Raw genomic sequence first — 72,089 nt, 5'->3', positions numbered from 1 at the left:
ATTCTAAATTAAGAACATATTGAGATGTTACGAGACGAAAATCAATCTTTGGCGAGAGAGCGTATTAAAATATAGTTTTTTAAGTTATTACAATTTTTGAACGGAAACTACTCGCAAACCAGTAGACTTATGTTTGGCTTACGGTGATGAAATTTACTTAAGAAATGTGATATGGTATAGATTAATCTTGGTGAATAATGTTTTGTATGTTTAAAAGTTCCGAACGAAAATGTCTCTAGTTTAACAAAACGAATTATGCAAAAATATCATTGATTGAAGGAGTCATTTAAACGATTTTGAAAAACATCTGCATTAAACTTGTACAGTTTGTTTTATAAAAGACCATTAACGCATTCGACGACTGCATAAAATTGTAGATTAAAGTGTACATACCCTTGCTGCAGAAAATGACAGATGTATATCCATATCAATATAGTAACAATGCCCGTTATATGCAAACCAACCATCTTTACAGCAAGCTAGTTAATTCAAAGTTAAACACAAATAATGCATTTATTTAGATTCTAGCAACAACAATTTGTTCACATAAAAACGACCCCCCAAAAAATACATAAAATGTATCAGGCGGACGGAATGAAGTTTATTCTGGTTATATTTTCTGGTTCTCTGGGATCATAGATTCCAGCACTTTTAAATGTTGAAAATTGAGTACCGCTCAAGTCGGTAATTGGCCCATGGGGCATGAGAGAAGTTGCACTTTTTCATTAAACCCCATGTACAGACTGAACCAAGCCAAGTCTGCAATTTTCATGTAATTTGCTGTTATTAATGGTTCCGATGGATCACTTTTTCCATCATATTTAGTTAGGAAAAAAGTACGATGTAAATGAAGATCTACTGAGTAGAAGTTTATTCCTCCCTTACACATTGAATATTGATGTTATAAATTCAAAGAATGGCAATCCATCAGTTTAAGAGTTAAATACATGGATTCAAGAATGACAAAAATCATCTTTAATATCTTTGCACGCTACATGAAACATTGATACAAAAAATCTCTAAATATAAACTTCAGTTTCATGATATGTCAAGTAAAAAGAATAATCTTTTATAATTAAAAAATAAATAATGAAAATATAAAAATCATATATTAAGAATTTACTTTCTCCTTTATGTAATAACGTCTTTTTTATGTTTACCTGCACTGATTGTTGGTATCAGGCTTGTAATAACGAGCAAAGTTGCTAAACTAAACGATGACCTCATCATGCAAATAACTTGAAATGGTACAATATTCCTAAAAAACGTTTTTGTACCATATAAATCCCAACAGATTAGTTCATTCAATATGCTTTCAATTAATAAGCAACGTTAAGTAAATCATATTTTTGAAGAAGAACATGTTTTTAGAATTATTGAATAAATAGCATCAGCAATAAAAATAAACTATATGTCGAAGCATTACGCTGTATTAAAAAACAACAACAACAAAAAACAAGAAAATCCTATCTTAATAATGACAAGTTGACAAAATAATTATCATATAAATAAAAATGAAAATAAGAAAATATTAAGGTATTAAAATACATGTATGATCATTCATGCTAATTTACTTACGTACTTAGAGTACACCTTATCCTCGCTAGTGCTGCTGGTCAATGTTTACTTGCTACGTATAATTATACTATAATACCCCGACAAAATGTTTTCAAATGAATTCATGGATTCTTACTGATCATTTACATACATACACGTAACAAAAAGGTAAGTTTTAGTTATAGTAAAGTAACTAAATAGTAATCAAAGAATGTATTTTGCATCGTCAACTATTACTTATATGTTATCTTTAGGGAAAAAATATTGTAAAAAATAACTTCTCGTATTTTGTGCTATAACTTTTTAACATATTAGAGGACAAAATTACTTTAAAAGCAATTTAGATTTCTTCCTTGATCATTTTGTATAGATATGATTTTAAGAAAATTCTTAAAATAAAACAGCTGAAAAAAAGCTTATACCAAACAAAGATGAAAACAATGTAAAATGTAAACAAAGAAACTTTTTGACAGGCTATTGCGTTCTTAAAAAATGCAGATTTTAATACAAAACAAGGCAAACAAACAAAAACAAGACTGAAAGATTACACACACACATATCTAAATTCTATTTAACTCGAGCAATGAGCATTGAGGTTACTGGTAACATTCTGTACAAGCTTTATCTACCTAATCTAAATAATAGAACACTATCTACAAAATACAGGCACACGTACACATACGTCGTCAGATAAGACTCTGTATAATCTTATGTTTACTAAACTCGGCGACCACCTTACTGAGATGATTTTTTGACATTCACTGACAATATTGGTGGTGAAATACCTCAGTCTGGTGAACCTTTATGCATAATTGGCATCTTGAGTTACGTCCGTTTCATTGTTATGATATAATGCAGCGCCAGTAGCGGACGCTAGCGTAAAATACAAAAGTTGTTTAGTTGATAATTGATTATTTTTATCATCAGTGAATGACTGATACTCAGTTTGCAAGTTAGTTGTAGTTTAAATATTTTTCCTTGCCTCTTTTCTAATGTGTGAATGTTTATATTTAAATAGAAAATATCAGATGAAAATACTGGTGTGATGCTACAGTAAAGCAAAGTTGATATGTAATGTAGAAAAATATGATATCATTTTTCATTCATATTTTGAGCATATATAAAAATGAAAATAAATTTTAAAATTGAAATAGATAATTCCCGAATTGAACACTATTTTATTAAGCTACATTGTCTTAAGTGCAGCCAATTTTGGATATCAGTACGAATAAATCATGTTAACAACTGATTGTGGTAAAATGTCAAATTATTTTATACATATGAAGTCATATATTAATATAGCACAGCTATATGTAAACAATTTTTAAACCGCTCTTCTACTAATAAATAATGAACAGGAAAAAAAAAACGCATGATGTTCTACTCAAAGTTGTGTTGTTTTCAGAAGTCCCTGTATTGTGTAATAAGATTAACACGAATACCTGTTCGTACACAAATGTAATATTTACTAGAATATAAAATGAATGAAGATAAAATAAATAATGATATTAATTGCATTCTTGTTATAATGTTTAAATTGTAATTACATATGTTTTTTTTAAATACCAACAATGCACTTTACTTAAATGTTAACCAGTAATAGTAATAATCAGTGGTATTACTTGAAACTCAAATAAAAAAAAAGTAGCACTAATTTAATTACAACATAAATTATTTATTGATATACTTTATATTTCCGCTCTTCAGCAATTACAACTCATACAACATGAAGTATATCTAAACGATTTACATATGATACATGATTATGACAAATGTGTATATATATTAATTAAACAGACATATTTAAGTTCATGTTAAATAGTTTAATATACAGGTATAAGCTTCTATAATTATGATTATATTTCTATATGTGATAACATTATTTTTATTTTCTGTATTTGAAGAACATTATTTAGTTTGTTTATATAAATTCATTCCTCTTCTATCTGTGTTTTCAACTTTTAATGTTAAACAATATGTTATCTCTTTGTATGATGAAATACATCTGTAATACTATCTTTACTTGAATTTCTATCGATAATAAATAATGTCATTATCTTATTACCTGATGTTGTTCAATGTAGCGTTGACACTAGTTATAAATTCGTCTATAACAACTGCCCCTTATCTTTTGAAACAACATCCAGGTCAGAAATAATATCGACAAGTTCACCCAGATTCCTCCCCTCTGACGTTATAAGAATTATTAAATTTGTTAATAACATCACTTTACCTTTCTTTTTGCAACGGCATTGTTACCAAAGCCTTAATCAAAGTCATATTGTTGTAGATCTACATGTATGTCTGATTTTATTGTATGTTACAAATTAATGGTGGCTAACAGAGCGCCATATTTACCAATATTGCATTGGTTGAAAATAAATCAATGTTAAGGTCAAACTGCTTAGTTACGAATGTAAACACGATGCAGAGAGTACCAATACAGTGAAACTTTGACTATATTTACCTTCGTCATGCTGCTCTATGAATTTTAAGGGAAAGATTAACCCGACAGAGCTCCTTTGACACTTTAATTGATGGTTTATTGAGTTACTTTCCGATCGGTTAAAAAATCAATATTAACCGTACGTTGCCTAGAGTCGGCGTGGTTCGTTAACAAGTAGTAAGGCGGTAATTTTGTTTGATCTTCGACTGCTTCTCAGAGATCGAAGAACAAAAAAACGCCGACCGTACGATAATCTTTAGATTATGAAAATCTGCGACGTTCGATAATACACCTCCAATATCTTACGATCGACGTACGACAATCGTACGATAAAAATTGTCGTACTCCCGTTGATAAGACGTGCCCCTGAAGAGCAAATATTTATTTTCAGTATTACATTTATGTTTATGCCGGTGTTGCATACATTGCTGCATATGTAACAAAATCTCATCGAGGTATGAGTGAACTTATGAGAAATGCTGCATCTGAAGCACGTAAAGGTAACTTGGATGTTAGACAACAAGTAAGAGCTATTGGAAATAAGTTCTTAAATGCAGTGGAAATCAGTGCACAAGAAGCTGTGTATATCTGCTTAGGCTTGCCTATGAGAAAGTCTACACGTCAAGTTATATTTTTGAATACCTCGCCACCTGATGAAAGAGTATCTCTACTTAAGCCTTCTGATGAACTCGACAAATTAGATGATGACAGTGAATACATTGAATGCTCAGGAAGATATGCAAAACGTCCATAATAAATTGGCAACATTACACTTGCCAACTTTGTAGCTACCTATAATTCAAAGAACAGAGGAACTGTTGTGTCTGAATAACAGATGAAGATTTATTACCTAAAAGTACTACATCAGATAATTACGTTTACTCTCCATTGAAAAAAGCACAATCATCTATACAAAATTGTCAAAACGGCAAGAATAATTAGATTTGTTCACTTTAACCCAAATTCATATGAAGGAAAAAATGTAGAGATGACATAAAGAAGGAAAGTATGAAATATGAGCCATATATAAAATCAAATTGATTAGGCAAAGAAACGTCTCAATGAAGACACAGATGTGCAGAAAAAATAGGATACTGTTGCTCCTAACAGAAGGCAAAAATGGCTTACCAGAACGTTCTGTACCTCCCACTGTTGGTGTCGATCAGCAATATGATATTGGCCAAGATTTAGGTTTACCAGCGTCTTTTCTACATGTAGTCTAGAAAAGAAATATGAAACTAACAAACTTCCCGACAATGAATATAGGCAACAAATGAAGTCACTTTATATTGAACAAATAGAATCTGTTAATGATATAATCTTCCAAATGTAAGCATCTGATAAACCAGTTTATCGCTTCCTGAGTGGAGGAGCTGGCTGTGGCAAAACCCATGTCTTAAAAGCTCTATATCAAACTGCTGTCAAATACTACAACAGTGTTCCTGGCAAAGATTTTTCTACCAGACCTGTCCTACTCATGGCACCAACAGGAAAAGCTGCTTATCATATAAGGGGTAGTACAATTCACAATGCTATGAAGATTCCTGCAAATCAAAAGTTGGAATACAGGCCCCTACCATCCAGTACATTAAATACATTTCGAAATGAGCTTGGTGATCTAAAACTTATCTTCATAGATGAGATCTCAATGGTTGGCTTTAGGATGTTTAATTTCATCCATCTTCGCCTCCAAGATTTAAAATAATCTCAAGAAAACTTTGGGGTTATATCTTTTATTTTCATAGGATACCTTTTCCAGCTGATGCATATATTTTTCAATAACCAACCAAAGAGTTCTTACTTGTTAATATGTGGTATTATTAAACATTTTCCTGTGTACGAATTAACTCAAATAATGCAGCAAAAAACTTAAGATGTCGCTCAACTTTTGAATAGGCTAAATAAAGGTTATCACACTGATAAGGACATTATCACCCTATTCAAATATCACCAATTATGACAATTGTATTGTCAACCAGCAATGTGATATTTATTACGCGTGATGCATCATACTTACACGTATTTAACACCAATGACAGAGTAAACTTAAACAACGTTGCATTCATCAAAATATTCAGTTCATGAAGTTAAAGCTCTTGAAACATTCATAGACGAACTAAGGAAAAAGATCACTGACTCATTTCTAAGTACAGCAAATGAGCAGTAACCAAACATTGTCCATTTTGTTGAAGGTTGTAATCACTGATGGTCTTACAGATGGTTCCACGTGCACTCTTATGAAAATCAATCAAAGTAGCAATAAGCATGTAGGTTCAGTTTCGGTTAAATTCAATGACAGTGAGACAGGACAAACTGCGCATCTCTCACTCAACAAAGGATTATGATAGGTCTTGGACACCATTACCTCCTGTTTGGCGACACTTATGTTAACATCTTGTAATTGCATCGATTAAGATTGTTGCTTCAATGTCCAGTCACAGACTGTGTGTCGGGGTATTCATATGTTTGTGAAAATCAAATGTGCCAGGTTTCTGTAGCTTATATGTATGCGTTAAAACTATGGAACAGTGTCCATTGACATTGATCCTAAAATTAAGTCAGATGTTGGACCTCTACTGATAGACTTTTTCTCTCATTTAATAATTGGGCTTTCGTATCCTAAAACCTAAAAATATAGAGCCTTTGGCATAAAACTTGAGACACTGTACAGTAATTGATATTATTTACTCAATTCCATCTATGATTGCTAGTCTCTTTGGTCATATAAAAGTTAACAATATAAATAATATGCTTTAAAATGTTTAGATGTTACTGCATTTCAGGTATTGACGAGAGACTGAGAGGTACTTAATTCGTAACCCATAACAATAGCCACACCTGATTTGGATACAACAGATCTTAGTGAGTAGAATTAATTTTAGCTAGTACATAATATAAGATAAACAAGATCAACAAGGAAGGGCGGCGTTCAATGAACGCAACCCCAACATGACTATATTAGGGTAAAAATATTTTTTCTTCAAAAATATACTAGGCTTTTCTTGTATGATTTCTTTTTTCGTTTAATAAGGAATTCATTGAAGTGTAGTAAATTCATACTGAATATGTCTGATTTGAATTAGAGAACGCACAAAATACTTGAATGTATTAGACAGCTGTATTCTGAATTACAAGCTAAGTGTGTCCTTATACAATCTGCCCTTTTTTATCGACACTTATGTATCCATACTGTGTTTACCTGTAGTGTTTAGGGTTTAGAAATTAACACATATTATGGAATCTCTGTGTTCTCAAAATATTTTTCTTCAACATTTACAGAAACAGTGTAGAAATGTTCACTATTTAGTAATTTTAAATTTTGTACATCAGGGTCTTTGAATCTTCACTAAGATATGTGAATAACAGAATAAGTGTCCACATAAGAAAAGATATGGAAAATTATGAATGTTTATGAAACTCGATGTTTAAATAGAAACAGATAAACTGTTTCAATGAGGCAATAAATACAACAAAATGGTTATTTACATTTTAAGATTTTAATAATGAGGGGGGTCGTGAGGGATGTTGCTTTTTTCATTATCCCTCATGTTCAGACTCAATCAAACCGAGTCTGCAATTTTCATGTAATTTTCCTGGCTTTAATGCTTCCACTGGATCACTTTTTCAGATATTTACACTACACATTTACAATTTAAATCACTGAAGGACAGCAAAGTGTTAAAACACGAAAAGTTTCTTAGAAAGTGTGATTCCAAAAGTGTGATTTCAAAACTTGTTTAACATCTTAAAAAACATGGTAATCAATTCTTATCAGTATTTTTTATTTACCACACTACATGTTTGCAATGTAAATTGTCAGAATTTTGTAATGGAAAGATTTAAAAAATATGATTACATGTACATGCGCTGTTGCTCAAAATTCTAAATACATTGTTTCTTTAAAATTAGAAATGCATTATTTACCATTATCATTGACATGTTAGAGGAATATTGAAAGATTATCTTGCCTTCTATATAACCCACATTTAACTAGCAGCTTTGGTAATTTATGGCCACCAAAATTTGACATTCAAATATAAATGGAATAATAATTTATTAAGTATGGTTTAAAGTGGAATTTCATTTTCTATATTATATTTTATTTGCAGTGTCCTTTGTAAATTTTGTGGCACCAAATGTTATTGGTATATTTTTCCTTTTGACAACAGTTACCAAATCCATTTAATTTGGATATTTCCTGGTAAATTTCATCTTGTGCTATTTTTAAATTTAACATTATACTTTGGACAACACTTAAATAGCTTACTATGTTTTTTTCCATCCTATAAAAGAAGATTAAAATCAAGATATTTCGATTTTGCGTTAATTCATGAACATTTTTGACCAAGTTTAGACAAGTTGAACAATAATACATGTTTTATTGAGCTTTATAATAAAATACAAATGATAAGTACGTCTCTTGTAAGTAAGTCATTCTTTTATTCAAATGGTGTATATTATTGATATATTTAATTTTAAAGGAACTCCACTGAGGTTCAAAAGCCTAATAACATTACGTTTGAATTTCTTACATAAATGAGCTCGGGCACTTTAAATAGAAATATATGCAGAGAAACTTAAGAAATATACTTTGAAATAAATTGAAAATCGTATTTTTATGCTCCCCTTAACCCGATTTGAGTGAAAAGCGTTTAAACGCTTTTCATTATTGGTCATTTGATGTCTAAACATTCAACAAATGGTACAATTATCAGAAAAAATATTTTCAGTCCCATCATGTCAAAAAACCTCAGAGTCCCTTTAATCTAACCAAACAAATATTTTTAGTATATTAAATAATGTATTCAGTAAAGAAATATATACAGCTGTATATTGCACTTTTTTTTGAATTTTATCATTCCTTTCAGCAGAATGTCACTTTCGTTGCTTGCACTATTTAATTTGGGCTTCTGACATCAAAAAACTAATTTGTTACAAACACAGTGCCAGGAGTATAGTCTAAATTTGCTTGCCAGCTAACACTTCTGTCAATAAAGCCCACATCTCCATCAAAACTTTTTGACAGGCGTTTTTTTTTGTTGTTTTTTTTTGGGGGGGGGTGCGACAATACTATCCTTGTTGCTTTTGTTGCTTTTATTCTCACAGTTTATAGCTTAAGGACTTTTACATTATAAATTTACATAGGAGGAGGTCCATCTACATAGTTTAGCTCCGGAGAAAATCTTATGGTAAAATATAGTAAGTTGTGTAAAAATGTTCGGGCAAATAAGTAAAGCAGCCCTATAAACACAGCTATGACAATGGTTTTTATTGGAAACAACTTCAGCCAATCACTGAGTTCTTTTTCACGGACTGTTTCTGAACTGATTCCTTGGATTTTACTACTTCAGTAGTCCTACGTCTTTTTGTTTCCATGGGAACAGCTTCTAGTTTCTGAAATATTTAATCGTTCTCATCAATAAACGGAAGCAAATCGACCGCTACAATAAATATCAGTTAAAGGGGTGATCTCTTGTAAGCAAGCAAAACGAAAATATCATTTGAAAAATGTTGACTGTATTTATCAGACAAAGTGTTTAAGCGCAACATTTATCATGCCCCAAGTACCAGCTTTAGCGCAATTCAAATGTGCTGAAAACAGTGATCACAAAAGACCAGAAAAATGTAACAACAAAATATTTAGAAGATGTTTAAGGTCAATGAGCCCGTTTTTATAAAAATAAATCAATCCAAAGTCTAAATTTTATTTAAAAGGCGGTCACATATATGAATATGGAGCAAAGAGGTCCATTAAATTAAAAATATTAACGAAGTAATAATATCATAAAGTATGAATACAACGATCAAAAAGGAAGGGCGGCATTCAATTAACGCACCCCCCCCCCCTCCAATATTACCAGTTAAAATCGAGTGCGTGTATTATGATAGTAATCAGTCACGTAAACCCAGAAAAGAACAAACGAAACCAATAACACGTAATTCGTCAAAAGATACTTATATATCTATATTAGGTCAAATATCATATTCAGATACGAGTGCCGATATGCTCACATAGTCTAGCTTTGACAATCATAAACAGTTTTATTCAGTCGTACACAATAATAGGAAAAACATAACTACACATATAATTCAAATTCAGGCGATAAATTGATTAACAGGTTGTTGAAAATTGTATTTCAACTTAGTTAATAAATAAGTTATAAATAATTTGGGATACAAATTCTTATTTGACATACATGAGGTTATGAATGTTTTTCTTTTCTTCTAAATGCAATCTATTGTGAAAGTTAATTAGTAGTGGCATATTTCTTCCAACAGTTAAACATATTATTATCGCATTAACTATCTGACAAAAAATTTAAGTTTTTTTGTGTTAACAAGAAAAATAACAGATATCTATCAGACTATTTAGATATTTTTTTCTGTAACGAAAAAAGTTTCTAACTTCCAAAAGCACTAAAATAAAAAGTACCCTAAACTACCAACACTTACAGATAATTATCTGTTTATCTATAAAACTTTTGTGTTTGTTAACTTAAGGTTCAGATAATCATCAGTGTAAGTAGATAAAGTTTTATTTCATGAATGTTCATGGACGGTAATGGTAATTGCGAGCTACCGGACAAAGTCTACCAAAATCGGCTGGTGAAGGATTAGTTATTTAAGTGCACGGTATTGATAAAAAGGATGATCTGATTTGATGGACGAGATGAATCGAATCTCATGAATCTGGCAAGATTTCAGAACTTTGAAATCGAAGGTCAAGTTGCTTTCACAAGTTTTACGAACTCTTCTCTCAAAATTATAAAATAGAAAAAAATATCTTCAAATTATTCATTTGTTCGCGATATAATAAATTGGCATTTATTTTCACCTTCATTGATAATTTGTAGGTTTCTAACAACAAACTGTTACTCAAGATGACCTCATCTTTGAAAATTTTTGGTAATAATTCAGTTTGCCTGACAAATAAACCCATTTTCATCACAATATTATCTCAATAATATTCTCTTAATCAATTAACCCAAATAAAGTAAATCACATTTTTGCAGGAAAACATGTTTTAACAATAAAATATTAACGTTAAAACAGAGAGTATCAATTTACATTCAAACAAATGGAAATAATAATGAAATGAATAATTTCTAGGCATTTAGATATGTTTATTCATTTCAGAATATTTTACTTACGCACTTACAGTTAGCCTTAATCCTTGTCAACCCTGCATGACAATGTTTGCATGCTAATTGATTAAGATAATTATCAACTTTTAACATATACCCGGACCAAATTCAAGGACGTCACTTGATCATGTTTGTTTATGCTTAATATAATCTGCACACGTATCGAAAAGGAAGTGCACATTTTTATATAACCAATGAATAGAAGTAAGTTACACTTTTTCGTCATAGAGTCCAAATTAAAAGGCAAATGAAATTATTAATAATCATATACAAGAAAAATTAAAATCCTTATTGTACGATTGAAAATTTTTAGAAAGAAGCACTTTTGTTGTTATATACATCACAATGTGTAGAGTGTAGCTGGCGGGCGAGCTGCAACACCCGCAACAGTTCTGGTTGTTCAGCTGTTCCGGCTAGCTAGAATCTGGTTCGGGCTGTTTTTGATAGTAAGACATAATCCGGATCCGGCTGTTTCGGCCAGACATAATCTGTCTCGGGCTGTTTTTGATACCCAAGATACGGTTCCGTCAGTTGCGGCTAGCGAGAATCTGGTTCGGGCTGATTATGATAGAGAGAATCCGGGTACGGCTGTTACGGCTTGCCAGAATCTGTTTTATGCCGTGCCGACTTGTCTATACCTGTTCAGTTCAAACTGAGAAAATACAGTCAAACCTGTGTAAAGGATCACCGGTATTTTCATTTGTGAGTTTGGTGTTCTTCATAGGACTAAGTAAGTAGAAAATCATATTTAATCAAATAATTTGATAAACTATTAATTATTCCCAGAAAGTGATGAAAGCATTTGCTATGCATTTTTATTAGCGCATTCTGATCTCCTTGACATTTATGCTTTGCAATAGACCTCTCGCATAATACTGCGATATATAAGAACTACTTTAGTCACATGATTCCGCCATTTTCATTGTTAGCGCTATGACGTCAGGTTAAAATTTCGAAATTTAGTAGTTATTTACTGTTTTTATTTAATCAGAGGTTAGGGGTAAATCATGGCTCTTTGTTCGAGCTATAACGAGTATAAGGTTGATCTCCATATGACGAAAAGTAAAAAAGACGCAAATATAAAGATAATGGCATTTAGGATAGTACAGGTATGATATAATATATATAACTACAGTGTTAACATTAGATACTGCGACAATTTTATTACAGTCATTTAAACAACCAACACAAATACCTTGATTTATGGAAAATATGTTTGTTAAGATCGGGCCGATAAAAACCGAACTATTTATTTTTCGGATTACTTAAAGTTATGAATTTATTCTTATGTCTACTTAGTTTTTCTCACATAAGAATGTAAGTGAAGAATGACAATATCTATCAGTCGCTGTATAGTCTCCTCACTGTCTGCCCAGGTTATACACTGTTCATTGCTGTTGAAACTGATATCCCTTCAAATGAATGGGATATTCAAAATTCATAGCATGATAAAATGAAAATTAATTGAAACAAACCAGGGAATATATGTGGTAAATGGATTTCTGAACTTCGGCGCTGGTAATCACAAATTTACTATAATAATAACTTGAATGATATTCTCAAATACTAGTATTATGTTATCTATGACTTTTATGTATTAAGACAATGTTCATGTATTGACAATATTCATGAAATGACACTTGGCAGAGTAACGTAACATAATTTCGAAGATGTTTAACATTATAATCACACCAACTTCACTCCGGTAGCCGCAAATTTGACATCACTAGGGTGCCAGGCCAACAAAGTCACTCCGCTAGACCACCAATTTATCACTTGGTCAACTTAACTGTAATCATCATATCATGATTATCTAAAATGTATTTGTGGCTGATATTCAGCTTACCATGTCCTTAAGATTTCTAAGAAAGCTATGTTTTTAAAATATTTCAGAAATACGAGCAAACCATAATGATAATCCACGTTCGTTTACAAGGTGGACAAACACATACCTATGTTGTTAAAAATGTATCTTCGTTACCGAGCCTGCAACATTTTCAATTTTGTTCTTGTTGGGCTTTCTTTAGGGATTCTGTATTTATCTAGTTTATGTTATATGACATTATCTAACTTAACATATTTAACTTTATGTAAAACACAAACAGTTGTTATGAATGCAACGTTAACATTTCTTCCTTGTTTACATATTATGAACATGATTTATAAGTTAAAAGAAAACAGTTGAAAACAGTGAAATCAAAACAGTTGATGCCTGTAGAAAAAGAAATGAAAACTTTTAAAATTCAAACCACTCAATTTGTTTCTTCCCTGTTAAAATACAAGTAGAGTAATCTAAACGTGTAAATAGATAGATCCAGTAGCAAAACGTAAGAGTAAAAAGAAACAAGATTGAAAATACAGGTTTGATGTTTTACTCGTACATGTTATTCGATTTACAAAATATATGCTTCCGATTAAATTTTAAACAAACATATATATATTAATATGATATATGTAATCGTCGGATTTTATTTCATTCAAATGTTTGCTCATATTTGGTCTGTCTCACAGAAAGGTGCAACTAAATTTCGGCACGGGAAATCGTTCCATTTAAAGTAGTGATAATGATTAAAGTGCACGCAGTCTTCAATGTTCATTGCATTGTCTGGTTGTCCAGGTGTCCAATCAGAGAATGTAGCATGTTCATTCGTGCCGTACCATCGCCATATACCTTCATGAGTCATGTCATTTAGGCCAATCCAAGCATGTTTTGCTAGAAAATGAAAGCGTATTCTTGGTTAAATGAGGGTCCAGTCAATCCGCCCATTCAGACACTAAGGATACGGACCCTTCCCCACCCCAAAATAAATAAATAAATAAATAAAAGATAAAAGATAAAGATTTATAATAAAATAAAAATAATGAAATTAAAAAAATGAAAGCGCTCTTCAATATCTTCAGTATCTCACTGTTGTTACAATGTGTTCTGTGAAACGATGTTTTTAAATAGCCAAAGTTTAGTTTTATCTTTTTTTTATCTTTGATACTAAAGCAATTATTGGCAATGCTTGAAACCATCGGTTATGATATCGAGGTGTTATATATGTTACACATTATAAATGAGAAAAGGTCGGAAAATAATTACATAATACAACAGAAACAAATAATAACAGAAACGAACAAGCGAGCAGTATCATTTATATTATATAGTATTTTATCTCATGATGTCGCATGTTTATCATGCGACCATTATAAGCAATAAACTCAAGTTGATGTTAGAGATTTACCTTCGATTTTCTTTAGATATCCCTTCAGAAAATTATTTTCAGCAATTGTTTCGAGCTGGACTAGGTCTGCCCCAAGATTTAAACAGTAAATCTGATATATATATATATAAACAAATAGAGAATAACTTTTTATCAGTAAAAACATACGCATGCGTTGTTGCGCGCGCGCACACACACGCACATACAAACGCGCGTGCGCGCGCACTTGCACACACATACACATATGCACGCATACATACAAATGCATACATTCATACCAGTGTAAAATATACCAAACCATTGATTTTAGAACCATTAAAGATATTTTTTTTTTTTTGGTTTAAAAAACATAAAATAATATCATTAACTTAATATCTGCCTGATCTTGTTTTAAATAAATTCTTTCATCGTAAAAATTTAACGCTCGAAACAAGTGCATACTATTGTATGATTGTGTGTACATACCCTGGCTGCAGGAAACGACAGCTTTATACCCAAATCGATGAAGTAACAATGTCCTCTATATGAAAACCATCCATCTTTGCAGCAATGTAGTTAAAAGTTTTTGCAAATAAACGCATTCATTTAGATTTTTTCAACAACCATTGGTTGGCATACTCATAAGGAAAATCAAGGGAGAACAATGTGGCTAGATAAATTGCGATGTCCATGTACTGTTGATTTTACACCAATGTAAAAATAAACGCACTCGCTGTTCTTTTAAAATTAATTATATTACAGAACACATCGTCACAGAATGGCACATCTTAAGTTAATAAACACAATCAACTTGTAAAGATCAAACAGATACAGAATGTAGAAAAAAAACATTTCCAAAAAATCGTAATTATCAAAATGTTTGCCAAAATGGAAAATTTATCCCTGCAGACGTGATTGGTCTGTAATGAAACATAAGTTATTTCCACTTCGTCAGAATGAAAATAAATCTTCATGTTGATCGCATTAGTGTGTGAAATAGCAAGGTATGTCGTTAAGAGGTTGAAATTCACCACACTTATATCTTTCACTGCCTACATTTACTTTGTATACTGACTAGATACAGTGCATATTTTTATCACACAATGCACTCAAATTAATTAGTTATTTCCCCTTATTATGGCGGGTGGTTAAGAACGCTTTTGTGCACCGTGTTTTATGGTTTTATATCATAACTATGATGCTGAAAATAAGATTTATCAATATAGTATGTTCCAAAAAAGCGTTATTTATAAAGATATTACCGAATTAAACATTTCATAATAAAGGTAGGTAATTAGAAATTTATTTTCTATAAATTCTAAGTCAAAATTTCCAATAAGAAAAGAATGCATATATTTTAATGATAGCATATAATGTGCACCAATATTTGCAGTATATATTTTACATATTCTTTGATGTTTAAAAATTATTAGCATAATTATATACATATATACAATTTCACTTAAGTGTGGTATACAACCTCAATCACAACAAATCTATATAATATATCATTTAATTAAGAAAGTGCTTAAATCCATTTTGACCTATTAATGATCAATATAAAGTAAATCAATTTTTGCAGAAAATCGTGTATTGACAATAAAATGTTTATGTTACACAATAAATAGATAAATAAAAGTCATTTCATAAGGTAGATTTTAAAACTTGAAATATTTATTGTATAACAATTATATATCACACTGAAAAAAAAATGTAAATTCATTTCGATATAATGCCTTTTTATATACTATATAGGAGTATTTTTCTCACGTACCTACAGTTCACCGTATTCCTCACTTGCCCTGCAAGTCAATGTTTGCAAGTTCATTGATAGCCGGACAAAAATGTTTTAAACGAAATTAAAGGACTCTACCAGATCAGGTTTCTTCATGTTCAACATCGACACCTGTATCAAAGAAAGTAAGTTCGCGTTTATAGTACGTATAGACATGGGGTTGTAGTCAAAGCAACTTTATTGTTCATCTAGCCATCATTATTTTCTTTAGCACTTTTGACGTCTCCTACATCATTGATAGGTCTTTCGCAGCTTAAACCCCATTTGTACTCAAACACTGTATCCAATTTTGAACACACATTGATGTTATTATTCAACTTATTTGTATCATGTGGCAATTCTTGGTTAAAAAATCTAAGCGCTGGCTATGATATCAGTCACCTTGTGCATTTTGTATTTCCTTTCAGAATCAAATATTTTATCATTTTTTAACATGACCAACAGTAGATATTTTAATTTCAAAGTTGGAAAGTTGCAAGGTATATTGTATAAGTTTCTAAATAAGATTTTTTGTATCGTTCTGACTTTTTTCCTGATGCTATGCCGTTGATATAAGACTTAGTTGAAATTTTTATCAAATTGTAGATAGTGTACTTTGCTACAATATATTGAAAAATTAATTAATTAATTAATTAATTCGTTCGTTCGTTCATTCATTCATTCATTCATTCATTCATTCATTCATCAATTAATTAATTTATGTATATTACAAAGCAAAACAAGTTACAAAATTGACATATCAATTTAAATAAATTACAAACAAAAACAAGTCAATATAGTTAACAGGGATAGTTTCGATTCAGTAACAGCTACGCGAGACTAAGGGTATCTAACATATTTCGAAATTAATTGTACGTTCGTTCACAGTGCTTTCATAAGAGTATGCACCGCCTGCACACTCAATACACTGTACAAAGTATTTCTTTTAATATCAACTATCAGTAATGCACTTGGTCAGCGCGAACAGGAAACAAATTGAAGTGTAATAATCATATATTGACAATTCAAATCGAATATTGTGTGATGCTTTTTGGTTTTACTATGAGGGATCCACCAGATTAGTGTCTATAAGTGTTCCATTGAACACAGACAGCTGGGGGTAAGACCTGCTCTCAACATCGCATTCGACACTCTTTTTAACTCTCAGATACTTTTTACAAAGTAGCACATATATGTCATCTGTCTCATCATTATTCATCATTCAATTTTCACATGAAATAAGCAAAGTCCAGTTAACCATCAAAGATTGATAAAGTATTTTATTGAGCCTTGATTGGCAATTTAATCTTTATTCTATTTTTCATTCCTTCAAATACAATTATGCATAACCATACAAATGCAAATCATACAGTAAATCATTTAACATTAAAAAGGAGGCATAAGATTTTCATATTACATTTATAAATTCTGAAATTGATGAGATAACATAGAAAACGTTCGAAGAAAACGATGGTTTATAAATGCATTATATAATATTTCTAAACATATAGTTTTTTGAGATAATTTTACTTTCATTTATATACAATTTATTTATTTATTTATTTCATCCTATCCTCAATGTGTCTCCAGCTATATAACCTAAACAAAAAGGGTAATACGAAAAACAAATAAATTAGGTCTTCCCGTGGATACTTACTGAAGAAAGAGTAAAAAAAGTATCATATGAAATATGAAAGTTCACATTTATGGTAGGTAGACTTATAAACATCATGGACAAGGATTATCTCAATTAAATTATACAACATTTCCTGCTCCCAATGAGACTAATGAGATAGTTGATCGAAATACTGTTTTCTTCACAGGATCTATATATGCATTATTGGAGTAGCTTAAATTTGTGTATAAATAAAAAAAATCTTGTAAAAGAAAGAAAATGACAATAATTCTATATACATTAGCATTACTATGCTTCTAAACAGTCATGTCTAATAAAGAAGGATAACTACAATAAATGTCCTAACATATGTTTTTTTTCTTCCCTTTATTTGAAGAGCTAATTTTCTCCTTGAAGAGTTAGTTTTTCAAAGCTCCCAATTACATAAAACATAAGAAGATTCAAATAATATTAAAATCAGCCGGAACTGATAGTCTCTGCCCACACTATCGTGGACCTAAAAATTATTGGGAATGAGACAGATGGCCAACTCGTGCTAAAATGTTAAAAAGTTACATGTACTCGACAGTTGACTAGGGTGGAGCAATGTATTGGGGGCCTGACCTGCAAGTGTCGTCTGTGTCACAGAATAGTAAAAGATAGAGTAATGTAATACATTTCTATCATGTATTACTCTGGTAAATAATTCGGACACATGAAAGACATCATCAGCCCGTAATTTACTTCTTTCTGGTCCGTCGGGATCATTGATTCCAGCACATTTACTCTTGAAGATTGAATACTGCTGCAGCCATTTGCTTGGAGGAGTAAGGGATGTTACACATTTGCAGTTTCTCTCATGAACAGACTCAATCAAACCGAGTCTTCAATTTCATATAATTTTGTTCTTTCCCTTGAACATAGAAATGTTTTTGGGTTTTTTGTATATTTATTGTACATTATTTTCAAACGTGACACTGAAACATAATCAACTCTATATAAACATTTTTTGAATGTAACAATAAAATTTCTTCCTTGATCAATTTGTATAGATATGTTTTAGTTACAAACTGCAGCTGAAAATATAGTAAAAATACACAAAACCTTTTAAGTAAAATGTTAAAGGGCAAAATTAGATATTTAAAAACTGATTTAATGTAAACAAAGAAACGTTTGGATAGGCTGTTCTGTGTCTTTTTTCAAAACAACCATAAAGCAGAATTGAAATAAATGGTTTGGTACATATGTACGAACCATTTTGATACATATTCATTCAAACTTGCGATAGGCTGTGGAATTGGTTTAATATTGTTCGAGCCTCTTTCTTCAGATCGTTTCATAATTTGCTTAGAGTATCATTCTTCGAATGAATGCTTTAGGTTTGATTTTATAGCCCTATAGACACTTAAATTCATGGGTGAAGTTTGTGGGAACATAAACTATTATTGTTGGTAAGGTGGCCAACAAGGTCATCAGTCATTTGGGCTCATATAAATATGCATACAGCGTTTGCATCTGGTTGTTATTCTAATTCTCTAGAGGGTCAATGATGTTATCAACATATGCGATCTTCAAAATTTCGTTCGTCAAGTGATTTTCCGTAAAATTGACGTGCCAGTTTTTGGGGAGGTAGTATGAAGGAAGAATAAATTGTCAGCAGTATACAAATAAAAACTAACAATAAATTGCAATGTCCGTAATTTTATTGACAGCTTATTTCAAATAATTGTTTTGTTAATGTATAACTTACTATGATATTTGAAAACAATGTTATAATTTGTATCTAAAAATATTGTTGTGTATATTAAATAAACGAAAGTAAATGAAATATTTTTTATATTTATTAATTCAAATAGAAAAATAAAGTAACTGAAGAAAATACAGAAAAAAAAACTAGCAATTGAATTTGTGTCAATTTTGTATCTTTAAGGACCTAACATTTAGTCTTTTTCGCACAAAGGTGTAAACATGTGACGACAAGTATTATCATTCCACTTATAGTCTTTACCGTAGTCAAAATGAACGCACTCTTCATTGCGATTGCCAAAATTGTTAGGTTCCCCTAGAGCCCAGTAAGAGCATGTTGCAAGACTCTTTGTGTCATACCATCTCCAGATTCCGTCTTGAGACTTGTCAGTCAGTCCAATCCACGTACTTCCAGCTAGAAATGTTCACAAAAAATTCTTCTGATTATAACATACGCCATATGTACAAATGCCCTACTTTGTGAAAATTAAAATGATGTATGACAATACTGATTTTACAAAATTGAAGTATGGTTAAGCAATATAAAATTGCTAAAAGTTTTTACTTAAACTTAAGCCGTGTAACCTAAGTGTTGTTCAAATGCAATCGTTTCAATATGCTTTGATATTTCCCAAGTTCTGTTTGGATAAATCCAATCTTGCTTTAAACAATTGTTTGAAATGAAAAGAAAATAATTTTCACCATTAGATTTCTTAAGAAATCCGTTCAAGAAAGTATTTTCATCTAACGTGTCAGGCCGAACAAGGTAAGCACCCAGACGTTGACAATACCGCTGAAAATACAAATAAACATTTTCAATCGGAAGTTGTAATATTCTTTGTAAACTCAGGTATGTTTCTATAATTCTTTATACAATCATTTAAATTGTAGGCTATTTCACGTACATAGCTTTCAAAGTAAACATCTATAATGTAGAACTGCAATCTGCAAAATTACACATGACGCAAAATAACCGTGAAGAAGATTTTAAAAAAGAAATATCATAACAAAAAATGCAATAAATAGAGAAGTAACTAATTTCAGAAACCAAATAAAAATAAAATATTTCTAGTATTCATAAGATTGTAAATATTTGTGTATAAAAATACAGCTAAATATTAATTTGCCATATAGGAACATTTCTTTGTTATACATACACACTTTCTACATACCCGTGCAGCAGAAAACGTTAAACGACTTCCGTAACCAATGTGGTAACAATGGTCTTTATAGGCTATCCAACCTGGGGCAACGGGAAAAAGCTAAAAATTTATTTTTAAAAAAAGAGGGAAAAATGTGCAAAAAGTTACTTCCAAAATTTTTTAATCTACCTGGCTTTTTAAAACATAATTTAATTCGAAATTAAAAAATTTAAATGTTTATATAAATTTGTTTTTGGCTTTAATATACTTTTGGGTTCGCTTATATTTTCCCAAAAGGGGTTTGTTTTAAACAAAAAAAAAAATTTTTTCCCCACCCTGCATTGTAGACCGACCCTAAAAATTTAACAAAAACCTTTTAAAAATTTAAATCAGCATCCTTTACACAGACAATGATATACATGCATAAAAACCAGTATCTATTCAACATAATTATACCAAATATCTACAAAATTATACTATACAAACAAGATGCAATTCATAAAAAATAGTATCATTTTAGGAAGACAAATTGTCCAATTGTAGAAGGAATCATAACTTATTTATCTACGTCTTAGAATTTTCATTCCGCTGATTTGTTATGAACTAGTAATGCCGTTAGTGATAAAAAAAATTATTTTACCTTTTCCATTAATTCCTTCCGCCAGGCAGGCAACGACAAGCAGCAAAACTATTGCAGTCTTCATTTCGTCAAAGTTTTACGCCGTATCTAAAGATCATTATAAAACAATTCCTGTGTTAAACTTTGATTGACAATATGTCATTATATTTAGCTCGTGAAAGGTTTTTTTTCCAAAAATGATAATCATATTTTACTTCTCAACGTGTTAAAAATGAAAAACATCCTTTTAAAAGTATTTATGACAAAATAAAAGATATTGAAAAAACATTTCATCTTACTTGAATTTGTTTTCAACAAACTTTTAAAATCCGTATCTGAAATATTCAAAATAAAATATGTTTCATGAAATGCAAAAGATGTAAGACTGGTATTTGGATATTAATCTTAACTAATTATATCTTACAAAGACTCGCGAATAGCACGCTGACTGGTGTGACCTTTCGAAAAAATACCCTCTTAAATGTCCTCGCGTACTCGACAAATGGTTTTCGGAGGAGTGACAACTAAGAAAAAAACATCACGTCTGTTTACTTGTTTACCCGGAAGATTATGATTTTCTAACTTGTTAATGTTATCTCGGCTGATCAAGACAAATATATCGTCAGCAAATGCACATGTTTAAGAAAGTATAAGGTTGAACATAAACAAAAGATTGTAACCGACGATTTTGTAAGTTTAGTATTACGTAGCAATTAGTTCAGACGCAGAAATACCATTCACATTCTCCCAATACAACATCAATCAATTCCTGCAGTCTTCATATTTTTGTTGTTTTATTTTACTTACAGAAATAGATTTGACTCGTGTTCCATAAATTACCTAAATTTCTGGGCAACGCTATTTAACAGCAGGTCGATGTTTCGTTATTTCATATTGACAGGAAGGGCCAGTCCCTTGGTCATGCTATCAAAAGCAATTAAAGGAATATAAAATTTAATGCTCAGTTGTAACTGTTTCAGTATTTTGTAATCTCTACAAGTTCCGTGATGTAACAGAAGGACATATATTTGTGTAAATACATGTATAAAAATTTAATAAAGTACATGTTTGGACTTTTAAGCTGAAGAATATTATATCATATACGTGTATATTTGAAAAATTGATATTGACCGAAATACAACCTTACACAGTCAACTCGTGCGATACCAAGCATCACAATAGCATATGCATGCGATATTTCCTAGATATTTTTTTTAATCAACAATGATAAAGGTTACATGTATTTAAGCGATTAGGTATGTTGTCACTAATGTTTAGAAATAGTATATAGCTAGTTTAAACATATTTTATTTAGCAAATTTACAAGCATGTATCATTTTAGTCGCAATATATATGGATAAGTATATACTAGTTGAAAGTTCATGTCACTACAACATTGCAAACTTTAAATGGCGTCTTGCTTCCACACTTTAACTGATAGAGGAAGATCAAATGTTGCTACAATGTAATTGTGCTATTTCAAGAAAGTCGTTGTATCGCACGAACAGAATGGATATTTTTCACACACTAAGCAAATGACCCTGGCACAAGTCCTATAGTTCTTATAAAAAGCAAATAATTTCGAACTTTTGATTATAGCCAGCCGGTCGCATATGAATCTTATCAATCTTTTATTATCGTATTAAAGAATACAATTCAGGTTGATGCCCGGTTTTTATAAAAAAAGAAGTGGGTATTTTAAAATAAAACGTTTCTCATTACATTTAGTTTCTTCCTGTTTAGGCAGGTATCTTCATTTTATTGTAGTATCATTTTAACCATACTTTTCGGATAAAAATAACAAATGCCACCAGGCGAGAGAATAGTATGGTTTGTTACTAAAACATAATGTTAACTATTTCAAAGGTTCATTAAATATTATTTGTTACAAAAATATGTACGGAAAAAATAACCATTTGGTTTTCTAAGTTTAAAGATAAAGATTAGCCCCTGAGAACTTTTTAATCCCTCGCCCTGCTTGGCTAGGCTTGCTTTAAATGCCTTTTTGTGCATCTTCAGATGTTTTTTTTTACAAAAACATGCAAGAAAGGATCTCCACTGAAGTCCAAAGCCTATGATTTTTTAATTTTACACTTACAATTGGAAAAAAAATGCATAATATATATATATATAAAAAAAAATCAGAATTTAATAATTAAAAATCGATTATTGTGCGATTGCTAGTCGGTTTTGACTGAAAAGCTTTGGAACGCATTGAAATTTAAGGTCATTTTGTAAAATAATAATGATAATTCTGGAACAAAAACGGTAAAATTGAATGACCTGAAATTTTACAAGTTATTGGTTCTTGACCTAAATCAATTGGTACACACATTTAAAAAATATTTCCAAAAAAGGCTAACATCACGGTTTATAAAATGTGATAATGATAAGTAAGCATAGCAATATCTTCTTGAGTTTTTTATATTGAGTCTTTTTCACACAGTGGTGTAAGTTGTCCATGACATGGCGTATCGTTCCACCTGTAGTCATAGCCTGAATATAATTGTACACAATCTTCATTGCCATTATTATTGGGTTCTCCAGGACCCCAGTCAGAGAATGTAGCGTGGGTCCCTGTGCCATACCATCTCCATAGTCCTTCATAGGCCTTGTCAGTCAATCCAATCCATGGAGTAATTGCTAGAAGTAAAATTGTTTCATTTTAGTCAAATCGGTAACGAAACACTAAGGGAATGTGTCTGAAAATTTTAACACAAACTGAAATAAGAAGCATATGCTTGACTTTAAAACAATGCAATCATGCATTTCTTACAAATAATAGTTTGCATCTTACTGGTATTCACATCGTAGGATAACATTACTAACTGATTTACAAATTCTTATAAGTTCAAAAGAACTTTGATGTTGAGAGAAAGTTACCTTGAGTCTTCTTTAAAAAGCCTCTCAAGAACTCGTATTCAGCAAATGTGTAAAGTCGCACAAGGTAAGCACCATAACTGGAGCAGAATAACTAATCAAAAATGTAAAAATGCTCATGTTTTTAAGAGATAATATCATTTTATTGATTTAATACATCAACACGGCTGTATGAAAACAAAATCAAAGGCATATTGTGTGAACAAATTTATAAAAAACACTATAAATGTGATATATTTGAGTATGGCATTTGTCCAATGTGACATATTCGTCGGCCAAGCTTGCACTTTTCATAGAGACGATTTTGTTACAGTATGCGATTTTATATCAACCGACTAATAAACATCTATTGTAATGTATTATTAACCAAAGTTTTTTTAAGACAAAACTACAATATAAAAATGATAAATTCATGAAGACAAATCGTAGACATTTGTATATTCATGTATATAATTTCATTAAAAGTGTACGTAAATACCCATGCTCCAGCAAATGTTAGACGGGTCTCATAACCGATATAGTAGCAATGATCTTCATATTGTATCCAGCCGTTTTGACAACAACCTGGAGTTTTCAACAATGTATTTTAGATTTTGAATGCTATAACACGCATAAAAAGTTAACGGTCTCCGAAATTCAATTCTCATTGACATATTGTTTTGAAATCAGAATCACAGGTAATACTTCATTTGCAAGCAACTAATTATAATACAAAACAAGCATATCGTTGCAAGGTATTTTTGATCATTAAAATATCACTATTCCATCACTGTCAAAAAGGTAAGCGTACATAACTCTTTAACGCTCCTGCTACATCGAGCAACAATTGCGCGATCGCTTTTTTCATGTACCCACATTTTGTTACTGGGTTAACGTTTATTGCCAGGCCCTGTTACAATCAATTTCTCTCAGACGTCTAAGGTCTCGATCTTTGAACCAAGACAATAAGATCGAGGCTTTTACAATCCGTTCAATTTTCTGGTCAGAGGTTAGCAAATGAGGGATTCAACGGGCGCATATTTTCCTTAACTTTAACTTTTCTTATTACAACAAGTAAATTAAGAGAAGAAATCAAAATAAGGTAGAAATCAAAATAATTTCTATCTTATTTTGATTTTTTCTTTCAAGATGGAAAACACACATGACGCGCTGTAGCCCGAAAATGTCATTACTCTCCCCTAAGTTAAATATTGCATCTTCATCAACTTTGGCTTTGACAGTGCTGACGTCCTACCTTCCTTAAACATTGACGCCTACCTGGCAATTGTAAGATATGGAGAAAATATTTTCTCCATACACTTAATCTAGACCCGTTTTTATTTCTGACGCGCATTTACCCAATAACCCACAAATTTTGCAATAATTATTATTATTATCATTACCTGCGTCGATTTCTGGTACTAGGCCCATTACGGCTAATGACAGTGCTAATTTAAAAGCGATCTTCATTTCCTTGAAGTCTCTTAATTTGTCCTTTATATCTCAATACTAGAAAATCAAAGCATTTTATGTTTAATTCATAAAAATGTAGATCATTGATGAAGAAAATACAAACGACTATGTACGAAAAACAAATAATATGTATCTAAACTTGTGATAAGAGAAAATAAAAATCCGTAAAGAATTTAGGTACTTTACGTCCTCACAGTATGTACTTATTAATGTCATTTTTATGTGTTTTTTTTTATATTTTACATAAAATGATGAATAAAGATGATTTAATTTAATCATTATACTTACAAAAATTGCCATGAACAGATATCAATGAAACATTCCTTTTATCCCTTACTTTAACCGGGTTTTTTTCTCATGTGTCGTTTTTTTCTCTTATCTGTGAATGGTTTAAGTTGTTTCTATATCCATCACATAAGTACGTATCAAGGAGGAAGCTCGATAATAAACAATGAGAGTTTAAAATAAGTTTTGAAATTCGCTAGTTATATGTTTAACAGGAAAACTTAATTTTCCTTATTATGTTTATGCAAGTTTAAATGAAGTTTTGTTAATGAAACTGACATATTTCGAAACACTGTAACAATCGAACTTCGTTTCAAAAATAAATTAATGAGGACTCTTTATTCGTTTAGACGTTCTGCTATGTTGTGAGCTGTATACATAAATTCATAACAACCTGCATATAGTCTGATCAAATGTATTATATAACAGATATTCAACGAAAACATGCAACTCACTTGTGATTTAAAGACGATTATCTGGTAAGTACAATCCGAATAAACATGAAAATATTGTACCGACCTCACAGTAACCCCGGATTCTAACCAATGAAAACAAATTTAAAACAATCATACTAAAGGAGGACATTTCTCTTGTATGGTTTTTACTGGTGACATTTAACATATATAAGCACTAAACATATAAAAATTAAGTACTGATGAAAGGTGATATTTTATAGTTTTCAAGATCATATATTTATTTATTATGTTACAACATGGAAAAATACAGGTCCGCCTGAAGTCAAATATACAATTATACATATACAAGTATATGCATATTATACTCTTTTTTCAATGTTAAACAGGCAAAATACAATACTTAACATAAAAAAGCCTTCGCATGTGTCTGTTAGATTGTAATTTCCATATTAAAGTACATGATCTATACAATTATATACCTTCTGCTCGAGTTGTATTCTTACAATTATTGCATCTTTTCAGCGCATAAGTGATATAATTGCCATGATCTAAATAACAATAATTATGGTTTGTACTTATGTTGTAGCAGCGGTACATCGTCGGTGGAAAGATAAAATTCTGGTTAAACTGTAAACACATCGACACTGTTTTTTTTCTTTAACCTTTTTATTATCTACAAGTAATTTGGCAAAAGTGAAAACTAAAACACAAACAAACATTGACTGTTGATTATTATGATACTTATAGTTAGGGAAACAGTTATTTCTTATAAACAAGCAGGAAATAACGAATCACAGTCATAGTATATCATTAAAGCAGAGATGAATTCATAGATTGGCCAACAACAGTCTTTCAGAAAACTTTAAGAGACTAGACTGGGAACCATATTTGTGACAGAACAAGAACAAAAAAAATGATATTTACTTAATATTAAAAGGTTGATTGTGAACAGGTACAACATGTTAATCTTTCGATATTTCTTTAAATATACACGTTATCTCATACGGAACTTTCAATATATGTTTTGTTTTATTTGTTTTACTGGGTTTTACGTCACACAGACACAGTTAAGGTCATATGGTGACGTTCCAGCTTTACTGGTGAGTAAGACCTCACGTACCCTTCTGTGCATTTTTTTAAGCACGAACGGGTACCTATAGAACCACCGACGTCCCGTAAGCCAGCTGTAAGGCTTCCTCACTTGAAAGAATTCAAAGTCCCTGACGGGACTCGAACCCACAGCGGTGAAAGGCAAGTGGTTTGAAGTCAACATTTGTGTTGTACAAAATTAACTAGCATGCTTGCTTTATACCATTACACTTTTCACGAAGTCGTTTTAAATCACTCAGGCTTACCGGCGTTCGTCATTATATTCAACTTGAATTGTATATTATTAAGGAAAAGTTAAAGGGCCTCCAATTAGTGAGATCATGATTTGTAAGTCGACTGATTTTAATTCGATTAAAATCAATCTATTTTATTCACAAAGATTAAAAACGTTTATTTCACCGAACCTTTTCTCAATTTGTTTGTAGTTCTTGTCTAGGCCTAAGGTAATGTATCGTCTTTTGTAGAACATTTGTCTTTTGACAAAAATTCTCCTAGACAAAAACCTTGAGAACATTCACTCAGAATGACTAAAGATGGTCTTGTCCCGGTGAATCAAATTAATTGATTTGTGTTAAAAACATCTAATCAAATCGAACAAAAATAAGTCGTCTTACACCTCATTATCGCACTAAATTGAGGTAGATCTATTTTAAAATTTCCGTACATTATATTATTTTACAACAACGCACTCCTTTTCTAAGGTAAATGCACAGGAAATGTATGATTCAATTTGAGCAGTGTCTGTCGCTATCTATTCATTGACTTATATAGAAGAGAAGATCGTGTGTGTTGAAGGCTTTGAAGTCGAAAAGTTGTACTTTTGAATAAAAAAATACAGTTAGAAGTTTTTACTGGAGTTTCCATCTATATTGATATCTACTCTATTTATTTTGCCTTAAATTCATAATCGTCCGTGGGTATTGTTCATTGCAAGATTTGTTTGCCATCAAATTCCTCTATATGAGGTGATACATTAATTAAATTCATATTTGTTAAATAAAAGACGATAACCCATTTAAAGAACAAAAACTGTTTCAAAATTATATCATCTACAATCATAGATCACCACTATATTGATATTGTTCAGCATGTCCATGTCTGTTGCAAGTATACATATATTATGTACGAGGCAAAACTTCTAGCTTACTTTTGTACACAATTATGAATAACACTGTTATACATATATTACATAATGCATAAATTCGCGTAAAATCTGTTAATTAGCTGCATAATTTAATTCAAACAAAACACTTCATAACGAATGATTTTGCATAAACTTAGTCATTTGAGATATTGAAAGTCACATTTGCGCGGTTTTGCCAATACCCAGCGCGACCATAGGTCTTCTTTGTTAAGCTGCGAAAATTTCACCTCATGTATCTGATGAGTAATTATATACAATAATATGTTTGATGAAAAAAATGTTCCATTCTTGCTGAATAACCTGCAAATTTCGAACATTTAAGAATTTCCAAAAACAAGACAACAAAATCCAAATACAGTCTGTGCAAGGCATGAACAAGCTTCAAACGGACAAATCGGTTTAAACTCTAACTGCTTATTGCCGTCCAACATTATAACATTATCTCGCGAGGCTAGTACATGTACCATCAATTTACGGTAAATGCGTTTGATATACGGTAATTTCATTTACCAGTACGTTAAATGTTCGTCTAACTGGAGAAGGGGATTTAAAGTAGGTACAATGTTCTGCAGCAATACTCCAAATCAAACACGTCAGTATACCTCCATGAAATTCTTACTAAGACCAGTAAAAGTTTCAATACGTGATCGCTCTAAAGAGATATTTCGATTTTAAAATATAGTACAACTGTAGATTTTCTTTTTAGCTCACCAGAGCCGAAGGCTCAGGTGAGCTATTAGTATCAAAGGGGGATGCTCCGGCGTCCGTCGTCCGTCGTCATGCGTCAACAATCGTCTTCTTCTCTGAAACTACTGGGCAGATTTACTTCAAATTTGGTCTGTAGCATCCTTGTGACAGTCACACTTATATTTGCTCATGTCATTCCAATTGGCCCCTTTTAGGGTCAGCAGCGCTAAAAATAGAAAAACCTTTAAACATCTTCTTCTACAGAACTAATGGATGGATGATCACCAAATTTTGTCTGTAGCATTCTTACGTAGTCTTTTATCAAGTTTGCTCATATTAATTCGATTGGCCCCTTTTAGGGGTCTCTAGGGTTAAAAATAGAAAAACCTTTAAACATCTTCTTCTACAGAACTAATGGATGGATGATCACCAAATCTTATCTGTAGCATTCTTGGGTAGTGTGTTATCAAGTTTGGTCATATGAATTTCATTGGCCCCTTTTTGGGGCCGCTATAGCTAAAAATAGAAATACCTTTAAACGTCTGTTTCTATAGAACTTATTGATGGATGATAACCAAACTTTGTCTGTAGCAATCTTTGGTAGTCTTTTATCAAGTGTGCTCATATTAATTTGATTGGCCCCTTTTATGGGTCTTTAGGGCTAAAAATAAAAAAACCTTTAGACATTTTCTCCTACAGAACTAATAGATGGATGATCACTAAACTTTGTCTGTCGCATTCTTGGGTAGTCTTTTATCAAATATGATAAACAAGATCAACAAGGAAAGGCGGCGTTCAATGAACGCAACCCCCATATGACCCAGCAACAAGAACCAATGGCAAGGAGCCCAGGCGGACCCCAAACAGAAACAGGACAGGGCAAAGACAAAGCACGGACAGGTTAATCATTAAATGATAAATAATTTGTAACTGATTAGGAATACAAAGAAAATAAAAATAGGCCCACAAAGGGGAAGGGGACAGGAGACCGGGGGAAGGGGGGGGGTTAATCAAAGAAATAAAAACTAGAGGCAATGGGGAAGATACTTACCGTAGACGATAAAACAACAAAGGACACAAGCAAAAGTGTCACCAAAACAGTATGAAACAACATAGACATACATCTGAGGAACACAGTGGGGCGCCGCCTTGGAACGGTCAGCAGCACAATAATGACTGCTGGGGAGTTTAAACCGGTTAATGGTGCACCAAACCTCGCTCTTAGCCCCACAATGTTCCTATAAACGAGACAGTGTAAATAAAATGAATCCCCGCCAAGTGAAATTCTAACAGTTGTCATCGTTACACAAGGTTAAATAAGTAAAACACTAAAATGATCATGTAGGAACATATAAAAGTAAACCCAATGACCATAACAAAAGTACTCAATGTCCTAAAGGAAGACAGAGCTACAAGAAAATCACCTACAAGGGCCCGACGAAGCAAGGCAGAAGACGAACATTAAGACAATTCAGTCCCCAAAGGGCTTTACGAACTATCCATCATAGAGTCTCCCACTTGGTCCGTCAGATGCAATCAAAAGAGGAAAGCGTAGTGTCCAACTGTAAAAGGGTTGAACACTAAACATGCAGTATGTCTTAAAATAGTAGGGTCATATCCTTTTTTAATAAAACGTGCACATATTAATTTGATTGGCCCCTTTTAAGGGCCGCTATAGGTTTAAAAAGAAGAACCTTTAAATGTTTGTTTCTATAGAACTAATTGATGGATGATCACCAAACTTTGTCTGTAGCATTCTTGGGTAGTCTTTTATCAAGTTTGCTCATATTAATTTGATTGGCCCAATTAAGGGATCTCTAAAGCTAAAAAGAGAAATACCTTTAAATGTCTTCTTCTACAGCACTATTCGGTAGATGATCACCAAACTTTGTCTGTAGCATTCTTAGGTAGTCTTTTATCAAGTTTGCTCATATTATTTTGATTGGCCCCTTTAAGGGGTCTCTAGGGCTAAAAATAGAAAAACATTTAGACATCTTCTTCTACAGAACTAATTGATGGATGATCATCAAACTTTGTCTGTAGCATTCTTAGGTAGCCTTTTATCAAGTTTGCTCATATTTATTTCATTTGCCCCTTTTAGGGGCTGCTAAAGCTAAAAATAGAAAAACCTTTTAACATCTCCTTCTACAGAACTTATCGATGGATGATCACCAAACTTTGTCTGTAGAATTCTTGGGTGGGTGGTCTTTATCATGTTTTGGTATCAGTGGAACTGTTTTTTGATATTTTTGAAACCATTCCACATACTTTTTTGTTTTGATGTTCAGAGACTTGAAATTTGGAATGATGTACAGAGACTTGAAATTTGGACAATGAATGCAATTTCTGATGCAAAATGAATTAAGATATCATTTGACTACTTTTGATATTATTATTTGATATTGTTTGACCAAGTTTGTTGTTTTTGATGTACCTGGTGAAAATTTCGACAAGGGGTTTAATTTCTGATATTGAATAAACTTTTGATATGATACTTTTGATATATTTAATATTGCTTTACCTACTTTTTTGTCTTTTATGTACATACTTGAAATTTGATACCATCTGACTTACTTTAGGTATTATTTGATCTATTTTTATTGACACCATTTGACCTATTTTCTTGTATTTTAACATCTAGATTTTAAATTTGGACCAGGTTTGTAAATTCTGATGCCGAAATGAATTTTTATTTCAACTGACCTACTTTTGATATTTTTGATATAATTTGACCATAATTCTTGTGTTTTTTGACATACAGACTTAAAGTTTGGACTAGGTGTGTAATTTCTGATGCTAAATTGAGTATTGATATCAACTAGCCTACTTTCCATATTTTTTACAATGTTTGACCTATTGTCTTTTTTTGAGGTACAGTTATGTAACCATACAGAATGTATTAAAATTTTGTTGTCCTCAAGCATCTACACCTTACATGTTTTGCATGTGACAATTTGTGTTTTCATTCAAAAAAGTTTAAAAAAAAATTGTTTAGTCAAATTTAATCCTGCTCCAGTGGTCATTTATTCTGCATTTATTCTACATAATCTCATAGGAACACACTTGCAGCATACATATTTTTAACAAAGCCTTTCCAAAATATTAGGGCAAAATATATCAATTTATATTGTGAATAATGAAATGATTGGTTAGATGAGTGATCTAGGGCCATCTTATTGGCCCTATTTTTTATTATGAAGAAAAAAAGCTGAAACAATCAATGTTGTGAAAGTATATTACTAGAGGGGCAAGTTAAAGTTGAGCTGAACTTGCTGAAAGAGCCTTGCCTTTAAAAAATAATTTACAACACTGTAAAGCCGTTGTTTCTGGTGAGCGACTCAGGGCCAGCATGGCCCTCTTGTATATTCTTTGAGTCTGAAGGCATGTTTCTTTTTAAAAGATAAAAATTTCTTGAATACAATCTGTAAATGCTAAGATCGATTGGAAGCAAAGGAAACAACAAATGTATATGAATGTACAGAACTACTTTAATACTTAATGTACTTGAGACAATGATCAAGAAAGCCAAGAACAAATATAACAACCCTTGAATGAAACAAAATGTGCAACTTTATACAGCTGCCACAAGGCATTCGATACCTGCTATTGTGAAATATGAACTTGTCAGTTCTTTGTTAATACATTTGTATGTATATATTATATACACTTGAAATAATAACTAAACAAGTAACAAATTTTGTTCATTAATGTTTGCAATTTATCTGAATTCAGTTTCGCACAATGGTCTAAATTTAAAACTGCATGGCACATCGTTCCACTTGTAGCCCCGACCGGGACTAAAGTGTACACAATCTTCAGCACCATGAGCATTGTTGGGCTCCCCTTTTCCCCAGTCAGAGAATGTAGCATGCTCGTGTGTGTCAAACCATCTCCAGATCCCTTCGTGACTCTTGTCGGTCAATCCAATCCACATATCTCCAGCTGAATATAAAGCAAAAAAGAAAATTTGATATTAAGAACAATTAGAATGTCAATACCAACAATTACAACAAACTATGTTTTGCATTAGAAAAAAATAAATTTAAAGCTCCTAATTTTGGATACTAAAATAATGGAATTTATCCATTTGTAACGGCATACTCTATCTAATCGTAACAGATGTAAGCAAATACTGACAGGAACATACAATTTAATGTTCTTATACTGTATAATTTCTCTTTTTCGTGTACTTTATCATTTTTTGAAGAGGTCAAGGGGTCTCAATCATTTAACACATTTCATAATATTTTTTAAACTTAATTAAACCTGCTCTTAACCAATTTTTCTGTTAGATTTTTAGTGGGTATATAGGGGTGATTTCTTGCGTGCGCCATCCGTTTTATCGAAATTTTACCATCATGGTTATTCAATTAATGTACCACAAAATCATTCTGTCTTCAACAAACAAAATGAGCGAAAAGGAACTGTAAAATAAATCTGAAATACTACCCTTTGTTGTCCTTAGAATTCCTGCCAAGAATGTGTGTTCAGCAAACGTTTCAAGCCGTACAAGGTAAGCTCCACGATCGTGGCAGTACGCCTGTATGAAAAAATACGTGTTAAAGCATATGTGGTTAGTTTTATTTATCGAACACGGACTTGTAAACCATACACATGTAAAATATTTATCAGTTATTACAAGTGTTTACAAAAAAACATTGGCCCAAATTTGATTAAATTTTTCGAAAGGATTTTCAATAAAGACTAAAATTAAAGATGTTCCTTTGTTGATAAGACAAGCCATTATTAAAATGAAAGCCCCGATTTAAGGGTTTTTTTCTGAAAAATTTCAAATGTATTTAAAAAAAAATATTTGAAGTGGGGTAAGAAATTTTACATTTCAAAGGGAAAGGCTCTTAAAAACTGTTTTATAACCAAAAGATCAAAAAAATGCCAAAATATCCTTTCTTTTGTTAGCCCTTAGTAAACATAGATATAGATAAATACAAATCAGTAATTTTTCCCCCATCATTGACAGATTTTTATAATATTGTATTAAAATCTTAGTACATTTTCTCAAAGCTCTTGAAGCATGCATCTTTAAATGATAAAATTTTCATAACATCTCATAAACGTTGACAAACACGAGATAAAATAATATTTAACTTTATACAAATATAATAAACTTATGTGTTTATTCTGTTAACTGCTAATATGTCGTATATATACTAGAAAAGTATAGTCATTGTCTGCCTCACCCGTGCCTCAGAAAATGTAAGAAGCGTCCCATAAGCAATGTGGTAACAATGACCTTTATATGGTATCCAGCCATCATTGCAGCAAGCTTAAACAAAAAAATTAGCTTTTATAGATATATGACAGGTGAAATATTTTTGATTACTTAGTATGTCTGACTAAGTACCACATTGAAAATATAAAATAATATTCATAACGAAATTAGTCATAATGTTCCTCCTATGCATCAATGATTTTGATGAATTAATGATTAAATCAACAACATCGACAGGAACAATAACTGACATTAAATCCACTTAATTGACTGATTAAATACCGACAAGCAAACGAGTCAACAAACAAATTCGTGCATCTATGAAAATCGTATACATTGTACTTAATGTTGTACATAAGTTATATCTAGCATATATTTAGCACTCTTTATTTGATAATAAAAAGTTTAGCACATTCCAACGAGACTAAACGTCAATCTTGAACTTTCAGTTCTAAAAATGTTGTGAGCTAATTGTAATATTAGCTTTCATAAATCATTTTACCTCTTGCATTAACTCCCGACACAAGGCTTGTCACGACAAACAATGCTACAGCGGTCTTCATATTTCCAAACAGCATGTCTAGATGTAATTAATATATTTATTTGGACAGGTTATATATGACAATATTGTAAAAAAAGTTTCTTGTGTAAATACTTCAATTACTGTGTACATTTGGACATTTTTTAACAAAACATAAATTAAATAGTTCATTTTTGATAATCATTATGATACGTGCATAATAAAAATGCAAATCAAATACCTCGGTAGCATATATCAAGCAATAACAATCAAAATAACTAAACAACTTTTGTCAGCTGAAAATATTGTAATTAAAATGAAAAATGTGAACGAATTTTATTTTAATTAGATAAATACAAAATAAAATTGTGTTGAATATATTATTTCATGTTATTTCAAGTATCATACTTACGAACAAGGCACTGTATAGTATACTATTTTAATACTGTCTCTTTATTCCTTTCTGATCCTGCCAATCTCTTTAAGTAAGTGACACCGCCAGAGTGATATGTTCTTTTTATTTGTAAATTTAATTACATCGTAAGTAGATACATGGGCTTGTTATTGTTATGTTTTGCACGTACACAAGTTTGAAAAATATATTTTACATTTAAGAATGTCGATAGTGCCCCCCCCCCCCCTCCGTTCACGCCACACACACACAAACAGCGAATATGTCACGCGACGCTTCTGTATTGGTCATGGGAAATAATTGCTGTAAATAATTTATTATTTTTTTCTGACGAGGCAAAGGATTTTGCACGTTTGTAACAAATATTAAGAATGTTTACGTAATAGTATCTCTTTTTGACACGTAAAATACTGTTTATTTCAATTCTATTTATGCAACATCAAAAAGGATGTTTAAAGATGTGTATGTTAGATTATTTTGTAAGTTGTTTTGTTATGCGGAGGATCTTTGTTTCGAATGGGCAAGAGGACAAATAAAAATTGTTTAGTTTTAACAGATGATTCCGATTTCATTGACGAAGCGTTCCTTTTTAGACATCGCAATTTAAGTGCACGTAAAGACAACCGTTTGGCAATGAAGGAATGTCATAACACAAAATGTAATTATGTTTGTTAAATATCTTCTCTCGAGTCAAATAAACAATCCTTTAAATTTTATTTTTAATTTGTAAGTGTTACAATCATACGCGGCATTCAAACGCCATTTGTAAAGGAACATTTCATGTAACTTTCTACTATATATCCTGTTTCGAAAAAGTGATAAAACAGTAAAAGACAGGAACTAATCTATCAGTCTTTGCAAAAATAAATCAGTCGCATGTTTGAAATCAATTTTTACTCCCAAAGATTTTCCTTTACAAAAATTTTTCTTGTTAAAAAAAGTAGGTAAAGTCAACAAAAACCCATTCCCCACTTTCCCGTAAACTTAAATTAATCTTTTTTATCTCCCCTAAAAAAAAAAATGTTTTACCCTTTAAAATATTCCCCATTTATGTTTTTTAATTAAATAGTATTTCGTTTCCCAGTTTTCCCCAATATTACATAACAAATATGTGAATTAAACTTAATTTTCAAATTTCGCATAATCACATGAACATTTGGTTGATTCGATCGTTTTGGTCTAGAAGAAAGTAAATGATAACTTTGCAAAATTGAAAGCGATTTTCTGAACATACATAGAGCATCGCTTTACTGACGCACCAATGAACACGTTTCCTGAACGCAGAAGTCTGATAAAAACGATAGAAAAGATATACAGCTTTATCAGGTTTTTTTCAAAGTAAGCTTTGTCTCTGTTGTTCTTCATCTATCTGTCATTTTCTTGGACTTGCATATTCTAAATGTAAAACCAACATCTATTAATTAAAGCATCTTGATTAACAAATGTGACTTTAATAGAAACTCAACGATACTTCTCTAGTTTCTCTCCAAAAGGTAGTACAGATCACAGTCTTACTTAAAATGACATCGTTGTTGCAGAAATACAGCATTTTGATATTCGGCAGTCTGTAAGACATTGCAAGGCTTCTGAACACTAGAAGTCATAAAACAATGACATAGTTGTTGCAAAATGAAGAAATACGAGGGTTGTTCAAAAAGTAATAGGACTGAGAGTCTTGCATATTCATATTTCATCACAAATTTAAAATATTTTCATATGTTATAGGGATTCGTTAAATTGTTTTTCTACAATTTATGGCATTAAGTTAATTAATTTATTTGTGATGAACGCGGCGTTTTTCTTGTGATATTGAATAAACACATGGTAACACGTACCCGGCGCAGCCACATAAAAAGTAGTCATTGAAAGCTAAGTTGTACTTCTGATTTATTTAATTTATTTACTTCTTTTTGTCAATATATTATCCACCAACCACAATTTAATCTATATTAAAGTGACATTAAATGTAATTTTTTGACGTCATTCGGGCATGAAATGGCATAATTAAATGCAGTTTTTGAACTAAGCCGTGGTCATTGCCCGTTAAATGGTAGAAATACGGAAAACTCGGTTAACAAACCGAAATTTCGCGCAATCGTTTAAATTTTGCCAAACATATTGGCAATATTTTTTCCAGATACTTACAAAATGATAACATTAAAAGAAAGGAAAAATTATCCTGCAACCAGGGACACTCGTTTTCAGCTGGTACAATCAATTTAAAAACGGCGAATACAAAATCACTCACAGAAATGTGTGAGGAGATGAAAGCGGAAAATTGCGCGACGTGAAGTGGTGACGTCAATTGCAAAAGCCCTGTAAATGTATCGACGGTAAACGATACCAGGACTGTCCGGCATTTTTTATGTCTGCTTCGGGTCTACTTATTCAGGTCTCACCAAAGGATTGTATTTAAGACGTTTCTATTTTATCTCATTAGATATACAATTTACTTGGTTTAAATAAATTAATATGATAATGATTAATGGTATTAATAAATTAGTAGTATTTTCCGCCAATTTTTTACAATAAATGATACTTTTTTCAATGGATAAATATTGTTATTTTACTGTATATAATCATATTGTTTTAAAAACATTCGATGACATACATGTGAACATTAATAATATCAATCGATTTTGCTTAAGCTTTATAAGTCCATGCTTGTTGAGTTCCAAGTTTTCTCAAATATTCGAGAAAAGTGGAGAATGGCCGGCTATGGGGCATTTTCTTGGAGAGTTAAACGAAATTGTGATCGCTTTCTTTCTCGCTTAATCTCCACATATGAGACCTGATCATGATCACATAATTCAGACACCTAGAGCACTAGGAAGAATACTTTCAGGATAGATGGCACTTGTTATATTTTGTATTTAGTTAACGACGTCATGAACGTCAATTATTGTATTGTCAGCTTGCGCTAGGTTTCGTACACCTTGTCATTTGAAAAATTCACAGAATTGTTATTTGTAAACATTTTGTATTGATTTTTTCACTGTATACAGAGAATATGTTCCGATATTTGTTTCTTGTAAAATTATGTGCGTAAATTAAAACATGTGAACAGTAGAGCTCCAGTCCTATTTCTTTTTGAACAACCCTCGTAGATGTATTCAGTTGTCTTTAAGATAAGGACGCATGCTGTTTTCAATAATTTTAGTCATGCACGTGCAGAGAATGCTAGGGGTTGACATAATATTGTATCCACGCACCATATCAATTATGTAAATGCCTTAAAGTCTTGGATTTAGTATTTTGCTGTTTCCTAATTAGCTAAATGAACATTCGAAAATAATTTGTTTTTGGCTTTGTCCTAAGGGTTCCAACTCGTCCCCTTTTTGAAATCTAGGCTAGGTAAACAAGGAATTTAAGGCTTTAAATGGAAAGAAGCCGAAGTCAAGGTTACACTTACAGCAAGCTGAATAAACGAGCAACATTCTATGAAGAGTTTTTGTACTATGAAATGCCTGATAGGTAACATTAATTGAGCAATCCTAAAGAGTAATAATTATATACTCAGTCTGGTTTTACGGTTCTAAGGAAGTTATGAACATCAGTACCATTCAGCTCCAACCGGATGACACAGTCCCTTTCAATTGTATATACGCATCATTGCGTGGGTTGTGATAAATTTATTTCATTGAGCGGCCACTCTATTCTACAAATCAGTACACTATCGATTTACATGTGTGTGTGAATTGTTACAAAATGCATATTCGCTTTTTCATACAAAAAGGTTAACACACACGATTGTTTGTTAACATGGATATTTGGTCCATTGTTTTCTTGATTGTCACATATAACGCAGATAGGGATTTAAACACGTAATAAATTTTCCGGAACTTTGCCTGAATTGAAAGACCTTTTTTCATGTATGTTCAATAGTTTTTTCTGACTGTAAATATTTTGAAAAAAGGAGATCCTACAACAGCAAAGACAATAAAAAAATGTTTAAAATAGGGAGGGCCCCAGTCTTAATGAGCTTTTTCATAAAGGGGTAAATTTTAAAATTCAACATACGTACGCCCCCTTGGGACCGGCTTTAAATTATTTTGAAAAACTCAAAACTAACTGTTTTTTAAAAAAACCCAGTATCCCCGAAATTTGTTTTGAACCCCCTAACCCACACTTAACCCTGTATTCTTAATGTCCCCAAGCAAATTTCAGAAGGGAATAACACATATGGCTTACAATAAACATTTCAGTAGTCATGTAATCTTCTTACTATTCCAAATGTTTTAATATTGTCTTTTATGGCTCATTAAGCCCAAAAATAAAATTGTATTCATCTCTCAAAATTTTCTTTGCCTTGTTGTCCTGTTACAGTTTCCGAAAAGATACATATTGGCCATATTGATAGCTCACCTTCCGCTTCATTTGCAGTTTTTGTATTTCAGCACAGTTAAAATGTTTTAGCCTTTTGTATGGAAGTAAGAATGTCACATTGTTTACATTTTTTATATTTTAATGAGAAATTATTTCACATTCAACGCTACTTTCTTCAGGTAATAAGCATCCAATATGCTTGTTATTCATTATTACAACAGAATTCAAAAAAAAAAAGTTTGCTTAAATGATATACTTTGACATGCTGGGACTGGACATTTTTTCCAAATTTTAACACGTTTTAATCTATGTCTATACCTCATTCGCACACTTTAGGCAAAATGATTTAAAAATGACAAGGTTAATGGCAATTACTTTAATCGAGCTATGAATCGCACTTAATAACGATTTCAATTTAATAATAGGTATATCTCCTTAAATATAAATTGGTGGAAAAGTTTTTTACAAATATCATTTCTTATTAAGTTATTTTCCTCAACAATTATCAACAATTATTCTGGTCGAAACCTACATTGATTAAACTATTGTGGTTGCGATACTGTTTAACAAAGCCACCGCCGGGCGGGGCAACGCTTGACTTTTTACTTTTTCTAAAATCAAACAAAGAAATGTTTTAACAAATCTTAACGTTTCCTTTTTTATAAATTTAATCGGTCTGTCTTGTCACATTTATTTTTGTCTATATATTTTGTATATATAAATATATATTTAGAAACACGCAATTCTATAAATAGAAACACGCAATTCTATAAATAGAAACAAGCATTTCTATAAATAGAAACACGCAATTCTATAAATAGAAACAAGCAATTCTATAAATAGAAACACGCAATTCTATAAATAGAAACACGCAATTCTATAAATAGATACACGCAATTCTATAAATAGATACACGCAATTCTATAAATAGATACATGCAATTCTATAAAAAGATACACGCAATTCCATAAAAAGATACACGCAATTCTATAAGTAGAAACACGCAATTCTATAAATAGCAATAATAGAAAAGTTATAGCCAGTTACAGCCAAAACAATGAAAATTTCAATAATTTGACCTTCAAAGTCAAGGTCATAAATGAGTGAAGGTCAAAGTCTGTCTGATTATTTTTAAGGGTTATCCTTGAAAATTATTATATTCAAGTTTGATGACAATCCATTCAAAAATAACAAAGTTACAGCCAATAATAGCAAGATCAAGCAAATTTGAAGGTCAAGGTCACTTATGGATAAAGGTCAAGGTTAGTGTGGTCTACTGAAAGGTCTTGTCCCAAGGGTTGTTGTGGCTAAGTATGAAGACAATACACCAAGAGCTAAAAAGTTATGATCCAGGTACAAGTTTACGGACGGCAACGGCACCGGCAACGGCAACGCCGCCGCGACTTTAACAATACCTCTTCTTCTTTTTTAAGTCGAGCTAAAAGTTAAGAACTCAAAACAGTATGTGTTAAGGTTGGTATAGTTACGTACTGTTTTTAAATATGTTTCAGAATAAAACACTGCCGTCTTCATATTTCAAGGTAAATGGTTATGGACCATTGGGGTTTCTATGTATGCCCTAGAACATTTTAGAAATTGTTATAAGAGTAAGTACATATGAAGATAACTCAAAAACGTTTTAACACTGCCAAAAATAAGACAAAATTTGCTAGAATCCTGAACAAGTAGACCAGAAAAATATAACAAGACTGAAGATAAATACGTGGCAACTTTTTACCGCTGCCAGACGGCACTCAACACCTGCTGCTGCGAAACATGAACTTGTCAGTACTTCAGTAATATACACTTGAATTAATAACAGTACAAATATCAAATTTTGTTCATTAATGTTTTCAATTTATCTTAATTCAATTTCGCACAATGGTATCGCTTTAAAACTGCATGGGGCATCGTTCCACTTGTATCCCTGGCTGTTTTGAAAGTGTACACAGTCTTCAGCGCCATTTTTATTGTTGGGCTCCCCATCTGCCCAGTCAGAGAATGTAGCATGCTCTTTTGTGTCAAACCATCTCCAGATCCCTTCATGAGTTTTGTCGGTCAAACCAATCCATGTTTTGCCAGCTTAATATAAAGAAAAAGAAAGAATATCTTTTTACGCAGAATATCAACATCAATCATATCTACAAGCTATGCTATGAATAATTAATAGAGGGAAAATATATATAAAGCTCCATATGTAACAGGAATACTGCAGATGTTATTGTAAAAGTAAAGTGAAACTTTTGTTACTTCATTTTAATTAGAAAGAGTCTCAATTAAGAGAATACTAATTCCCTTATAAATGTAAAGCAATAAATGGCAAAACATACCATAAAGTTTACTTAAACAGTAAATATTTGTTTTCTTTTAATCATTTCTTGAATAGTTTAAAAATGAAGTCAAATGGTTTCTATCATTAAACACACTTATTATACTTTTTTTAACATAATTAAACATTCCCTTAACGCTAAATAAGTAGATATAAAGTGATGATTTCCAGTATGCGCCATCCGTTTTATCGAAATTTAACGATCGTTATTTATCAAATTTATGTACACGTGTATGGTTTTGATTACAATACAAACAGTTAACCTATAGCGATAGAACTCTTTAAACATATTTCTGAGTACAAATAAATCATTCTGTCTTTAACAAATAGAATTACAGAAAAGGAACAAAAATAAGTCTTAAATACTACCGTTAGATTTTCTCAGAATTCCTGCCAAGAAAGTGTATTCAGCGAAAGTTTCAAACCGTACAAGGTAAGCAGCAAGATCGTGACAGTACACCTGTATGAAAAATACATTTAAAGCATATGTTGAGTTTTCTTTATCGAACATGGGTCTTGGGAGTCATTTGTAAAGAATTTATGAATTCGACCGTCTCAGTTAGTACTAGTGTTTAAAATAAATAATTATTGCCACTTTTGATTACAAATTTGTCTAAAAGATAGCTATAAACAAAAATTGCAAAAGAAAAAAACCCCTTTGATGATAAAGATATAAATCTTGCCACTTTTGATTACAAATTTGTCAAATAGATATCTATTAACCAAAATTACAAAAACAAACCTTTTGATGATAGAGATAAAGCCATTGATTAACGCAGCATGCCTCCAGATTCATGCCAATTTACATGATAATTTTGCAAATGTATCGAAAAGTTAAATATTGTGAAGAGATATAAGAAAGCAATTTACAAACTGCAATAAGCAACGGCGCTAAAAATCCGTTATAATAACCAAAAGAGATCAAAATATACAAAATAGCCCTTTCTTCGTTAGTCACGTAGTAAAAACATGATGAAAGATACTACAAAATCAGTCATTAATCACACATAACTTGTACATTATTTCTTGAATGTTTAATCTTTCCACTTTTCTTAAAATCTTAACACATTTTCTCAAATTTGCTCATCTGGAGGCATGCAGCTTTAAGTGAGTAAATTTTCATAATAACATATTAACATTGACAAGCAAGTGGTATAAAAATGTATACATTCAGTTAACTTATATAATATGTCGTTTCTATACTAGAAAAATAAATTTATTGTCTGCCTCACCCGTGCCTCAGAGAATGTTAGAAGCTTCCCATAACCAATGTGGTAACAATGGCCATTATAGGCTAACCAGCCATCCTTGCAGCACGCTTCAACAAAAAGTTTATCTTTTATAGATGTATGACAGGTGACATCTTTTACATTATGTCTTACTAAGAACCACTTTGAAAATTATTTAATAATATTCATTGATGATGTTCTTTCTTTGCAGTATTGAATTTGGAATACTAGAAATAAAATTAACGGCATCAACCTGAATAATCCTTGGCATTACATCCATTTCATTGAGTACATACCAATAAGCAAACTTATTAAATAAGTCAACAAACAAAATCGTGCATTTATATAAATCGTATATATTGAACTAATTTTTTGACATAATAAATATTTAGCATATATCGAGCACACATATCTTAAAGTAGATAGTTTAACACATTCCAACGAGGCAAAACGTCAAAAATATGAAGCGATTAGTCGTTCTTGAACTTTCAATTTTTCTTGTAATTTTAGCTTTAATAAATATTTTACCTCTTGCATTAATTCCTAAGACTAGGCTTGTTACGGCAAACAGCAAAGCTACAACAGTCTTCATATTTCAAAAGCCCAGAAGCACGTCTACATATTATTAATATATAGCTATTTGGACAGGTTATATATGACAATATTGTATAAATAGTTGCTTTCGTAAAGGCTTCAATTACTTTGCACATTTGAAAGTTTTAAAACAAAGCATAAATTAAATAGTTCACTTGTGTCAAAGAATTATAATTTGTGCACAACTAAAATGCAAATCAAATAAATCGGTAGTGTATTTCGACAATAACAATCACTAAATAACTAAACAACTTGTTTTCAGCTGAACAAAATGTAATTAAAATGAAAAATGTGAACGAATTTTATTTCAGCTAGATAAATATAAAAATAATATTGTGTTGAATATATTATTTCATGTTATTTCACGTACTAGCATACTTACGAACAAAGCACTGTATAGTATTCTATTTAACACTGTCTCTTTATTCCTTCCTGATCCTGCCAATTTCTTTGAGTTAGTGACAAGGCCGGAGTAGTATGTTCTGTTTATTTGTAAATTCAGTTACATCATAAGTGATACATGATCTTGTTATTGTAATGTTTTGCACGTATACTAGTTTAAAGATATAGTTTACATTTAAAAAAGTCGGTAGTCCCCAACCGGTACACACACAGCGAGTATGTCACGCGACTTTTCTGTACTGGTCATGGGGAATAACTCAGGGCTGGGAATCAAAACTGCGTCGTATCCTACAAAAAGTAAGCAAACGCCGCCATCTTGGAAAAAAATAGTATGTTTTTTGTTTGTAACTCTTTTTGTTGGAAATGACTGAAAACCAGATATATGTATTAACATGCTCCACCTATTTTCCGGTTCGTTCGGTATGGTTTAAACAATATTTATTTCTTCATCAAGTATTTACAGACAAAATTACAATGTATAAATTACATTCAGGATTGAGTAGAAAGCTTAAAGCTTACATGAAACTCTCTCCTGTAAAAACATATCAACAATTTATATTAGTATCAGCATGAAATAGTTTTGTAGCAACAGTTCATTGTTACAGTACCTGCATTTTATTCCTTCCATATATTTACAAGAAGATAATAAATACCTACTACGTATGACATAATTTGTAAAGGATCATAAAGAGGAGCTGAATTCGTTCGGTATATGTTGCTTGAACAACTATTTTGTAAAACAAAAGTTATAGCGAACTCGAAGCGGAGCAGAATTTTTATGAAATTGTGTGGTTACGACGCAGTTCATATTGTTTTATCAATCGTGTTTTTCCTTCAAATCAATCATATACCCGTTTCAAAGTTCACCGTAAACTTCAAAATATTATTTTGGATCATTTACTAAAATTTCATTTAAAAGAAATGTTTATTTTCTAAGAAAATAATAATTTGTATGAAATGATACGACGCAGTTGGAAATAAAATATGATACGACGCAGTTATATTTTCATTGCAGGCTGCATATTGGTTATTAATAAGCTATAAAAATATGCGTTAAGTATGGTAGTAACGTCCAACAATATTTCTTGTTTACAACTTAAGTCAAAAGCAGAGGTCACTCATTGGTTCCAAGAAAATAAAAAAATGTGATAATCTTTTTATAAACTTTTATGGCTTTATTTTTTGGTCCCATTTTAGCACCTGTCATAAGCATCTATAAATTCCAAAAAGCTGTATGAAATGCAATATACATTCCTCTTTAAAATGAACATTAACTATTTAAAATTATATTACAAATGGTTAGGCTTCGATATATATTTGCAAGTAGAGTAGTGTTGCGTTTAGTCATTTTTACGCTGATTTTGTCGTATTGCATTTCTTTATCGCCTACGAGATGTATTTTCTATATTTGCACTATAGTATCAATCTTCTCTATTAAAAAATAAAATTTTAAATAGAATTACAAATGATAAAACTATAAATTATTATGTAAAGAAGGTGTCCGTTTTGCAAAGGTATTTTACGCTTTGCAACGATACATTTAATACAGATATATGCCCAACATGATGATTCAATAGTATTGAAGAAGTTTTCACTATCTTGAATTAAAGCCGGGATGAGAAAATTTAGGTCAGGTTATCGCATCGAATTTTCCACAGACTAGAGACATGGTATCTTAGCATACCTTCATACTTAAGTGCGATTTTTATTTGATAATGAATTGCCTGACAGATAAAATAAAAAATTTCAAACAATGGCATCATGTTTACATTGAAAATTTATCTGCTATTCACACCACTGAAACATACTTTTTTTAAAGAAATACCAAGGTAAAAAGTGATCTTAGAGATTGATAAAATATTTTATTTCAATAAGAAATTTAAATGTTATTGTCTTTATACAAAGTAATTAAATCAATTGTTCATAATCTTAAAACTTCGTGTCAGAAGTTTATTTTAAAAAACCCTACTTATTTGTACAGTTGACATTTTAAACCAAAACAAAGTTTGTTGAAAAAAAATTCAAAAAAAAAAATAAAATAGAAAGTTGTCTCCCCGACCGAGGCCAAGCTCTTTATGTTTACTGACTTCAAATCACTTGCACTGAACTGCTATGAGTTTCGAAATCGACCAGGGACTTTTGATTCTTTCGCATAGAAAACCTAGCAAGCAAGTTTCAAAATGTCGATGGTTCTCTGCAGGTGCAACATTTTGCCTGAAGTATTGACAAAGGCGCACCTGAGGTCCTCGCCATCAGTAAAGCTAAATGGTAGAGTGGAAGTTTGAAATAAAACAACAAAAAAGCTGTCTTTACCTAGAACATACAGAACCACATTTTACAAAGAGCGTAGCTAGCCAAAATGAAGTTTGTGATTCAAGTTTATAGACTTCTATATTTTTGCAAAAAAAAGGAATAATGTTGAAGATACAAGAAAATATAAACTTTTTTTTTTAGATATTATGATAAATAAAGTAACATGTCATGGTCAAAAGTAGCTTTCGCAATTTAAAAATTCAAATTAAATGTTATATTGGACATCACATACAATCTAGCTAAAATATATTATTGGTAGGTTAAATAAGGAAAAACTACACTTTATAAATGGACAGCATTTCCCTTTAATCCCTTTAATATGGTACATTTTTCATTATTACTGACATTCTTACATAAAAGAGACATTTGATTAAAAGTGTATCACATATTATGAAACACCCTGTATTGTATTCTTAATAATTTAAAGCAACGGAACATTATAACTTAAATGCTATAAACTGCGAATAATCTGCTTTTTTATCTAGTACAAGCAATTATTCGTAAAATAGACGTATATTGCCAAAATTATCCTTGTTGAAAAGACTGACAAAAATTGAACTGTGTCGTATCATATCTTAATTTCAACTGCGTCGTTTCATTTCGTACAAATCATTATTTTCTTGGAAAATAAACATCTCTTTTTAATGAAATTTTAGTAAATGATGCAAAATTACATTTTGAAGTTTATGGTGAAATCTTAAACGGGTATATGATTGATTTGAAGGAAAAAAGATAGATAAAGCAATATGAACTGCGTCGTATCCACAAAACTTCATAAACATTCTGGCCCGCTTCGAGTTGCAAGTTCGCTTTAACTTTTGTTTTACAAAATAGTTGTTCAAACAACATATACCGAACGAACCGGAAAATAGTGGAACGTGTTAATACATATATCTGGTTTTCAGTCATATCCAACAAAAAGAGATAAAAACGAAAACATACCTTTTTCGTTCCAAGATGGCGGCGTTTGTTTACATTTTGAAGGATACGACGCAGTTTTGATATCCAGCCCTGATAACTGCTATAAATAATTTATTTTATTCTGACGAGGCAAATGATTTGTGCAGGTTTGAACTCTCTTTGACACGTAAAAAACTGTTTATTTTAGTTTAATTGTCATGCAACATCAAAAAGGATTCTACTAAGATTTCTATTTAAGATAATTTTGTAAGTTGTTTTGTTATGCGAAGGATCTTTGTTTGGAACGGACTAGAGGGCAAATTAATATAATAATAGTTTATTCAGATTTTTAGACATCGCAATTTAAGTACACGTTAAGACAACAGTTTGGCAATGAAGGAATGTCATAATAATTATGTTTGTTTTAAAATTTCTTCAGTGTCAAACAAACAATCATTTTAAATTTTATTAACACTGTGTAAGGGTTACAGTCATATGGCGACTTATCAGCTCCTCTGGTAAAGGTAGTTTCAGGTAACTTTCTAGTATTTATTCTTTTTCGGAATAGTGGTAGAACAGTAAAAGACAGGAACCGAACCACCAGTCTTTGTAAATTAATCTGTCACATGATAAAATCAATGAATACTTACAATAAAGTGTTGTTAATAAAGTTGGTAAAGTCAACTAAAAACATTCAAATCATTCTTATAGTTATATACCTGCTTTATTTATCTAAAAAGAAAATGATTATGTTTATATTACAGTATGTTTGTATTATAGCATTTTTTTCCAGTATCTCAACATGTACAAAACAAATGTGTAAATTTAATTTAATTTTCAAATTCGCATAATCACATGAACATTTGGCTGATTCGATCCTTTTGGTCTAGAAAAAAGTAGATGATAAGTTTGCAAATTTGAAAGAGTTTTTCTCAATATAACGAGCATGGTACGTAAAGCATCGCTTTACTGAAGCACCAATGTTTCCTAAATACAACAGTCTTTTATAAACAATAGAAAAGATATAGAGCTATATCATGACTGTTCTTTCAAAGTAAAGTAAGCTTTGTCTTCTTATAATTGTTTCGTGCATGTTATAGAATACTAGGGTTTAATTTTATGTTGAATCCATGCACCATATAAGTTTTGTAATGCCTTTAAGGCTTGGACTTGATATTTTGCTATTGGCAAATTGGCTAAATAAACATCTATAAATGAATTAGGTGCTATGTTTCTTTCGGATGAAGCTCGTTCTTTATCCGAATACCAGGTAAACAAGGGATTTTGTCTTTAAATAGAAAGAAGCTGATATTAAAATTCTGGAAACAAAGTGATCCCTCGGAAGCATTCATCACAACAAAATAACATAAGAATTGCAGACTCGGTTTGATTTAGTCTGTACATGAGGGATAATGAATAAGTGCAACATCCCTCACGCCCCCTAGCACCGGCTTGAGCGGTACTCAATTCACAACATTTTATAGTGTTGGCATGAATGATCCCGAAGGACCAGAAAATATAACAACACTGAAGGTAACATTAACTGCAGTGTTACTGAAATAGTTTTGAAGACGAGGTTTTGTACAACGTTAACTGAGCATCCTCAAGAGCAATTTATTTATATACTGGTTTAATGCAAGGAAGAAATGAAAATCAGGATGGCACGTACATCGCTACGTATAATTGCTTGGTTGGTGATAAATTCTTTTTATTGAGCAGCTTCTCCAATCTACAGACCTGAATTCTATTGATTTACATATGTGTGTGAATTTAACCAATATATAAATTCGCTTTTGTATGCAATAAAGTAAGCATACACGACTGTATAAACCTTTAGTGAAAATAGATATTTGGTACATCGTTTTCTTGATAGTTATATTTTGGCGGATACATGTATAGGGTATAAACACTTGACAAATTTTCAGAATCATAGTCTGAACTGAAAGAATAAGACATTTGTCAAGTGTGGAAACGACTTTATTAATATGTAATTAAGTATCTTATTATAAAAAGTGACATAATTTTAAATTGTTTTTGTTACAGAAATGGAAGTTGCCAGATCGACAATATTGTGAGTGAAAATTTTCAGAAAATGGAAGATCCTTCACATGCAAAGACAATAAATACAAATTGTTAAAAATCGTAGACTTGGTTTTATTGAGTTTGTCCATTAGGGAAAATGTATAGAATTATACGGCTTGCAATATACGCTTCAGCAGACTTGTAATCTTTTTACTATTCAAAGTAATATTTTCTTCAAAGGCCCATTTAGCCCTAAAACAAGATATTGTTATCTCTCCTAGTGTCCTAGTGTTCTGTTGCAGTTTCTTATTGGTCGTATAGCAAGATAATTTGAAGCTTCATTTGCATCTTGTAAAATAATATCACATTGTTTACCCTTTGCTACTTTCATGAGATATTATTTCACATTCAATGCCACTTTCCTTTCTTCAGGTAATAAGCATCCAACATGCTCTTCATTTATTATTAAAACAATATGAAACACACCATTGTCTTTTCTAAAGAAACGACCCCGAGGATGTTCTTTGACATGCCGGGACTTGAAATTTGTTTATCAAAATTTTAACTCTTACTTATTGATACATTTCTATACAATATACGTGTGTAAATATTCTATTTCATTATTCGCACACTTCGTCTTTTCTTTCAACAAAAAAGGGATTTTTATAGTGCAAAATGACCTACACATAACTCAAATCGGGCTAAGAATCGCACTAAATATCAATCTCAATTCATCTGGGTTTTTAAATCTTTTGTATATTCTAACCGTTTTTAGTGCCCTACTAAGTCTATGTACGATTTTCAAGTTTCATTTTTAAGCATGGACGTCAGTTCAAATCCTTTAAATATAAATTTGTCAAAAAGCTTTTTAGAAATGCTATTTCTTATTGACATATTTTCATCCACAATTATTTTGGTCGAAACCTACATTGATTAAACTATTGTTGTTGCAGATAGTGCTTAAAAAAGAATTGAAAATAGTATCTGGCTAGGACATTCTCAAAACATAAGTTAGCTTGGTTAACTGTTGTTCTTTTTTTTTTTTGTTGTTTTTTTTTTACTTTCAATCTATTTCAAAATAAATCGCTGCTATCTTCAGAAAAAAAAGGTTTCAAGGAAAATGATTCAGGGTCATAAGGGTTACTATCGGTAGGATCTGTGTTCCAAAAACACACAAACTTTTTTATGTCCTTGAACAATTCAGAAATTGCTGTAAAAGTAAGAACAAATTAAAATAACTCAAAGACAATTCTTTTTCTACACTGCTAAAAATAACACTACATTTGCTAGAATCAATGATCCAGAAGAGCCGGAAAAAATAACATAACGCGAGAGTGAAGCAAATTACAGCTTTTCCAAGACACTCGACACCTGCTCTTTAGGGATATAAACTTGTCAGTATTTTTTCAAACAATTAAAATAATAACAAAAGAAATATCAAATGTTGTACTTAAATGTTTGCAATTTAGTTAAATTCAATTTCGAAAAATGGTAATAATTTAGCATTGCATGGCACATCGTTCCACTTGTAGTCCTTACCACCATTGATTTGTACACAATCTTCACCGCCATGGTTGTTGGGCTCCCCGTCTGCCGAGTCAGAGAATGTAGCATGCTCTTTTGTGTCATCTCAAGATTCCTTCATTCTGTCAATCCAATCCAAATTCCTATATCTAAATATGAAGAAAACTATGCTTTGTATACCAAATGAAAAAAAAACAACTAAAAACTATGAAGCTCCATAAGTTACATGAAATTTGCTTCAGATATTATTTTAAAAGTAAATAAGTAAGTGAAATATTTAATATGTAAATAAGAAAAGGACTTATTCAATAGAACTTATTTTCTTGAAACAAAATTAATATTATCTTAAGATATTTCCTGGTGCTATTTAAGTAGGTTTATGGCGTGTAGTTTGCACATGCACCATCTGTTTTATCGTTTACGAACATCATTTATTCAATTTATGTGAACTTGTATATTATTAAGTTTGATCACAGTACAAACAAACATTTTATCCATTGCAATAGTAATTCTAGGTATAATAAAACCATTCTGTCATCAACAGACAAAACAGCAGAAAAAGAACTGTAAAATAAGTATTAAATACTTACCTTCACCTCTCCTTAAAATGTCTGTCAAGAAAGTGTATTTAGCAAATGTGTCAAGTCGTACAAGGTATGCACCACGGTTCCGGCAGTACACCTGTTAAAACAAACATGTTTAAATATCAATCTCAATTTAATTCTGGGCTCTTTCAAATACGGACTTTTTCTTTTGTATACATATATTGGCAGATTATCAGACATTCAGCAATTATTGCAAAACACATAAAGGAGTTATCATTTCGACATCCTTTGACATTTTTTACTGGTTAAAAATATATATCTGGCCACTATTGATTACAAATATGGCAATGAAATATCAATACGTCTGAAATGCCATGACCTTATTATGATGATACAGAAATAATACTACTAATACGTATATAAAAAACATCTTTTATAGATGACATGATAGTTACATATTTGTAATAAAATCTTTTAATGATAGTCATAGCAAAAATTAGACAGAATGTTCTTTCTTTGCAGTATTAGATTTGGAGGACCAATAATAAAATCAACGACATCGACCTCAAAAATCACTGACATTCAATTTACTAAATTGATTAAATACCAACAAGCAAATTAATTAAATTGGGTTTTTAAATTGTTTCATAAACAAACAAAAACGAGCATTTATATAACATCGTATACTTTATATAAACATAATAAATAAATAAATAGAGAAAAACAGAATCCCTAAAGAAAGTCCAACACGACAAATGTGAAAATGTTGCAGGCTCGGTTTGATGAGCCTCTTCATGGACGGTACAGGAAAGCCAGCATATTTTGCGCTTTCTAAACGTAGGTGGTTGAACATATTCCTGAAAAATTTAACAGCTTTGTAAGCGTGGCCAAACGTCATTTTATATCTCCTATTGCTACATTTCTTGTCATCTTTGCAGTGAGATTGTTATATATTTTACTTCTTGCATTAATTTCTTGCACCAGACTTGTCACGACAAACAGCAATTCTATAGAAGCCTTCATCTTGCCAAAGTCCAAAAACTTATCTAAAGGTTATTATGATAAAATTACTTGGATAGGCTTTAAATCACAATTGTCTGTGAATTTTTGCTTTCGGAAAGATTTCAATTTCATTATGTAGCTTGTTTACAAATTAGATACGCAATAGTTAAGTGTAAATACTCGTGGTTGTGTATCTCAACCAAATACCAAATAAAATAATTGAACCACTTGTTGTCTAAATAGAAATATTACGTAACGAATTTACTTCAGTTAGATAAATATAAATTGGATTAAATTATGTAATGGTATATCAATTATCAAACTTACGAACAAAGCACAGTAAAGTATACTATTTTAACACTGTCTCTTTGTTCCTTCCCGCTCTTTCCGACCTCTTTGGGCTAGTGACACGACCGGACTAGTATATTCTTCTTATTTCTAAATGCAATCTCATTACGAGTAACGAATGGATTTCTTATTGTCTTGTTATAGCCATGATTTGCACGTAGTTGACCCCTGCCTCCCCCCCCCCCCACAAAAAAACACACACACAGTGAGAATGCCACGCGACGTTTCTTAACAGATCCATGTGAATAGTTTATTTTCTTTGAACATATTTGTGCATGTTTGAAACAAATGAAACAAAATGAACAGCGTAAAATACTTTTTCCCAAGTTATTGTGCAACTTTAAAAAAGAAAATTTTGAAGAAATTGATCACATTTTACATAATTCGTCAAGTTGTTTTGTTCTGATTAACGTTAATGACATCAAAGAATATTGTTTAGAGTGAGGATATTGTTGGGATGACTCCAATTAAATGAATTTATGAAGCATTACTCCTTAGACATCGTCATTTAAATACACGTACAGACTTGCTATGCTTTCATTTTGGAAGAGTGGAAGAGTGGTTTTAAAAGACAGGAACAAATCCACTTATCTTTGTAAACTAATCGGATAGTTTCCGCGCATGATAAAATCATTTTATTCTGCAAGAATCTAATTTACAGTAAATTGTTGTTAATAAAGAAGATAAATTCAGCAAAAAATCATTTAAGTCATTCTTATAGTAATATTTGTCCATTTTTTTTTCTAAAAACATGATAGTTTTAATTGCAATTCACAACATATATACACAAATGAGAGAATTGAAAAAAGTCCATATTCAGTACGTTCTAATGAACAAATGGCTGTTTCGAAGTTTTGGTCTAGAAAAAGAATATTGATTGGGATTTTCTCAACATTGAGACAATGGTACATGGAGCAGTCTGATAAAAGTGATGACACAGATGTTATTTTTTATCATTTTCTTTCAAAGTAAGCTACATCTGTATTGTTATTCATCTATCAGTCATTTTCTAAGATTTTATAATCATATTCTAAATGTAGAACCTCTGTCTGGTAAAGCATCTTGATATACCATAGTAGCTCAAAGGCACATATAATACTCTTTTGTTTTTCATCGAAAGATAGAAGAGATCACCTGGCAATGATAGAGTCCTACTGACAATGACATAGATGTTGCAAAAAAGACGCTATGGTGATATTCGGCAGTCTGTAAGGCATTGCAAGACTTAAACACTAGAAGACATAAAACAACCACATAGTTGTTGCAAATCGGACACATGGTGGTATTAGACCGTCATTTTAAAAAATAAAAATGATGCTTCCAATAATTTTAGTCATGCATGTGCATATAATACTAGGGTTTAATTTGAAGTGAAATCCACGCATCACATCAATTATACTGTTACTTGAAGTTTCGGATTAATTACAATGTCGTTTCCTAATTGGCTTAACATCTGTATATAAATTACTCGTATGAGTATTGTTTCTTTGGAATGAAACTCGTCCTTTATTTGAATTCCAGAAAGACAAGGTATTTCAGGCTTTACATGGAAAAAACGCTGAAGTCAAGGATTCATTATTGCAAGGTTAATTAAAGAGCAAGTTTCGAAGACGAGTATTTGAAATAATTGAAAGTTGTTGTTAATTTAGCATCCTAAAAAGCAATAATATATTGGTTTTACACAAGAGAGTAATGAACATGAGTAGCATTTAGTTTCCACAGGATGGCACAGTCCCCGTTTAGCGTTACTTATAATTGCGTGGGTGGTAATAAATTCGTTTCATTGAGCGACCAACCCATTCTTCAGGTCTGGATTGGATTCTATTGACTTACATATGTATGTTAAATGTTACAAAATACACAGTCGCTTTGACATACAACTAAGTTAGCACACACGACTGTATTAACTTTTCGTTAAGATGGATATATGGTCCATCGTTTTCTTGATAGTTACATTTTGGCGGTTAGGGATTTAAACACTTGATTAATTGTCAGGAACTTAATCTGAACTTTATCTATAAGACATTTTTCAAGTATGATAAACGACATTATCAAGTAAGTATCTCATCATAGTTTTGAATTATAATTTATTACAAAAATGAAAGTTGCCAGATAGACATTATTGTGAGCGTAAATATTTTGAAAATGGGAGATTCCTCAAGAGCAAAGACAATTACCAACAAATTGTTGAAAATCGCAGACTCGGTTTTAATGAGTGTTCATTAGGGATAATAAAAGATGCAACATCATGTGCACCCCCTAGCACCGACTTGAGGTATTAGAACCTTAACACTAAATGTACTGAAATCAAGTATCCCTAATTACCTTAGAAGAAATAATAACTACACTCTAATCATGTAGTCTTAATGTCCGCCAAACAATCTCAGAAGTTACAAAGATACGGCTTACAATAAACGTTTTATTTGTCTTGTAATCTTCTTACTATTCAAAAGTTTTAATATTTTCTTTAAATTCTCACTAAGCCCTAAAATATAATTGTACTAATTTCCCAAACCTTCTTTGCTTTGTTGTCCTGATACAGTTTCCGAAAAGATACATATTGGCCATATGGCTAGCTAACATTTAGTTTCATTTGCATTTTGCAATTCAGCACAGTTAAAATGATTTAGCATTTTGTATGGAAGTAAGAATATCACGTTGTTAACATTTCGCTATTTTAAATGAGAAATTATTTCACATTCAACGCTACTTTCTTCAGGTAATAAGCATCCAATATGCTTGTAATTCATTATTACAACAGTATAAAATACATATGTGCCCAAATGATATAAAAGTTTTCGATATGCTGGGACTGGACAAAACATTTTTTCTTTCGAAATTTTAATACTATTTAATCTATGTCTATACCAAAACCTTGCGTACAAAATTATATCCCATTCGCATATTTTATGCAAATTGATCTAAACATAACAAGGACTTAAAGGCCATAGCTCTAAACGAGCTAAGGATCGCAATAAATATGGATTTCAATTTCATATAAGGTCTTTATTATCTTTATCTTTAAATTTGCATTTTTCACCGTCATAAGTGCCCAATTAGATCTATGCCAGATTTTCAAGTTTCATTGTTTAGGCATTTGGTCCTCAGTCAAGCGCTTTTAATATAAATCGGTCGAAAGCTTTTTACAAATATTATTTCTAATTGACTTATTTTCATCAACAATTATTTTGGTCGAAACCTACATTTATAAAAACTATAATGGTTGCAGATAATGCTTTTAATTAAGAATTCAAAACATTATGTGTTAAGGACAGTCACAGAAAATAAGTAAGGTTTACGAACTGTTTCGTTTATATCTGTTTTAAAATAAACGTTGCCGTCTTCATATTTCAAGGTTAATTATTAAGGGCCATTTGAGTTTCGATCGGTGGATCTTTGTCCCAAAAACAAACTATTTTATGCCCTAGAACATGTCAGAATTGTACAAATAAAAATGACTCAAAGACCTTTTTACACTGTTAAGAATAGCAATTAATGAGCTACAATCAATGATCATGTAAGACCAGAAAAAATATAACACTGAAGTGAAATACGTGGCAATTTTTTACCGCTGCCACACCGCCCTCGACATCTGCTGTTGTGAGTTTTGAATTTGTCACTTTTTAATAAAATACACATAAAATAATAACAAATCAAATATTGCTTATAAATGTTTGCAATTTATCTTTATTCAATTTCGCACAATGGTGTCAATTTATAACTGCATGGCACATCGTTCCACTTGTAGTCCCAATAGATACTAAAGTGTACACAGTCTTCAGCGCCATTTACATTGTTGGGCTCCCCAGCTGCCCAGTCAGAGAATGTAGCATGCTCTTTTGTGTCAAACCATCTCCAGATCCCTTCGTGAGTCTTGTCGGTCAAACCAATCCATGTATTCTCAGCTAAATATAAAGAAAAAGAAATAATAATTGCTATGCAAAATATTAATTTCAACAAAATCTACAAACTATGCTATGTAAAATAAATAGAGAAAAATAGAGTTCCCTATGTAACAGGACGCTGAAGATGTTATAATTGTGAAAGTAAATGAAACTTTTGTTTATTTTATATTGTGAAACTTTTGTTAGCTTTATATTAATTAGAAAGAGTCCTAAGTAATAGAATACCAAAACCTTAATAAACATAACGCAATAACTGGCAAATCATACAATAAAGCATAAACTGTACAATTTCAGGTTTTTTTTCTTCTGTCAATCATTTCTTGAAATCGTTTAAAAAAGAAGTCAAGGGGTTTCTATCATTATATTTTGTTAAAAAATAATCAAACATTCCCTTAAAAAAATTTCTGATTTATTTGTAGGTTTAAAGTGATGATTTCGCGCATGCGTCATCAGTTTTATCGAAATTTAACGATCATCATTTATTCAATTTATGAACACGTGTAGGATTTTGATTACTAAACAAACATTTTACCTATAGCGATGGATTCCTTAAACACATTTCTGAGATAGGCCTAACATAGTCATTCTGTCTTCAACAAACAGAATAAAAGAAAAGGAAAAAATAAAATAAGTCTTGAATACTACCGTTAGATTTTCTTAGAATTTCTGCAAAGAAAGTGTATTCAGCGAACTTTTCAAACCGTACAAGGTAAGCACCACGATTGTGACAGTACGTCTGTATGAAAAATACATTTTAAGCATAATGATGTTGTTAGTTTTATTTATCAAACAGGGATCTTGTAAAGCATATACATGTAAAGAATTTATCAATTCGACCGTCTCAGATAGTACTAGTGTTTACAATAAATAAATCTGGCCACTTTTGATTAAATTTGTCGAATAGATATCTATACGACTAAAATTTCAAGAAAATTCCTTTTGGTGGTTAAAGCAAAGTGCCTCCAGATTGATGGTAATTTTCATGAAAATTTTGCAAAGTAAAAATTTAAAAGTAAAATATTGTAGAGTGATATAAGAAAGTAATTTACACATTACAAAAACAACGGCTCTGAAAATCCTTTTTAATAACCAAAAGAGATAAAAATATGCAAAATAGCCATTTCTTCGTTAGTCATGTAGATCTAGTACAAATATGATGACAGATACTGCAAAATCAGTCATTACTCACACTTAACATGTACATTATTTCTTGAATATTGAACCATTTTACTATTCTTCAAATCTTAGTACTTTTTTCTCAAATTTGTTCATCTGGAAGCATGCAGCTTTAAATGATTCAATTTTCATATTTTGACAAACACGTGATAAACTAATTATTAACTGAATACAAATATAATCAATTTATGTGTACATTCAGTTAAATCCTTATATGTCGTATCTATACTAGCAAAAAATACATTTTTGTATGCCTCACCCGTGCCTCAGAAAATGTAAGTTTCGTTCCATAAGCAATATGGTAACAATGACCTTGATATTGTATCCAGCCATCTTTGCAGCAAGCTTAAACAAAAAATTTAGCTTTTATATATGCATGACATTTGATATATCTTACATGATGTGTTACTAGCTAGTTATTTAAATGATATTCATAACAAAAATATGCCATTATGCAGTATTGAATTTAGAGGACTTATGATAAAAAATCAACAAGATCGACCTCCTTTATCACTAACATTGAATCAACTTAAATACCAACAAGCAAACTATTTGTGCATTTATGTAAATAGTATACATTGTACTTAATATTTACATTATAAATATTTAGCATATAGTTTGCATTTGTTATCTAATAGTAAATGGTTTTACAAATTTCAGCGAGGCAAAACGTTATGAATATGAAGCTAAAAGTCATTCTGGAATTTTCCGTTCTATAAATGATGTAAGCTAATTGTAATATAAGCTTCTATAAATCTTTTTACCTCTTGCATTAATTCCTGGCAGAAGGCTTGTAACGACAAACAGTAATGCTACAGCGGTCTTCATATTTCCAAAGCCCAACAGCATGTCTATATGTTTTTTAAAATATAGTTATTTAGATATGTTATATAATTATAACAATATTGTATAAATAGTTGCTTTCGTAAAGACTTTAATAACGGTGTACATTTGGAAACTTTAAAACAAAATATAAATTAACTAGTTTCTTTTGTCAAAGAATGATAATACGTATATAAAAAAATGCAAATCAAATACATCGGCAGTGAATTTCAAAGAATAACAATCAAAATAAGTAAACAAATAATTGTCGGCTTAAAAGAATTGTTATTTAAATAAAGATTCATAATATTTCAAGCTCTGTACAGTATACTATTTATCACTGTCTCTTTATTCCTCCCCGATCCTACCAATCTCATTTAGTTAGTGACACGACCGGAGTAGTTTGTTCTTCTTAGTTGTAAATGCTATCTCATCACAAGTGATACATGATCTTGCTGTTGTTATGCCTTTTTCACGTTTGAAACATATTTTTACATTCAAAAAGGTGTCAAAAAAGTTGACAATCCCCCACACACAAACAACGTGTCACGCAACGCTTCTGTACTGGTCATGGAAAATAGTTGCTGTAAATAATTTGTTTAAAGGGGTGTTTTTTAAGATTTCTATGTTAGATAATTTTGTAAGTTGTTTTGTTATGCTGAGGATCTTTGTTTGGAATGGGCAAGAGGACAAATAATTATTGTTATAGTTTTAACAGATGGTTCCGATTATATTGACGAAGCGTTCCTTTTTAGACATCGTAATTTAAGAACACGTAAAGACAACAGCTTGGCAATGAAGGAATGCTATAATAATAATAATGTTTGTTAAATATTTTCTCCGGAGTCAAATAAACAATCATTTAAATTTTATTATCAATTTACATGTAACAGTCATACGGCGACATTCTAACCCCTCTGGTAAATGAACATTTCAGGTAACTTTCGAGTATACATTCTTTTTTCGGAAAAGTGATAGAACAGTAAAAGACAGGAACCGATCCACTAGTCTTTGTAAATTAATCAGTCGCATGATAAAATCAATGTATACTGCAACTGTCTGACTTACAATAAATTGTTGTTATTAAAGTAGGTAAAGTCAACTAAAAACATTCAAATCATTCTGTTTTGTTTTCCTAAAAAGAAAATGATAATGTTTAAACTACAGTATATTTGTATTATAGTTTTCGTTTCCAGTTTCTCAATTTGTACATAACAAATGCATATTCTAAGTGTAAAACCTCCATCTTCATAAACAAATGTGACTACTATAGTAACACAAAGAAACATATATTACTCTCTAGTATTTCAACGAAAGGTCGAAAAGATCACCTGACAATGACAAAGTCTTACTTACAATGACATCAATTGAACTGTACTTACAATGAAGAAAGGTGCCATAGCGATGTTCGGCAGTCTGTTAGACATTGAAAGGCTTAAACACTAGAAGTTATAAAACAATGAAATAGTTCTTGCAAATGGAGACACGGTGATTTTTGCCTTAGAATTAAGCTTCTTATAATTGTTTCGTGCATGTTTATAGAATACTAGGGTTGATTTTATGTTGAATCCATGCACCATATAAATTTTGTCTTGGACTTAATATTTTGCTATTGGCTAATTAGCTAAATAAACATCTGTTAATAAATTATGTGCTATGTTTCTTTCGGATGAAGCTCGTTCTTTATCTGAATACCAGGTAAACAAGAGATGTGGTCTTTAAATAGAAAGAAGCTGATATAAAGGTATCATAAACTGCAGTGTTAATGAAATAGTTTCGAAGACGAGGTTTTGTACAACGTCAACTGAGCATCCTCAAGAGCAATTTATTTATTTACTGGTTTTATGTAAGTAAGAAATGAACATAAGTATTGCACGTACATCGCTACGTATAATTGTGTGGTTGGTGATAAATTCGTTTTATGGGGCAGCTTCTCCAATCTAAAGACCTGAATCCCATTGATTTACATATGTGTGTCAATTTAACCAAAATACATATTCGCTTTTGTATGCAATAAAGTAAGCATACACGACTGTTTTAACCTTTAGTGAAAATAGATATTTGGTACATCGTTTTCTTGATAGTTACATTTTGGCGGATATGGGGTATAAACACTTGCCAAATTTTCAGAAACATAGTCTGAACTGAAAGAATAAGACATTTGTCAAGTGTGGAAACGACTTTATTAATATGTTAGTATCTTATTATAAAAAGTGGCGTAATTTTAAATTGTATTTTTTACAGAAATGGAATTTGCCAGATCGACATTATTGTGAGTGTAAATTTTTAGAAAATGAAAGATCCTCAAGACAATAAAAACAAATTGTTAAAAATCGTAGACTTGGTTTTTATTGAGTTTGTTCATTAGGGAAAATGTTTAGAATTATACGGCTAGCAATATATTCTTCAGCAGACTTGTAATCTTTTGACTATTCAAAACTAATATTTTCTTCAAAGGCCCTTTAAGCCCTAAAACAAGATATAGTTATCTCTTTTACTGTCCTGTTGCAGTTTCTTATTGCTCAAATAGCAAGACAATTTTAAGCTTCATTTCCATCTTGTAATTAAACACAGAGTGATTTAGCATTTTATATGGAAGTTAAAATATCACATTGTTTACATTTTGCTACTTTCATGAGATATTATTTCACATTCAATGCCACTTTCCTTTCTTCAGGTAATAAGTGTCCAACATGCTCAAAACAGTATGAAATACACATTTGTCTTTTCTGAAGAAGCGACCCCCAAGAATGTTCTTTGACATGCCGAGACTTGATTTTTGTTTATCAAAATTTTAACTCTTACTTATTGATACATTTCTATACAATATACGTGTGTAAATATTCTATTTCATTATTCGCACACTTCGTTTTTTTCTTCAACAAAAATTGGATTTTTATAGTGCAAAATGACCTACAGATAACTCAAATCGGACTAAGAATCGCACTAAGTATCAATCTCAATTCACCTGGGTTTATAAATCTTTTGTATATTCTTTCCGCTTTTAGTGCCCTACTAGGTCTATGTAGGATTTTTAAGTTTCATTTTTAATCATGGACCTCAGTTCAAATCCTTTTAATATAAATTTATTGTAAAGCTTTTAAGAAATGTTATTTCTTTTTGACATATTTTCATCAACAATTATTTTGGTCGAAACCTACATTGATTAAACTATTGTTGTTGCAGATAGTGCTTAAAATAAGAATTGAAAATAGTATGTGGCTAGGACAGTCTCAGAACATAAGTCAGCTTGGTTAACTGTTGTTCTTTTTTTTCTTTTGTTGTTGTCGGTTTTTTTTTACTTTAAATCTGTTTCAAAATAAAACGCTGATATCTTTAGAAAAAAAGGATTCAAGGTCATAAGGGTTTCTATCGGTAGGATCTGTGTTCCAAAAACACAAACTTTTTTATGTCCTTGAACAATTCAGGAATTGCTGTAAAAGTAAGAACAAATTAAAATAACTCAAAGACAATTCTTTTTCTACACTGCTAAAAATAACACTAAATTTGCTAGAATCAATGGTCCAGAAGAGCCGGAAAAAAAAACATAACGCGAGAGTGAAGCAAATTACAGCTGTTCAAAGACACTCGACACCTGCTGTAAAAGTAAGAACAAATTAAAAAAAACTCAAAGACAATTCTTTGAACAAATATACTATCAATGAAAACTTCCCTTTATCCCTTACTTTAACCTTTTTTATTTTTTGTTTTTGTTTTTTTTTTCGATTTTTTTTTCTCTCTCTCTTATCTTTGCATGGATTATATTGTTTCTATGTCCATCACGTAAGTAAGTATCAAGGAGGAAGCTCGATAATAAACAAGGGGGGTTTAAAATAAGATTTGAAATTCGCTAGTCATATGTTTTACAGGAAAACTTAATTTTCCTTATTATGTTTATGCAAGTTAAAATAAAGTTTTGTTAACTTCGAAAGACTATAACAATCGATCGCGAGTTCCTTTCGAAAATAAATTAACGAGGCCTCTTTATTCGTTTAGACGTTCTTATAATATGTTGTAAGCAGTATACATAAATTCATAACAACCTGCATATAGTCTAATCAAATGTACCATATAACAAATATTCAACCAAACAAATGCAACTCACTTATTAACAGAAGATTATCTGGTAATAACAATCTGAATAAACATGAAAATATTGTTTAAAGAGTAACAGATACCGACATCACGGTAAAGCCGGATTTTAACCAATGAAAACAAAAGCAATGATACTAAAGGTTTTAACTGGTAACATTTTACATTTCTTGGTATTTGACGCGATAAACATATGAAAATATTTGAAATGCTGGTAGGTGATTTCATAGTTTCAAGATTGTTAATGAATAATACAGATTAACCCAGGTCCACCTATAACCATGTAAGTATATTCTACAGTCTGGCCAACATTAAACTGACAACAAATTTTACTAAGTCTAGGCGAAAGGTAATTTCTCGTCTTTTATAGAACATTTGTTGTTTTGTTTTTTTTTTTACAAAAGATTCTCCTGGACAAATAACTGCAAGCATTTTGAAAAAAGTTACTAAGAATGACAAAAGATGGTTTAGCCTTTGTGAATAAAATGAATTGATTTTTTTTAAAACATCTAATCAAATCCGTTCGATAGAAATATACGGTTCTTACACCGGCTGTGTATAAAAGCGTATCAATTTACAACTTTATTCATAATGGCTAAATGACGCCTTTTTATGAACACAATTCATTTATAAAAGGCGCGCGGGAAAGACATCAATTAAACCACGCTATTTTTCTTACATGGGGGTGTGAGACAGGTTTGTCTTACACCGGTGAATACAGAAGATAATCCTGTCTGATATGCATGTATAAGTCGTCTGACACCTCATGATCACACTAAATGGGGGCCCTTTAACGTGTCTATACATTATGTTATTTTATAAGGACCACAATGGAAATAAGTCGGCTTATGCCTTCTTTTTGTGTCATCCTTGGTATTGAATATATGGCATCAACACATGCACTTTCATGTTTACATGTATCTCTTGATGTTGCGTTGAATTTGTAGTTGTTTTATGACATGTATTTTTACCAGAATAAAACTATCTATCTATCTACAACAACGTGATCTTTTTCTTAAGTAAATGCGCCGGAAATATATGCTTCAATTTAAGCTGTGTCTGTCGCTCGCTATTCATTGAAGGTTTTTAAGACGAAAAAATGTACTTTTGAATAAAATAATACAGTATTCAGTTTTAACTGGAGTTTACTTCTATATTAATATCTGATTTACTTATTTTGCCTTAAACTCATAAAAGTCTTGAGATATTATTAATTGCAAGATTTGTTTGCCATCAAATTCCTCTATATGTTGTAATACAAAAATTTGAAACATAATTGTATATTAAAAGTCAATAACCAATTAGAAGACATACTATTAATGTTAAGTGATCTATATATTTTAAAGAACAAGGTTGCAACATTACATTTTCTACATGCCCATGTCTGTTGCAAGTATGCATCATACTTATACATAGTTTGTATACAAGGCAAAACTTCTAACTCACTTCTGTATAAATTCGTGTAATGATCTATTAATGAGCTGCATAATTTAATTTTAATAATACACTACATAACCAATGGTATTCGCTTTAACTCAGTCATTTGAGATATTTAAAGTCACATTTGCGCTTTTTCCGTCAATACCCAGCGTGACCATAGGTCTTCTTTGGTAAACAGCGACAACTTCACCTCATGAATGTGATAAATAAATGAATATGTTTCATAAAAAAATTGTTTCATTCCTATGAATATCCTACAAGTTTCGAATATTCCAGAATTTGACAAAACAAAACAACAATAAACAAAGACTGACTGTGCAAGGGGTGAACAAGCTATAAACGGACAAATCGGTATAAACTCTACCTGCTAAGTGTTGTCCGACCATATCGCGTTATTTCACGTGACTAGTACCAACATAGTACTGTAAATGCGTTCGTTATACATGAATCCAGTTTAAGAGTACGTAAGGTGTTCGTCTTATTGGAGAACGGGATAGTCGCCCAATATTATAACTAGGCTCAAAGTTCTGCAGCAATATTCACGACCAAACACGTCAGTATATGTCCATAAAGTTCTTTAACAGTCCGGAAAAAGTTTAACCACGATCACTTCGTTTTCGCACAATTTGACTCCGTTGGGTCATATATTTTAGAACGAACTTCAAACTTGCTTGGTATTAAAGGGGTTAAATAGAAATGGCCCAATAAATATTTTTCTCCATAAAATACGGTGACTTGGTAGTAAAATGAGAAAACCTAAATTTTAGATTGTCAACATAACATACAGACAAAAAGATCAAAGCGATATTGTTAATGATTTTATCAAGAAAAAATACAGAATACTTCTTAAGTATGGTTTAAAAGTACAGACGTTAAATATCAGAAAGACTTAATTTTGCAAACGATAACGAATAACATTAATGATATTTAGTGTCGACATAGCGTGTGGTGACAAAGAGAATCAAAATGTTCAGCTTCAGCTTCAACTTTGAAGATGTCCATTGATGAAGTTCATGAATATTTGCTGTTTGAAGAAATACACTGTTTGATTTGAATGCGTAATTTCCCGGGATTCGGTACGCGCATAAAGAATTCGTAGTATAATAAAAGAATATACATCCAAATGGCAGAAAAGTGGACATTCTGTTTTCGAAGCAAACATGTCAAGTGTTATGAACGTTCTAAAGAGAATTTTCGATTTTGAAATATAGTACAACTGTAGATTTTCTGTAATAATTTTTGAGGCTGACGGCACGCTTCTTTTTATAAGCTGAAAATTTCATAAATACTGTCTGTAAATGCGGAGATCGCTTGGCAGCAATAAATCAATAAACGTATATGAATATGCAGAACCACTTTCATACTTAATGTTCTTGAGTCAATGATCCACAAAGGCCAGAACAAACGCTTGAGTGAAGAAGTGAAGAAATGTGCAACTTTATACAGCTGCCACAAGGCATCCGATACCTGCTGTTGTGAAATATGAACTTGTCTGTTCTTTGTTCTTTGTTAATATACACTTGGAATAATAACTAAACAAATAACAAATTTTATTCATTAATGTTTGCAATTTATCTGAATTCAATTTCGCACAATGGTCTTAATTTAAAACTGCATGACACATCGTTCCACTTGTAGTTCTGATTATAACCGAAGTGTACACAATCTTCAGCACCCTTGTCATTGTTGGGCTCCCCTGCTCCCCAGTCAGAGAATGTAGCATGCTCTTTTGTGTCAAACCATCTCCAGATCCCTTCATGAGAGATGTCGGTCAATCCCATCCACGTATGTCCAGCTGTTTATAAAGAAACAAGAAAAAATATTTAATACAGAATGAGAGCGACAGGAATATCAACGACCTACTTTTTGTAAAAGAAATAAATAAAGCTGTTTTATGAATACTGACAAGTAAATGAAATAATTGTTTCTGTACTAGATTAATAGACATTAAGCCATTTATGCTGTCATACTCATTTTAACCTTAATACATTTAAAGCAATAACTGATAAAACATACAATAAAAGGTTCTTAGACTGGACAATTTCAATTTTTCATTAACTATTGATGTGATGCTAATTTTGTAAATTTATAGTGATGGAAATCCATCCATTTTTTTCGCTATTTTATTTATTCAACGTATGTACACGTGTATGATTTTGATCACAAAACAAACATTTTACCTATAGCGATATTCCTCCTAAAACGTTTTTCTGTGTATATACCATTATATCTTCAACAAAAATACAACAGAAACGGAACTGTTAAAATATTCACTTACCGTTAGTTTTCTTTAAAATTCCAGCCAAGAAAGTGTATTCAGCAAACGTGTCAAGTCGTACAAGGTAAGAACCACGATGTTGACAGTACGCCTTTATGAAACAATAAAGAAATGGTGTACATATAATGACAGATTATCAGACGTTTACCAGTTTCAGAGTATCTCAATAATTAATAATCAGTTCGACGGATTCATTTTTTTTCTAACTCAAAAATACAATGAATCTGGCCATTTTTGGTAACAACTTTGACGAATAGATTTCTATGCGACTGAAATACCAGGAAACATCATTTGATCGTACAGAAATAAATAAAATTATCTAAATACTAATGAATTATACTTAACCTGGAAAAACAGTTGGTTGATAAAATAATTATCTGAGTACCAATATATATAAATGTATGTGTACATTCAGGTTATTACTATTATGTCGTATCTATACTAGAAAAACATATTCATTGTCTGCCTCACCCGTGCCTCAGAAAATGTAAGATCCGTCCCATAACCAATGTGGTAACAATGACCTTGATAAGGTATCCAGCCATCTTTGCAGCAAGCTTAAACATTTTTTAGCTGTTATAGATGTATGACATTTAACATATTTTAGAAAATGTGTTACTACCTATACCGCTGGGCAGTTGACAATTATTTAAAATAATTATAACAAAAATAAGCCATAATGTTCTTTCTTCGCCAGTATAGAATTTGGAGAACTAATCTTAAAATCAACCGCATCGACCTCAATAATTATTGACATTAAATACACTTAATTGAGTACATACCAACAAGGAAACTTATCAAATTAATTAACAAACAAAATCGTGCATTTATATCAATCGTATGCATTGTACTTAATACTTTACATAATAAATAATTAGCATGTAATTTATTTAGCACTCATTATCTAAATATCTAAAATTTAATAATTCAACACATTCCAACGAGGAAAAATGTCATAAATTTGAAGCGAAAAGTCATTCTGGAACTTTCACTTCTATAAATGCTGTGAGCTAAGTGTATTTTTAGCTTTTATAAATCTTTTTACCTCTTGCATTAACGCCTGACACTAGGCTTGTTACAGCAAACAGCAATGCTACAGCAGTCTTCATATTTCCAAAGCCCAGCAGCATGTCTAGATGTTATCATTATATGGTTATTTGGACAGGTAATATATAACAATATTGTATAAAAAGTTGCTTTCGTAAAAAATTCGATTACTGTGTACATTGGGAAATTTTAAAACAAAACATAAATAAAATAGTTCACTTTTGTCAAAGCATTATGATACGTGCATAATAAAAATGCAAATCAAATACCTCGGTACAGTAGTGTATTTCAAGCAGTAACAATAAAAATCACTAAACAACTTGTTGTCAGCTGAAAAAAAAAATGTAATTAAAATGAAAATTGTAAACGAATTTTATTTCAGTTAGGTAAATATAAAAATAATATATTATTGAATTATTTCATGTAATTTCAAGGATCATACTTACGAACAAAGCACTCTTTATTATATTATCTAACACTGTCTCTTTATTCCTTCCCGATCCTGCCAATCTATTTAAGTAAGTGACACGGCCAGAGTAGTATGTTCTTTTTATTTGTAAATTCAATTACATCGTAAGTACGTGAAGTAGATACATGGTCTTGTAATTGTTATGTTTTGTTATGTTTTGCACGTATACGAGTTTGAAAAATATATTTTACATTTAAAAATGTCGTTAGTGCCCCCCCCCCCCCCCGTTCTCGCCACACACACAACAGCGAGTATGTCACGCGACGCTTCTGTACTGGTCATGGGTAATAACTGCTGTAAAAAAATTCTGACGGGACAAAGGATTTCGCACGTTTGAAACAAATATTACGAATGTTCGCGTAATAGTATCTCTTTTTGACACGTAAATACTGTGTATTTTAATTCTATTAATGCAACATCAAAAGGATGTTTTAAGATTTCTATGTTAGATAATTTTGTACGTTGTTTTGTTATGCGGAGGATCTTTGTTTCGAATGAGCAAGAGTTCAAATAAAACTTGTTAAGTTTTAAAAGATGGTTCCGATTGCATTCACGAAGCGTTCCTTTTTAGACATCGCAATTTAAGTACATGTTAAGACAACAGCTTGGCAATGAAGGATTGTCATAATAACTATGTTCGTTTAAAATTTTCTTCAGGGTCAAACAAACAATCCATTTAAATTTTATTATCAATTTGTAAGGGTTACAGTCATACGGCGACATTCAAGCTCCACTGGTAAGGGAACAGTTCAGGTATCTTTCTAGTATACATTCATTTTTTGGAAAAGTAATAGAACAGTAAAAGAAAGGAAACGATCCACCAGTCTTTGTAAAATTATCAGACGCATGATAAAATCAATGTACACGGCAACAATCTTACTTACAATAAAATGTTGTTAATGAAGTTGGTTAAGTCAACTAAAACATTCGAATCATTCTCTGCTTTGTTTTTCTCAAAAGAAAATGATTATGTTTATATAACATTATGTTTGTGTTATAGTATTCGTTTCCAATATATTAATATGTACATAACAATTTAACAAATGTGTTAATTGAACTTAATTTTCAAATTCCGCATAATCCCATGAACATTTGGCTGATTCGATCGTTTTGGTCTAGAAAAAAGTAGATGATAAGTTTGCAAAATTGAAAGTTTTTCTCAACATAACGAACATGGTACGTAGAGCATCGCTTTACTGACGCACCAATGTTTCCTAAATACAACAGTCTGTTATAAACAATAGAAAAGATATAGAGCTATATCATGACTGTTCTTTCAAAGTAAAGTAAGCTTTGTCTTTGTTGTTCTTCAACTATCAGCCATCTTGGATCTATGTCTTGGATTTTATACGTATATTCTAAGTGTGAAACCTCCATCTTGATAAACAAATGTGACTCCCATAGTAACACAAAGCAACATATATTACTCTCTAGTTTTTCACCGAAAGGTAGACGAGATCACCTGACAATGACAGAGTCTTACTTTCAATGACATCGTTGTTGGTGAAAGATGCCATGGTGATGTTCGGCAGTCTGTAAGACATTGCAAGGCTTAAACAATAGAAGTCATAAAACAATGACATAGTTGTTGCAAATGGAGACATTGTAATATTTGCCTTAAAATGAAGCTTCTTATAATTGTTTCGTGCATGTTATAGAATACTAGGGTTTAATTTTATGTTGAATCCATGCACCATATAAGTTTTGTAATGCCTTAAAATCTTGGACTTAATATCTTGCTATTAGCAAATTGGCTGAATAAACATCTATAAATGAATTAAGTGCTATGTTTCTTTCGGATGAAGCTCGTTCTTTATCCGAATACCAGGTAAACAAGGGATTTTGTCTTTAAATAGAAAGAAGCTGATATTAAGGTAACATTAACTGCAGTGTTATTGAAATAGTTTTGAAGACGAGGTTTTGTACAACGTTAACTGAGCATCCTCAAGAGCAATTTATTTATATACTGGTTTTATGCAAGGAAGAAATGAAAATCAGGATGGCACGTACATCGCTACGTATAATTGCTTGGTTGGTGATAAATTCTTTTTATGTAGCAGCTTCTCCAATCAACAGACCTGAATTCTATTGATTTACATATGTGTGTGAATTTAACCAATATATAAATCCGCTTTTGTATGCAATAAAGTTAGCATACACGACTGTATCATCGTCGGATACCCACGATTGATAAACATGTTACATAACATGCAATCAACCGTGGGTAAAATGATTCGATTAGCGTCGATATACAGCAACAGGTGCGTAAAATATCCACCAATGACATCGCGTTTAACAAATCTATATTCTTCAACAGCGGAGGTAAAAAACAATAAGAAACAAAATGGCAGCGCCCACGGTAAAAAACTGTTGTACGTGTCTTGCTAAAATCAATGGCAAAAACTATCGGCAAATCAGTTCTTCTGCAAGCAGATATCAATCAGAAAGGAAAACATCACGCTGTAAAAGTAAATTATCCATGCTTTCTTGTTGGAAATCGTTTAATTTTTCGATGTTGACCTTTTTTACGTCGCCTATGGTTGTCGCAATATATTAGTGTCTGTTATACCGAACGTCGAACAGAACGAGCGTTTTGACTGGTTTTAATCGCCTCATGAAATCGTGAGGCAGCCAATGAAATAGCTGCTTTTGACACACCTCTAATCGACTGAATATCGGCAAAAAATCCCACGGCTGATAAATGTTAATGGTTCGGCCGTGGGTATCCGACGATGGACTGTACAAACCTTTAGTGAAAAAAGATATTTGGTACATCGTTTTCTTGATAGTTATATTTTGGCGGATACATGTATAGGGTATAAACACTTTTTTAAACAGATTTTCAGAATCTTAGTCTGAACTGAAAGAATAAGACATTTGTCAAGTGTGGAAACGACTTTATTAATATGTAATTAAGTATCTTTTTATAAAAAGTGACATAATTTTAAATTGTTTTTGTTACAGAAATGGAAGTTGCCAGATCGACAATATTGTGAGTGTAAATTTTCAGAAAATGGAAGATCCTTCACATGCAAAGACAATAAATACAAATTGTTAAAAATCGTAGACTTGGTTTTATTGAGTTTGTCCATTAGGGAAAATGTATAGAATTATACGGCTTGCAATATACGCTTCAGCAGACTTGTAATCTTTTTACTATTCAAAGAAATAGTTTCTTCAAAGGCCCATTTAGCCCAAAAACAAGATATTGTTATCTCTCCTAGTGTCCTAGTGTTCTGTTGCAGTTTCATATTGGTCGTATAGCAAGATAATTTGAAGCTTCATTTACATCTTGTAATTCAACACAGAGTGATTTAGCATTTTATATGGAAGTTAAAATAATATCACATTGTTTACATTTTGCTACTTTCATGAGATATTATTTCACATTTAATGCCACTTTCCTTTCTTCAGGTAAAAAGCGTCCAACATGCTCTTCATTTATTATTAAAACAGTATGAAATACACATTTGTCTTTTCTAAAGAAACGACCCCCGAGGATGTTCTTTGACATGCCGGGACTTGATATTTGTTTATCAAAATTTTAACTCTTACTTATTGATACATTTCTATACAATATACGTGTGTAAATATTCTATTTCATTATTCGCACATTTCGTTTTTTCTTTCGACAAAAAAGGGATTTTTATAGTGCAAAATGACCTAAGCATAACTCAAATCGCACTAAATTATAATCTCAATTCATCTGGGTTTATAAATCTTTTGTATATTCTAACCGTTTTTAGTGCCCTACTAAGTCTATGTACGATTTTCAAGTTTCATTTTTAAGCATGGACGTCAGTTCAAATCCTTAAAATATAAATTTGTCGAAAAGCTTTTTAGAAATGCTATTTCTTATTGACATATTTTCATCCACAATTATTTTGGTCGAAACCTACATTGATTAAACTATTGTTGTTGCAGATAGTGCTTAAAAAAGAATTGAAAATAGTATCTGGCT

At 31.3% G+C, this 72,089-nt stretch overlaps 8 protein-coding genes across 9 annotated transcripts in view; all 8 read right to left on the bottom strand.

Annotated features, from left to right (window-relative positions):
- The window catches only part of LOC132747705 (perlucin-like protein), a 3,828-nt gene extending 2,122 nt beyond the window's left edge, over positions 1-1,706 (bottom strand). The window contains exons 1-3 of one of the 2 annotated variants that reach the window (XM_060737201.1): positions 1,579-1,706; positions 1,161-1,258; positions 394-479 (exon numbers count right to left, since the gene is read on the bottom strand). In XM_060737201.1, the coding sequence (XP_060593184.1) occupies positions 394-479; positions 1,161-1,230 (156 nt within the window). In that variant the 5' untranslated portion in view covers positions 1,231-1,258; positions 1,579-1,706. The remainder of the gene's footprint in view (positions 1-393; positions 480-1,160; positions 1,259-1,578) is intronic. The other variant, XM_060737202.1, reaches the window with a different exon arrangement.
- An 11,798-nt stretch (positions 1,707-13,504) lies between these two features.
- LOC132747706 (perlucin-like) lies at positions 13,505-14,903 on the bottom strand (the record flags this gene model as incomplete). Its single annotated transcript, XM_060737203.1, has 3 exons — positions 13,505-13,861; positions 14,376-14,466; positions 14,820-14,903. Coding segments are annotated over 3 exons (399 nt in total), but the record flags the coding sequence as incomplete, so codon positions are not given.
- Positions 14,904-19,407: 4,504 nt separating this feature from the next.
- Positions 19,408-20,952, bottom strand: LOC132747713 (perlucin-like protein). Its single transcript, XM_060737210.1, has 4 exons — positions 20,946-20,952; positions 20,641-20,711; positions 20,171-20,261; positions 19,408-19,883 (listed from the first exon to the last, which is right to left on the bottom strand). Exons 1-4 carry the CDS (start codon positions 20,950-20,952, stop codon positions 19,663-19,665), a joined length of 390 nt encoding a protein of 129 aa, XP_060593193.1. The 3' UTR covers positions 19,408-19,662.
- Positions 20,953-23,579: 2,627 nt separating this feature from the next.
- LOC132747712 (perlucin-like protein) lies at positions 23,580-26,010 on the bottom strand. Its single transcript, XM_060737209.1, has 5 exons — positions 25,850-26,010; positions 25,492-25,597; positions 24,588-24,673; positions 24,113-24,203; positions 23,580-23,872 (listed from the first exon to the last, which is right to left on the bottom strand). Exons 2-5 carry the CDS (start codon positions 25,556-25,558, stop codon positions 23,652-23,654), a joined length of 465 nt encoding a protein of 154 aa, XP_060593192.1. The 5' UTR covers positions 25,559-25,597; positions 25,850-26,010; the 3' UTR covers positions 23,580-23,651.
- A 6,661-nt stretch (positions 26,011-32,671) lies between these two features.
- LOC132747711 (C-type lectin domain family 17, member A-like) lies at positions 32,672-35,516 on the bottom strand. The gene is made up of 5 exons (XM_060737207.1): positions 35,366-35,516; positions 34,936-35,013; positions 34,402-34,487; positions 33,653-33,743; positions 32,672-33,145 (listed from the first exon to the last, which is right to left on the bottom strand). The coding sequence occupies exons 2-5, from the start codon at positions 35,009-35,011 to the stop codon at positions 32,922-32,924; spliced, it is 477 nt and encodes a 158-aa protein (XP_060593190.1). The 5' UTR covers positions 35,012-35,013; positions 35,366-35,516; the 3' UTR covers positions 32,672-32,921.
- Positions 35,517-41,521: 6,005 nt separating this feature from the next.
- Positions 41,522-44,391, bottom strand: LOC132747710 (hepatic lectin-like). The gene is made up of 5 exons (XM_060737206.1): positions 44,226-44,391; positions 43,778-43,864; positions 43,253-43,338; positions 42,390-42,480; positions 41,522-41,773 (listed from the first exon to the last, which is right to left on the bottom strand). The coding sequence occupies exons 2-5, from the start codon at positions 43,839-43,841 to the stop codon at positions 41,550-41,552; spliced, it is 465 nt and encodes a 154-aa protein (XP_060593189.1). The 5' UTR covers positions 43,842-43,864; positions 44,226-44,391; the 3' UTR covers positions 41,522-41,549.
- An 11,973-nt stretch (positions 44,392-56,364) lies between these two features.
- Positions 56,365-58,900, bottom strand: LOC132747709 (hepatic lectin-like). Its single transcript, XM_060737205.1, has 4 exons — positions 58,745-58,900; positions 58,240-58,325; positions 57,450-57,540; positions 56,365-56,804 (listed from the first exon to the last, which is right to left on the bottom strand). Exons 1-4 carry the CDS (start codon positions 58,827-58,829, stop codon positions 56,587-56,589), a joined length of 480 nt encoding a protein of 159 aa, XP_060593188.1. The 5' UTR covers positions 58,830-58,900; the 3' UTR covers positions 56,365-56,586.
- A 6,239-nt stretch (positions 58,901-65,139) lies between these two features.
- Positions 65,140-68,233, bottom strand: LOC132747707 (perlucin-like protein). The gene is made up of 5 exons (XM_060737204.1): positions 68,106-68,233; positions 67,658-67,744; positions 67,084-67,169; positions 66,613-66,703; positions 65,140-66,129 (listed from the first exon to the last, which is right to left on the bottom strand). The coding sequence occupies exons 2-5, from the start codon at positions 67,740-67,742 to the stop codon at positions 65,906-65,908; spliced, it is 486 nt and encodes a 161-aa protein (XP_060593187.1). The 5' UTR covers positions 67,743-67,744; positions 68,106-68,233; the 3' UTR covers positions 65,140-65,905.
- Positions 68,234-72,089: the final 3,856 nt, after the last annotated feature.

The sequence above is a fragment of the Ruditapes philippinarum genome, unplaced genomic scaffold (assembly GCF_026571515.1).
Source record: "Ruditapes philippinarum isolate M1 unplaced genomic scaffold, ASM2657151v2 ctg5839_1_1_1_1, whole genome shotgun sequence".
NCBI classification, from domain to species: Eukaryota; Metazoa; Mollusca; class Bivalvia; order Venerida; family Veneridae; genus Ruditapes; species Ruditapes philippinarum.
This window is presented reverse-complemented; position numbering and strand designations above follow the sequence as displayed.

Bases quoted from the DNA above. Each gene is read 5' to 3' on its own strand.
- LOC132747713 (XM_060737210.1), bottom strand. The intron at 20,262-20,640 runs GTATGTAGAAAG...TTGTATTTTCAG, and splicing joins TAACGTTTTCTGCTGCACGG to CGGTATTGTCAACGTCTGGG. The intron at 19,884-20,170 runs GTGAAAATTATT...GAACATTTCTAG, and splicing joins ATTTCTTAAGAAATCTAATG to CTGGAAGTACGTGGATTGGA.
- LOC132747712 (XM_060737209.1), bottom strand. From the start codon at position 25,558: ATGAAGATCGCTTTTAAATTAGCACTGTCATTAGCCGTAATGGGCCTA. The intron at 24,204-24,587 runs GTATTTACGTAC...ATTTTTGATTAG, and splicing joins TAACATTTGCTGGAGCATGG to TTATTCTGCTCCAGTTATGG. The intron at 23,873-24,112 runs GTAACTTTCTCT...TTTTACTTCTAG, and splicing joins CTTTTTAAAGAAGACTCAAG to CAATTACTCCATGGATTGGA.
- LOC132747709 (XM_060737205.1), bottom strand. From the start codon at position 58,829: ATGCTGTTGGGCTTTGGAAATATGAAGACCGCTGTAGCATTACTGTTT. The intron at 57,541-58,239 runs GTGAGGCATACA...TTTTTCATACAG, and splicing joins TTACATTTTCTGAGGCACGG to ACGTACTGTCACAATCGTGG. The intron at 56,805-57,449 runs GTAGTATTCAAG...CTTTATATTTAG, and splicing joins AATTCTAAGAAAATCTAACG to CTGAGAATACATGGATTGGT.
- LOC132747707 (XM_060737204.1), bottom strand. From the start codon at position 67,742: ATGCTGCTGGGCTTTGGAAATATGAAGACTGCTGTAGCATTGCTGTTT. The intron at 67,170-67,657 runs GTAAAAAGATTT...AAAATGTTTAAG, and splicing joins GTCAGGCGTTAATGCAAGAG to CTTGCTGCAAAGATGGCTGG. The intron at 66,704-67,083 runs GTGAGGCAGACA...TGTTTCATAAAG, and splicing joins TTACATTTTCTGAGGCACGG to GCGTACTGTCAACATCGTGG.
- LOC132747711 (XM_060737207.1), bottom strand. From the start codon at position 35,011: ATGCTGTTTGGAAATATGAAGACCGCTGTAGCATTGTTTGTCGTGACA. The intron at 34,488-34,935 runs GTAAAATGATTT...TTTTTGTTTAAG, and splicing joins GTCGGGAGTTAATGCAAGAG to CTTGCTGCAATGATGGCTGG. The intron at 33,744-34,401 runs GTGAGGCAGACA...TTTTTCATACAG, and splicing joins TTACATTTTCTGAGGCACGG to GCGTACTGCCACGATCGTGG.
- LOC132747710 (XM_060737206.1), bottom strand. From the start codon at position 43,841: ATGAAGACTGTTGTAGCTTTGCTGTTTGCCGTAACAAGCCTAGTCTTA. The intron at 43,339-43,777 runs GTAAAATATTTA...TTTTTGTTGAAG, and splicing joins CTTAGGAATTAATGCAAGAG to CGTGCTGCAAGGATGGCTGG. The intron at 42,481-43,252 runs GTGAGGCAGACA...TTTTTCATACAG, and splicing joins TAACATTCTCTGAGGCACGG to GTGTACTGTCACGATCTTGC.